General features: G+C 34.6%; 2 protein-coding genes across 2 annotated transcripts in view; both read left to right on the top strand.

Moving 5' to 3' along the window:
• Window positions 1-13,079: 13,079 nt before the first annotated feature.
• LOC128877366 (serine protease filzig) lies at window positions 13,080-61,722 on the top strand. The gene is made up of 8 exons (XM_054124614.1): window positions 13,080-13,127; window positions 41,572-41,659; window positions 51,621-54,121; window positions 55,443-55,878; window positions 56,952-57,138; window positions 57,877-58,142; window positions 58,230-58,384; window positions 60,580-61,722. The coding sequence occupies exons 1-8, from the start codon at window positions 13,116-13,118 to the stop codon at window positions 60,754-60,756; spliced, it is 3,822 nt and encodes a 1,273-aa protein (XP_053980589.1). The 5' UTR covers window positions 13,080-13,115; the 3' UTR covers window positions 60,757-61,722.
• An 8,039-nt stretch (window positions 61,723-69,761) lies between these two features.
• Window positions 69,762-72,089, top strand: part of LOC128877369 (prohormone-3) — a 9,171-nt gene continuing 6,843 nt past the window's right edge. The window contains exon 1 of the mRNA XM_054124617.1: window positions 69,762-69,921. The gene's annotated coding sequence lies outside the window, so the exon portion shown is untranslated. The remainder of the gene's footprint in view (window positions 69,922-72,089) is intronic.

Below are 72,089 nucleotides of genomic sequence, written 5' to 3'. Positions count from 1 at the left end.
TTTTTCGGTTTCCTTGATCGGGAACGTGACGCACCTTGCAAGAACGCACGAATGTTGACGGTGATCGTGACTTTCGGTAAGTGGGTCAGAACTCGTCCGTCTTCAAATGGATTTTACACCTTCGCGAAGCCACAAAGAATACCGACGGTATTACGAGCCGTTGTAGCATAGTTCTCGCGTTTCTCTTAATTAACGTTATTACGACAATTAACCGTTTGCGGTGTAACGATCATCGAATAGAATGCTTTTGTTACCTCACGAAATTGCACGAGCAGTGAAAGAGAACTACGGCGATTACGTAAAAATAAACACCGGGGACGTACGAATAGGAAAATTCAATTATGGCGGGAAAATTTCGAGGTTAGGTTAATAACAGCATACAGCTGCACCTCGTCTTTGCAAGTACCGTAAATGTAAACTTATCTTCGTTTCTGTATATGATTACCATTCCTGAATCATGAGAAAAAAGTAGAAAGACGTTCTTTATAAGACGACGATCTTACTGTGGGGTTAGAAGATTGGGGCACTTATCTAAAAATCGTACAATCGGTATTCGTTTAACTAAACAACTTTTGAATCTTAATCTATATCGAACGAATATCAATTATTTTTATCGAACGACCAGAGCCTTCGATTAGTATCGTTATTGGAAAAGTTAAATCAAATTACAAATGAAAGTAGGTAACCAGGTCCATTGCAAGTATTTGGGGGATGATTCATTAAACATGTAATGTAGAACCATTAATACATTAGTACATTAATTTAGGTTAAATGAATCTTAAATATATAAAATATTCATATTACATAAATATATAAAATATTCATATTATATAAATATAGAATATTTATATATAAAATATTCATATTGGCCGATCAGAATCTTCGACTGGTATTGTTATTACAAAAATTAAATTAAATAACAAATTTAAGTGGCTAACTCAAGTCCATCGCAAGTACTTTTCGGGTGATACATTAAACGCGCAATATAAAATTATAAATTAAGTTTAGTTAGATGAGTCTTCAATATAGAAAATATTTAATTTGATTATCTGTTAAGTATCGTAGCTAATGGAACAAATATAAATTATAGTTAAACTTTCCAGAGCAAGTTCAAGGATTTATTCAAGTTCTTATGTTCGATAATCTAATGTTTTTTATTTTACCATTTCAAATACCGTACGTTTGGTTTTAATGAGTGGCATGTATAGGCATGTTGTTTTACCATCTATTGTAGAAAGAGTATATTGTACTCTTTTATAAGTATAGCTAATAATCTTAGTATTTGGTAACTCAAACAAACGTAACGTGTTTTAGAACAATGCATTGCATTGCATTTATGGCATTGCAACTAACTTTTACTCCAAGATTTTATGGTTTAAAAAGATGTCTACAACTAAATATCTTATTACTTTTATCACTATACATAATTTTCTATTTAATTCACATTTTTAATTGATCTATTGTTTTTTCTCAATCTATTTTTCAAAAGATCATATCAACAGGCTCACCCAGCAGACAAAGACTCTGACTGTTGCACATACCAATCTTTAATATATTATATATAATTGTATTATATTACAACGCCCTTGTAATTTTATATCGTTTATATATATTAATGGGTTGTTCTCGATTGTTAAAATAAATAAGTAACCCTTTGAGTGCCAAGGAGCGATATATCACTCGAAGCTGTAAGTGCTATAACCATTGTCTGGCATTTCTCGGATATGTATGAAACTTTCCTCCGGCACTCAAAGGGCTAAATAAATACTTTGTTTCATATCGTACATAACTTTGTTCAAACTATAATTCATACAAGAACCTTTAGATTAGAATTGAGATTGGCACTTAACCCTTGAACACAAGGACAGCGAAAAGTTCGATGAATCGATTATCGGAGAAGACAGCAAGAAAGAGAAGTTCTTGGTCAGCACATCGCGACGCCATAAATTCCCCTCGATCGTTACAGCGCCTAATTCCTGGGAGAGATCCTGTAGGATTTGGGTCACGACCCCATAACCAACGGGAAGCCATTCGCGAGAAAGAACGAGGAGAAACAATCGATGATCATGACCCAGGACACGCTCGACGAAACTGGGTCAGAATTTAGCCGCGTCTTTTCACATTGCGCGCATCATTTTTCTTTACCGTTGCTCGCACTAGCTTGCAACGCTCGCAGGTGTGCAACACGAAGATAACCATAATCTCGTTCCCAGTCACGTATTCCCGGATTTCCCTCGAAAAGGACATCGTCGCATTTTACTTTTCTTTTGTCGAACAGTGTAGAACCGTGATTTTCTAATTACATTGTCGGAGATGCTTTGCCACTGTCCTTGCAACCTCGACTTCAAGGTGCAACAAGGGAGGCTGATTATCATAAGCGCAAATCCTGGAATGAACTCGTCAAATGCGCAAAAAGGAGAAATCTTCGTAAACGCAAAAAGTTTACCTGATGTTAACTTTGCAGACTACGTTCTTCCAAATCCTAAATTCAGCTGAAAAACTTTTACCTGGAATTCGATTTAAGAATGCACTTATTCCCCGATTTACACGGTACTATTCTTACACGCTTTCGCTTTTATACGATTTTTCAAATAAAAATTACGGATTGCTAAAAATAAAGAATGTTAAATACAAAAATCTACTACCGTTTTTATATTTATTATCGTTTAGCACCGTTCATTTGTTAATACTAGCAAGAAATTTAAGAAAGGGAATTCCTTATCTTTATGTAGACGAAATAACATTCGTATTAATTATGGCAATAAATCTTGAACAGCAGAAAAGTATCATATCTATGTATTTTTCCTAACCGGAAATTTTTGAAAACATCATATTTAATGGTTTATGAGAAATGAATATAGTTTTTGTAGAATTTATATATAGTAACTCGATTGAATCTTTACATTACAAGAAATAGCTTCAATTTTCAAATTAATATAAAAGTCCTATGTTTAGAAACCAAAATTAATATTAGAAAATATAACTATATATATATTTGTTACTCCACGAATGGATTGGTAATTTTTGTTTTTCGTTTGAATAAATGAATTAATCATCATTTTTTAAATTGTAGTCAATCTTGACAATTTCAGGCGATTCACAAATTTAGAATATGTTCTTTTCAAACGATTTATGTTGTACATCTACACTACATTCTAATATTCTGTAATGTAGAAGAAAAATAATATTAATTGTGTGGTATGCTCGAGTGCATTTTGCTAATAAGACATAAGATATTGCGTTAATAGATAAGTGGTGGTTTTGTTAGCAAATAAACGAGAAGCAAAATAAACGATCAAAATATAATAACTAGATGGATCTTTTACATTTTTTTCTACAAATTTTGGACAAACAAAATAACAATTTGTAGGTTTTTTTTAGATCTGACTAAATGATTCAGCAAAGGGGAAAATATTTTTTCAAATTTAACGATAGCATTATTCCAGTAGCTGTTACGATCAGAGAAAAATCGTATACGAAACCTTTTATTGTCAGACATGAAGTAGCAAGAGGATATTTCCTAAAGATATTTATATTGCAGATATTATTCATTTGTTTACTATAAAAAAAAAAATAGCTAGAAGTGTTAATTCTATATAAAAATATAAAATCATAATTCATTATAATTTCGTGTATTTCTGTTTGATACTTACTTATGCAGTAAGTATTTTCTAATAAAGTTTCTTTATTTTATTGGTTGCTTAAAACAAATTGTCGTATTCCATGTTCTTTTAAATTATAGATAATTGAAATAAATATATATCACGATATAGGTAATTTATATAGGACCTGGGCAAATCACATGTTTGAACAAGTAAATATAATTAAATAGGTTTGTTTGGAGCAGTTTGAAATGGCGCTTGAGTGCACAATTATCCACCCTAGAAACGTCCCTGACCAAGAGGAGTCGTAGTCGTTCTTGACTGATACAAGCGATACGTAAATTTCGATGAACATGATGCAAGCTTCTGCAACTAGTGGCGACATTCTGAATTACCAAGGCCAGACCATGACCCTGCCCGAGTCTGATGGCTATTCGAATAAAATCTGTTGATCGATCAGGGCACAGTAGCGTACCAGCGCCGACGCATTTCACCCTCCACGTCGTGTCTCACTTCCATTTAGTCCAGAGCAGATGCTCCAAAAGCGTCCTGCGTATCACTTTTCTCCGCGTTACTTGCATGCTATTAGGTTGTTCCGAAAATACCTGCGTATTTTTGTAATCAATAGACTGCGAATCTTTATGCATTTATAGGAAATTTGAATGTGCAAGAACCTACAAAATGAAAATAATATGCAAAAATATAAAAAAGATTGAAAGTAAAGTTCATGTTATAATATTTGCAGAATAAAATAAATTCCTATTTAGCTTCAATTTTTGTAGGCACGTTCGCGAAGATTTTATTTTGCATAAAGATCCGCAGTTTAGTAATCAATGTAGCTTTCATTATATTAAATACACTTCTCACAAAGTTAATAACTTTATTTACCTACTACTTTAAAACAATCTTCTGTATTAGACTTAATGAATTCATGTTACAGTTTACTATTTTGGCCTAAGCTTGATCTTTGAATATTCTGTTTCAAAGGAAGTTTTCTAAATATTTAGAAAACTGGTAGTCTGTTGATGAGAAATCCGAGGAATCTGCAGGATGTGGTAGAACTTCGTATTCTAACTCATTAATTTTCTGCAATGTTATGTGTGAAACATGTGGCCGTGCATTGTTGCGAAGAAGTAGTCGTTTTTTATTTATTAAGTCGGTTACTTTTCCCATAATTTTGTATAGGTAATACCTAGTTCTTTACAATATCGTTGTGAATTAGTTGTTATCTTAGGCTTTAAATGGTTATAGTGAATTGCACATCCACTGTACAGTAACTATCGTCTCTTTAGGGCGAAGGATTGGTTTAACTTTCTTTTCATTATTATAGAATATCCACTTCTTATCGTGTGGCAATATGTAATCCAAGAATAAAAGCGGTATGTGTCGTTGCGAAAGTAAAATGAAAACTCTATTCTATCTATTTCACCACTTTCCACACATTTCCTAATTCAGCAAAACGAACAGATACGCTTGATTTTAAAACGCCAAGGCTGCTTGTAAATTTTTGAAGAGTTTGTTTCGGATTCAGTTCAATTTGAGCTTTTAATAAATCTTCGTCGATCTCAGTTTTCCTACATCGATCTTCCAAAATGTTAAGAATCGTATCCATAGATTAAAATTTGTTGTATAATTTTCATACTGCCCGTACACTTATAGTACCTTGTATCCAATCAATACTCCAATCTCTGACTTATTCAATTTATTATTGGAGCATATCTGTGTGACGATTAAAAGATTTAGGTATATTTATGATTTTTTTATAACTGCATACAATACCCAATGGTGTGAAACTTGTTCGTGGTTTATCAATTTACCTCCTGACTACATAACAGTATTTTTCTTTAATGGTAATATAAATACTTTGTATTGTTTTTTTTTGTATTGTACATTTTTTAAGAGATAGTTCATCAACATGTGTGTCGATAATCGTATACACTTGCGGCATATTATGCTCTACCACCTTAAGAAAGAATGGACCAGTATGTGATTTGAATGTTCTCTTTGGAAGAAGACTATAGTAAAAGTTGATGTCGAGAGTGGTCAGCTTGCTTAAAAATCTGGTGACAAAAACTGGAAGACAAATCAGGAAGAAGCTGACCCAGTGATGCTCTGTGGACTTTTCCGTCGATTTGCGAATTTTCTTCCTTGCCTACGGATATTTACTTTTTTACGCCTAAAATAATTATTTACAATAATTCGTTCGTAATTTGGTTTGTTCTAATGGTTAATAAATGAATTTATAATGAAAATTACTTTACAATACAGCGGAACTAATGGCAGCTCAATTTAAGATTCGGCCAAACAAACGTGTTCTCTTCCACTAATTTAATAAAAACAAAAGCAAAAAAGAAATTAAGTGCAGAGTCGTTAGCGGGCATACTTCATACAAGAGAAGCATCGGATACACCTTGCTATGAAGTCATAATGACGGTAGAGCATCGTAATTTATTTCATGCTTATATATTAAGTCTACAAAAAAGTTCTGAGCTGTAATTTACAAAATTCAATGTTCACTTACAAACAAACTAAAAAACATTATTCGATGAAACATACCCCCTTTGGATAGATTTGCATAGATGCATAGAGGGAAAGTTTTGGTGTCTGATATAATTTTTGTTTTTGAGAGAAAAATTGAATGTTGCATCATGTATTGTACCATGTATCGAAAGACAACAAAGATTAATTTACAAAAGGGTAGCGTATTTCTTATTTACCATTTTCGATTACTTTTACATCAACAGTAATGTGCTTCTAAATGATAAAAAATACACGAGACAACGCATAGCATCGCAAAAGCGACATTTTGGTAGCGGGATATCTCGGCCACAGCTCCGGAAAAAGGTTGATTTCAGACGAAATTAGAATTCAGTAGCGAGATATCTTGTCCAGTGTATCAAAAAGGTTAATACAAAGAATCATAGACATACGAGTGTTTCCATTACTCGTTAATTTTTAATTACACCCCGTTGATAGATTTCTGTGTGCTCCACTGTTCCATAGTCGGGCCCAACGTTGAAAATGTCGAAAATGTCACAGGCGTGACGACTCATGGATGGATGTTACTGGACCGGGTTAAGTGGCTTTGGAGAAAGCCAGCTACCTCCGCCTTTTCCTTATGAAGTCACGAAACCGTGCGGATAGCGGATAGTAAATCATTGACGGCCTTCACCCGTCGCTGGCGTTCACGAAACGATGCAAATTTCAAGGTAGGCATATTCGACCCTCGTAACCCTAAGCAATGGAACTCACTATTCTCGGGGAAGTTACTGTGGCTTGACTTGTAACCCCGGGTCCACGCTGCGCGAACACTGGTTCGCGTACATCGTTCGTGAACTCTAGACTATTTCTTTCATCTACCTTCATTTTAATGGCGATATAAGTAAATTGGTTTCCTGGAAAAGAATTTCAGAGAAATCATTTCCAAAGGACAAACTTACGTTTTCATTAACATTGATATGATCGGAAAGAAATTGCTTTATTCCTGAGTTTTCTATAAAATCTCCCATTACAGGAATTTCATCTTGCTTAGACCATGAATTTTCTTTGAATATCGAAACACCTTCATCATCTCTGGCTAATGTCTGAATCGTTCTAAAAAATACGAGTTTATCTTTTTTTAATACAACAAATTTCACTGCTACTAGCATCGCTTGTATTATTTTTACTTTCAATGATACTTGATATGTCTGACACTAAATCTTCCATTTTTTACTGTTCCTTCGTAACGAAGTAATGTTTTCAATACATATAATATTCGATGATAAAGGTGTAGAAAATGCGAATTGGCGTATCTCGCCACCAGTAAAATTACTAAATTTTGCAATTTTGCAAAAGGAATCACAATTCAGTTCTTCTGCCAGCAGTAGTTAAAAGACAATAGTTAACATAGTTAATATAAATATTATTTTACAGAATGACGTACTTGAAAACAATGTGGAATATTATAATGCAATATAACACAGCTATAAACTTATAAACCATCGATAGTCTCCATAGTACTATCGATAATTCTCCACTATTAGAGCCATAGAATTACTATTTTTGAATTACTTAAAAACACTTCTTATATGGCGTTCATGTTTGTAACTTTCAGAATAGCCGTATTATTTTCACATACTAAAAACGTATAGTAACGTGTAGGAAAAAATAGCATTGAAAAACATCTTATGGTTTTTCCAACAAAGAATCCTAAAAATGACCTAAAAATCACAAAAGAGAATTCCCCATTAACCCTTTGATTGCGAAAGGCATATATATGAAATTTTTAAATTCAACAATTTTTAAAAAATAACACTTTATAGACAATGACAAGACGAAACTTTCTTTATATTTACAGTTTATTCATCCGACGTTTAGTTTCAAAAATAACAATTAAACACTTAGAAGTCTTCTATCCCCACATTCAATTACATTTTAGTCGCTGTAACTTGGCTGAATATCATCGGAATTCTTTCAATTATCGTACACGAATGCGTTTAATTAACAATAATTGCTTCTCATGTTCGGGAAAATATATCTATATAGATATATCTGTAAAATATATCTATTTTATCTGTTTTATAACAATTCATCGCAATCGAACAGTAGATCACCCTTGCACGTGCGCGTACCTCCGATTCTCATACTTAAAAGTGTTTAAAAAACGATCGAATAGTTCTAACTGATAGAACTATTACTTTAATTGATCAGAAACTATAGAAGTATTGAAAATAAAGTCAGAACTCTTAATTATGTACGAGCTTGCACAAAGTGAGCTGCCAGCTTCGCACAGACAAATGTTTCGCTGTACAAAAAAGATCACGAAAAAAACTTAGTATTTGGGCTCCTGATGTAGTTTCCTCCCTTAATCGATTTGGCAAATGAACGGATCATATCTCGTGATTAGGTGCGTTTTTCCTCGCGTCTACGCGGAACGCAAATCGTTCGTACGCGAATACGTAATTTTATGATCGACTCTCGCAGCCAGAGGATGCATAAACTCCACGGAGGAATTACGAACGATTATTGTTTCTCGTGATCGCGGCGAGTACGGTTGTATTCCATGCGGTTTGTAACAGTTACATTCTATTACCGTTCCAATTAGAGGTTACACTATACAAGAGAGACCGGACATTCTTGAATTATACTCGCTTTTCCATGAAATTAAAATAAATTGCTTCGCCGAGGCAACGGTGTGCCGCGTGTGGAACAACGATAAGCGTAAATTCATTCGCCAGTCGAAGATAATAGAACGAAGTAATTCAACGGGTATGTAGGTAGGTATACCTCTTATCCAACCCTCATCGTTCCTCTTTCGAAGCAGCGTGGAACAGCGAAAGCATGTAAAACTATCAATATTTACAATTTGTCGACGTGAGATGGTAGTACATAGCACTCAGAGTCGGACAGTAGGTAATTGATTATTTCGCGGCTACTTCTGCAATTAGAAAGGCACTACTTTGTTGGTAATTCAAGCGATATCTTGTTTTATTTTAATTTCAACTACTAAAATAATCAAGGAATTTACATAATGATCTTTACGATCTGGAAAAAAAGCATTTCTTAAAGAGATTTAACGAGTACCGTATAGCATAATAAACTTTGTGATTCCACAATTGCCGCATTAATGGATGTTGAAGTATTTTTTTAATTTTAGGGAAATCGTTGTTCTGACACGTACTGGATACCATTATTTATTACGGTTACCTACGAATTATGTTGATTTTTGATACTGTGGACAATTTAATTTATTAAAAACGTAATATAGATTTAATGTATAATATTATCTTGGTCGTGATCGATAATTTGCAACCATGTTTCTGACAAGTATTAAGTATTCTAGAATATGATCAAGTCAACTATTCTCCATATGATAGTATTACTCGTTACTTAATGTTATTCGAATAAAGTTTTATCTATCTCTGCTTGAACTATTGTAAACTGGAAACAAGAATGACAAAGGGAGTAACAAACTTGTTGTTTGGAAAATCTAATGGAAGGTGGCATTTAATTGCAAGAAAACTACGGAACGGTAATTAAATATTAATTGAATATTCTTTTGGTGCGTTCACGACAAGTTGTGTATTTAAACTACAGATCAAACTATGACATACGTATTTTCTGAAATTTCATTATCTTTTGCATTTCAAAATTATGCTATTTGTAATGTACTTACATTTTTTGCGAAATGGAATCCTTAAACCCGTATAATCTAAGAACTGGAAAACATATATATCGTTCCTAATAACACAAAGGTGTGTATTATCAGTGTTGATATTCAGTTCTTTAGTAATATATTCCGAGAATGTTTGCACATTTTGAACCGTATTGCCCATCTTGTGAAAATCTCAAGATCTCGTCAAGATCGAGATCATATATTCGAAATTGTCGGAAATTTGAGATCGATATGCATGTTTCGAGATTTTTCGAAATCAAGATCGAGATCGTAGAAATCTCGTCTCGTCTTGTCTCGTGCGCATCACTAGTCATGTTTCCGTTTAGCGAATTATCCACGAGCAAATAAAAATTGTTTATTTTGTCAAATATTAAACAAAAATTGTTGTAAATAAATACGCAAAATCTGATCACTATAACGGAGAGGAAAGAAAACGCAATCAAGATGCTTTATTTCCGTTTACTGAACGTCTCCCAAATAGAAATTTTCTGTTTACAGTAAAAATTTAGACGGCGAAAATGAGTTAACATAAACTTTTATCCATTCAAACGCAGTTATATTTAGAATCTTTGTCCCAGTGATTTCTGGGTTGTGTATCGAGACTGGTTGCTTGACTATTAATTAACTTTTGTTTGTTCGTTCCTGGGACAACTGAACATGTCCGCGCGAACTTTTCATCTCTTGCACTCTCGGCAGGATTACGTATTAATAAATAATCTCTATGCGTTTCAAAGAGATAGGAGTTTTAATTGAATACATAATTAAATACAGAGAAGTAACAGAGCAAACCGCTTTTTCGAAGTCTTAAACTATCAGTTTCAAGACATACTGAGGTTAAATCTTGGATTTTTTCCTTATTTATATTCTGATTAATGATGACATAATATAAACGTTAAATAAATATGAATAAAATATTTTATTAGTAAATAAAGATATATCGATATTTCTAGATTCCTTTCAATATGTTCTGTCAAGCTCTAAAAGTCGTACCTAACATTTATTTACAAGCTGTCAATTTCGATGTAAGCTTAGATATAAGATTAAATGTGACGAACACTATTCTGACACAATTCCAGTAAATAAACAATTAGTCACACGAGGCTAAATACATTTTGACTACAAGAAAAAACGGAATACTGTAGTTTTAATAATTTTATCGATATTGAATTGTTTCTTAATTAAAGTTAGAAATACATACAACAAAATAACAATAATTGTTAAACTAGTTTACAACAAAAAATCGATAAATACATGCAATATCACAAAAATGTACAGTCAGGTATCGCAGGTACTATAAAACCTGGATAATTGCGAAGGAAGAAGACTTAAGATTCATGCAATTATCGAGGTAACCAAATAAATAGAAGATAATTCAATAAGAGTTTCATCTCTCGCATAATAGTCGGTCTTGTACTAACGATCTACTTCTGTTTCATACCGAGGACTTCCGCTCGAAACTTTACTTGTTGATAAGTGATCAACTTTTCCACTTGTCAGTGTAATGCAACGAACAAGATTCTAGACCTAGATCATCAACAGGATTCTCAAATGAGCCAAAAAGTCAAACACAGAAGAAGTCACCTTACAGTACAAGTTTAGGGAAATGCTGGTTGCGATTAAAAAATTATTAGTTGTCCACATTTGTCCACGTTCCGACTGCTTGTGTTCGATAGCCTATGAGTCTAGCTTTATGCACAAAAAACGTGCATCCCCAACACGATCAAATACTATGTTAAAAGTCTAATCATATCTCGAGAACAGTCGTTAAAAAATACGTTACCTGTTACAAAGGTTTAGAAGGCCAAAAAAATGGATTTTGAAAACAACAAAACGTGTACAGTACAAATAGGATAATTTTCATTATCACATTATTGTATCTTGGAAGACATACAAATTTAATACATCCACCCAAATATCATTAGAGGATACTGGTACAATGCAGTTGTGAATTAAAGTCAAGCGAACGATACTCGTCCATAGGATGGAAACACTGTGCGCTCGAAGTGCAGAGCCTATTAATTAATAATTATACCTTACTTTTTGGAATAATATTTACGTTTTCTGGTGAAATGGACATTCTTTTCTATTCTTGATTTATATTCTTGAATATTCATAATATTCACATTTGGAACATTTCGAAAATTACCGTTTGTCCAGCTAGATCGCTGGAATATCATACTGTGCGCCGCGGCGCCGCCTCGGTCTTTCATGTCAAGTCGTCGGAGGAGCGTCGAAGCTCGTAAGTCATCGTACATCTTCTGAAATTGCTCCCGTCTAGACGCGAGCACCGTGTGGATAAACGAGCGGAGGCTGAACGCATCGCGATACGTTTCCTGAATGAACAGAAGCAGGATCGGCGACGCTGCCGATGAGTAGGACAGTGTGTCGCTGTCGTGCGCGTTGGGCCTCGTTCTTCTCCACGTGACCTGGTCACTGGCCCACTTTGATTCCTTCTGGTTCGTTCTCCCTCCCTCCCATCCTCGTTTCTCTCTTCCTCTTTCGTTCGCCACGGGCGTCTTTTTCACTTCCTTCCCCGAAGATGGTGCCTCATCGTTTCTGACTTCGACGACGTTCCCCACCTTTTCGATGGACGGATCGGTCTCGGTTACGACGGCTACCTCCACCATAAACGACCTCCACCACTGTTCGTTCGTTCCGACCACCGCTACCACCACCACCACCACCACCATCACCACCACCACCACCGCGATCCTCTTCGAAGGCGCCGCTTATGACTTAGCCATGCGATTCCAGCACATGCCGTAGCACGAGGTACAACAGCCAGACAGGTACCATCCAGTTGACTAACCGGATGGACGAACGGTGCACGGAAGAGATCGGTATTAGGATCGCCTGAAACACGTTTCAATCGAGCACCGTTCGCCATATCGAGCGCGTCCGCTTGGCGATTTTCGGGCCGAGGTTGTCGACCAACCGTTCCCAACTTTCACGGTTAGGACCTTGACACCTACCGAGCGAGACGCTCGATCGTCGACGTTTGCGATCGGTCCGGTGCGTCGCCGTCTGACATTTCGCGTGACCATTGATAGATCAGTGCACGGTTGATCCATTTGATCGCCAATCGAAAGTTCGGATCCGTCGTCTGACATCGTCCGGGTGGACGGTATACTGTTCGCGAGACGCGGACCAGGGAAACGGAAGTGGAGGAAGTTCAGTGACGAAGTGTGACGCGCGAAGGTACTGCGGTGACGACGTGTGAACTCGGCGATAGACGCTCCTGTGACGTGAGAAAGGTCGTGTTTTCTTCCAGAGAACGACCGGGGCAAGGCTTCTCGCGAGGATTTAAAGCAACGTTATGAGACGGTTCTGACGTATCAGTGGACGTATCACGGTTAATGGGTTGCATGGTAAGTGTCCGTTCACTAGTTGTGTTGAATTAATTAACTCTTAGAGGCATGCGATTCGAGAGAAAATTAAAACCAAAGTTTCACAGAATGCCTATTACTTGTTCAGATTCATAATTAGTATAAAACGTCAAGTATCCTGTTTTCTTATTACAAGACGATTAATTACTTACACTAAACAATTAAGCGAACTTAGGAAATGATTTACCAAAATAAATCAGAACAGTTGCTGACCTTGCTGACGATGCATATCTTTCTATAGTTCTCTTACAATTGAATTTCAACCCCAATTGGATTTTCCAACCAACGCGCTACTACTCCTTTTGTCTTTCAGAAATCGTACCGTTGAATTCGTTTTTCAGTTAATAATCGTTTCATCGCAGGTGGATAAAACTTCATTTGAATAAAAAGTGACGAATAATACCATCGTATAGTAATGTATTCCTAACGTTTATTCGATGCAATGATTAACTTTTTATTTATTCCTTGTGATATATTTTATTCTATAGTTTAAATTGTAATTTTAACTATTCATTATTTATGAGGAAGTTATTTATATTTCAAGAAGAATGTCAATAAAAAATGTCCTTTATTCGATACTTTTATTTAGATAAGCATTTCGTCAATCCCGGATTTTCAGAATCAAAATCGTCGAATGAATACGTCCTGTAGATTAATTTTGCAAGTCATCGATTAACCCACTTCTGTAAAACGGAGTAAAGAAATGTGTTTCGCGAAAGAATGCCAGAATTACTCGGTTCGAGCCGTTCATGCTAAAATTAACATTCATTACTATGCTCGATCTGTTACAAAGGCCATTCCAAACTATGTCTCCTGGTTCTCGAATATACTGTTACCCCGTTCTGTTTAAACGACCGCGACACGCGCAAACATTACGCCAGGGATGGGCAAAATTTTATTTGAACAACACAGAACATGTAAAACCACTGTATACGTGGAAACAATTTTAAGACATACTTTTCATTACATTCACTTCTTCCTGAATGTAAAAGAAAAATCTCCTTACGATATTGATGTAACATTTCACAAAATGTATGCTTCCTTTATTATATTATAAAAATTAATAATTTTTAATCACTCTAAACGACGATAAAAGACGAATGTTCTTGAATGAAGTCCTCCAAATACTGTTAATTATTTTTCATGGAATATCTCCTGAAATTATTAGTTAAATATTTGTTCAATCGCAGTGAAATATTCATTGTATAATTCAGATATCAATAAATTCACATACTTATACTGAATATTCTTCAACAATTCGAATTTTCATTTCAATTCAAAAGGAAACGGAGAAGCAACTGCTTACATTTTATCTTTCATTCAAAAATCTTTATCCAGACGAGAATTTTTCCTATATATCTCACGTTATAGATATCGAGTTTGCCACGATTTAGTGAAAATCCATTCTTGGTTGCAATTACACGTGGCCGTGTTACGAGGATGCTTTTCCACGTTGAACGGCATCCACGACGGTCGTTGAGCCGGGGTTCAGACAATGCGATAAATTATTAATGTAGAAAGTTTCGCGGTAGCGGCGACAAAAAGAAAATCGGTCAGTTTGTGTCGTAGGATCGTTTATCGGAACCAGGACGTGATCAGGAATCAGTGCGATCGTACACAAGGTAATCTGACCGTGGAGGCAGGAGAAAGCTGGGTTTCCGACTTTGGCCCGTAGTAAACCAGGCGATATACATAGAAGATCATTTGGCATGCTCCGCTGATTCACCGCATCCTTCTTCCCTTTTTCTCCCCTTTCTTTCGTCGCTCTATTCGCGTTTGGTTCCCAACAGATTTCGTCCACGCGTCGTTACCTGCTCGTTGCATCTTCCCCGAGCTCCATTTATCGGGATTAAACCAAGGCAACGTAGTCACGCGTAATTAACTAATTACATCGCGTTCGTTTTCTCACGTAATTACTCCTTTAAACGCTCGTCGAACGCGAGCTCGCGTAAACGCGACCGTTTACCCTCCATTTATTCAGAGGCCGTTCACGTGAAATTTTAGTACACAATGTGTAATCAAGGTTACCAGCCGTGCTCTTCTGCATGTATGTAGACTCTTTCCGAGGTGGTAAAATAAAGTGTTCTTTGTTTTCACTCATCGAGATCGATTGTAATCCTTATTTTTTAAATGGTCAGGGTTATTTGCGATCACAATTTTATTAGTCTACAAGCTGCCAGTAGGTTGCGTGAACGTTATCTTATATTTGGCCAAATAAATTGCGGTTGTCTAATAATTTCGTAAATTGATAACATTTGTTTACGTTATTCAATACTTTCTCTAAATTTTTTAAAATATTTCATTCGAATTGACAGAACATTGAATTAGATTACTTAACCTGGCATTAACCCTTTTAATACCGACTTAAAAATTCCGAGTTAAGGTAATGTATTTTAGTAAAGCTTGAAACAGAAATCATAAAAAATTAATATTAAATGATAAATACACAATTTATAAAGGAACATGTTATAAAATAACGAGCAAATTAATTAAGGGGTGAAATATTTCAATATATATGTTCAAAAACTAATATTTATAATGTTTACCTAAAATTGTAGCATTAGAAATAAGAAAGACCGTCACTTTGACATAGTTTGACGTCTAGCGTATAATACAAAGCATAAACAACGTATATTGAATTATTTATGTGTTATACATTATTTAAGTCACTACTTTCATTACTTCATACTACATTATTAGGCGATTGAATTACAATAATTTTGTATTACTCGTACAAGTATAGGTATACTTTATAATATTGTAATTGTGTTAACTACTAAATGAACTAAAATTAAGACTTGTAATTTTCAAGTACAAACGCAAAGCACAACGATATGTCTTATACACACCTCAAAACACTCAAAGGAGTGTCATTTTATGCACACTACAATAAGCAAATTAGACACAGAAATTGATATTAAAGGAATATTTCAGTAAATAGTTTAGTATTACTTCTAGTTATTATTCATAGTATGTATAATTATCATTTTATAGATCGAATTTATTACAAAAAGTCGAAATTGAATGTCTTATATCAAATAATAATAAATGCTTAGTGGCTAGAACCATGCGTTTTGTTAATTTAAATATAAATTATATATGTAAATTACATATAAACAATTTTTTCTTAAACGTAAATACTGGAGAAAAGACCAGTAGATATTTAGCAAGAACTATGACATTATTCTTATATCACAAATACAGTAAAAATTGATCAAATTTAATACCAATGACGTGTCTGAATTTTTTATATAGTTAAAAAATGTAACTGATACTGAAAGAGTATACATTTACAAGTATTATATAAATCAATCGTAGAATCAAACAATGGATAAAAAAAAAAGTTAATTAAAACGCGTGAGAAACAACAGGTCACACGAGTCGAAACGAGTGATCTAGAAGAAGAGAGAAAAATACGGAGATGATATCAGAGATTATTGATTGCAGTTGCAACGTATTTCTACTAGTATTGGTTACAATAATTGTTACATAAATATTAACTAATGCTCTTACTATAAATTCATACTTAAAAAATACTTTGAAAACTTCTACATACCTACAAAAGTTGTTATAATTATGCTTATATACACAGATGAATTAGTTAGGATTAGTAAACCTTACATCAGACTCATCTGAACTTTGAAAAATAAAAATTCAAGAAAATCAAATTATCGCACATTTTTAAAAAAGAAAAAAATTTAATATATTTTTGAAACTAGATATATTTTTAGACCAATCTAACTAGACTTAAATATATTTTTACCACATTGTTAGCGAGGGAAGAAACATTACCAGATCGAGTCTAATTTTCTTATAATTATTTTAGATCATTTAATTCTGTCTACCAGAGAAGATATAAACTGGAGTAAAAACGTTTCTAAAGAATAAAAGTTGTATCGACTCCATACGTTCTCAATTTTTCAACTGATTGTTATTTTTAACCTTCTACGCATACATCAGCGTGTAACTTACTTTTGTCAGGGTAAATAAATATTAAGTATAATTACGAGGACATAAACTAAAGTATAATGGTGAATACTACTTTCTTCCTTTACTTTTTAAATTTCTATAACATCGACTATCGAGACCAGCCTCTGTCTGTTCCGGATCGCTGCTCCCAAGTTTCACCTGTTCGATAAAACTTCTAATGCGAATCGATGTGACGCAAGCGGTAACGTTAACCTCGTTCCTATCGAAGCTCGACCTTCGAAACATCCCGCGGAGATCTCGCGAATTACGAGGTCGTGCACGCAGAATCCGTTACTCTAATAAGCACGATAGCCTAATGGATTCCTCGCCCATAAATCAACGATTTCGCGCGATATCCAATTCAACCGTTTCTTAATTAATTCGAATTGGCACGATATATGCGAGACCCAAACAAAAACAAAATTCAGATACCACGTCTCAAGAAGAAACACATAAAGAATATTTTTAATTGAATCTTATCTTCTAGAGACAGCAATAGATATTTAAAGCTTCCGCCATTTCACGAACAATATATCGCGGATTTTAGTCAATCATGGCCTTGATTAGGTCCGTCTCTCTAATGAATGGGAGGCCTCTTCACCTTCTAAATTAAAATGACCAGCACCGAACATTCTACATCAACTACGAAGTGACTTGACACTTGTAGAACTAGGCTCGTAAACAGTGTAAAATTTAATTACAGTATCGCTGCCAGGGTTGCTTTTTTTTTAAAATAATGTAACAATACTCGTCGTAAATGCTTTCTTTGATTGTATATGATAAAAGGCATACGTAATAAGAAGTGAACAATGTTCAATTTGAATGAAATGTCCTTCACGATAGTTAGACGATAACTGTAAAGAATAATATAAATTTCTAAATTACCTTATAAATTCGTTGTGTACTTTGATAATTTATATTAAAAGATTAAAGTGTTTATTTGTGTAGACATCAGCAGATAAAACATCTGTAAATGCTTTCTTTGATTGTCCATGCTAAAATTTTCTAAGATTATTACTAAGATAATTTACTAAGCTTTACATGCTAAGAAATTACATTGTTTATTTATGTAGACATTAACAGATATAAAACAGCTGAGTGTAAGTCACGGAAGACACTTTTAGAACAATCTAACACGTGCATACTGTTTCATAAATTTATCTTAAATCCGATATATAAAAATCTCAATGACACACATGTGCATTATCTAATGCTAACGTGTTGTCCGTGTTATACGTAAATCGACTGTATACGTATAAGAATAGCGAGCTTTTTAAACATTGATTTTGCAGGAGATTTTTCCTGATTTGATGTTTCCCTTTGACCTAGCATTGTGAGTTCAAAACATACACCTTTTCTGCCTCTGGTATAATGCACCATTGTTGATTTGCTAGACTGCCTTCTTCCTTAAAAAGTTCTTGGTTAATCACGCGATTCGAGCATTCACCGGAACTTCGTGCAAGCTGAGCGAAGAGATGTGAACGCGGAGAATAGAGATTTCTCGCGTTGACCCCAAGCATCGTCTGACACGTAGATGCCACACACGCGTACGCTGTCGCGTGTGTACACCTAACTCAGGTATGCCACGGTACCAGGTAGTGGTAAGTTGGTAACGGTTGTCAGCGCACAGACGGCTCGTGTCATTCTTTCCAATCCTGTTCGTTGATTTGTACGTTTAACGCTTATTCGTGACTCTTCCTGTCATTATATATCAGTGATGCACATTCTTCTTTGTCATTCGACTAAATGAAGTAAAATGGTCATTCTTTCTAGTATTTTTACATCACTAGGAGTGACAACATAATAACTGTCTACCAGATACCAATTTGAAGTTCAAAATATTCATATTTAGGAAATATTTAGCTCGTGCCGTTTAGGAGTGTAAGTGTGATGATATTTATGAGATTCGCGTTCCTCCTTTTGACACTCCTACGAAAAGTTTGTCATTTCCTTTACCTGGTATATCATTATGCGCCATCCTACTTTTTAACTTGCTTACCGTTATTATCCATAGATTAACGAAGATGACCTGAACTGAGATCAAAATGTAGAACAATAAAAAACACCACATGTATTCAAAAAACAAATTTTGGCGGTTAACATTGAATTTCTTTCCATAAACTAAAAAAAAAGGAAACCTAAAGTCAAATGACCCAATAAAGATTAGTTTCTTGTATTTAAAATAAAATAATATTTTTTTTTTTTTTTTTTTCGATTTTTGTTGGTAATTCAAGCAAATTTTAAATCACTTTGTTAGAAATGTCCGCACAAATTAATATTTACGATTGTCATCGAGATCGTATTTAGGTTAATGGTCCGTGTTCTCTAGAAAATATTAAGAATATCAATCAAATAATTTTTGGAAAAAAAATATAACCGACTTCGAAGAAATATTAAAACTGCACTAAAAAGTATGAAATAATTTATATTTCCTTTATATTAAGTTATGTTAAATAACCTTTTCGTACCTCTTCCTTTTCGAAGTCGGTTAAAAAATAAGAATCACTCTAAACAAATGTATGTAATGAAACACGTTGCAGAAGGATAATATAAGTGGATAAGAAAATTAATATAAATATTAAATACCTACGAACATTTGATTATTAGTACGAAATGATGGAACCACGCATGTGCGTAGACAAGAATTCAGTAAAAATTTGAACCTACTTCAATATGTGATACACCGGTAGTGGGTAAGAAATTTTAAAATAATCTTGTTAATTTCCATATGAAAGTTTAGCAATTCGTAAAAAACATTGTGTAACTTTTACTTACAACTAAAAATAACCCCAATGACGATCGAAATCGTCAATTTGCGTATACATTTCGTATAAATCACCAACAAAAATCATACATTCTAATTTATTTCTCAAGTCTTCTCAGTTCAGATGTTTAATTAAATTATAATTTGGGTATCGCATGTTTCGGAAGTAGATGGATCTCTCCATTTCACGAGGCAGTTGTACGTTACTTCGGTGTGACTTATCCTAAAGTTCTCCACTTTTTGTATTCTAGATTTAATCGATCGGCAAATGAGCGGTTCAAATGTAAGATTACCCCGTTCATCATCTGCGCTTGAGCAAAATCTCTAAGAAGTAGACATTTGCCGCGTAAATTACGAACTGTCCAAATAATAATAGCCTTTCGACGTTAAGCGTGTGATACAACTGAAATGGGAAAGTAATTTCCGATAACGATACTAAATAGTAGAGCAAAAACGTAAATGATCGTTATTTGACGCGCTTATTAGTTTTTCCTGTAATTATCGCGGCATCGTGGCTGAGGCGCGATTTTCTAATGATCGGTTTCTATCGGAATGACCGACGCCGATTAGTCGACTTTATTGTTCGACCGTCTTGCTCTTGTTGCCCTACATCCGGGGACTACTTTTCGAGCCTCTTAAAATGCAGACGACGCACTGTCCCTTTCAGGTTACTCCAAAGTAACAACATTTTGACACGTAGCAACGATAGAAAGTGGTCGTCGAACGTTTCGTGCATTCACATTAGCATATGCCACAAAATGGACGAAATTGTATTCGAATATTAGATCACGGATAGAATCACGTTACGGTGATCTATATTTTTATGTCAATATACAGGGTGTCCCAACCTAAATGATACAGAGCTCTAACTCCAAAACTATCGGCCGAATGCAAAATTTCAAACATGGAAATTGCATGGTAAAATGGGGCTCATGTTTCAGCGCGAAGGAATTTTTGTTAACAAGAACAAGAAAACTAAAAACAAATTTCTTATTGCAGTTTTTGTAAACATGAATATATCAATTAATAAATACAAACATTTTCTACGATTTTAAAGGTATCCTACAGTTTTCAGTGGCATTGAATGACTTTGTATAACATAAAGATTTATTATAAAAAATGTAACATTTTGTTTAAAAGACACATTGGTGACGTTGAAATCTCATAGAAAAATGATCCTGAACAAAATTACGTTCTGCCATTATTAGTTAATTAGATATATACCCCGAAAAATTAATAGAAAGCATGCGGAGACGGTACCAAGCTATAATTGCTAATGGAGGAGATTGGACACCTTATTAGGTAAATGCGTATTAATGCTTTAGGTGTAGATTCGACCCATACTAAAATTTTGTACAAATATATAAACAATCACAGAAATATAGTCGACACGCTCTTATGAGACAGACTGTATCAGGACGTGTACACAGAAAAATATATATTGAATTAATAGACGATCAATTAAATAAGCACGCGACTCATTGGTAGCAGTACGTTTACTTTTTAACAGGATAACGCTGCAATACACACCGCAAAATGTGTTAAAATTTATTTTAGTTATAAAAACGTGACATGCCTCGAGTGGTCCGTTCACGCGACCTTAATATTATTGAAAATATGTGGGCAGAACTTTCAAGAAACAGTTATGAGAATGAAAAACAATACAAAGATGTAATGGAATTAAAACAAAGTATTGTTACAAATCGTAGTCTTTTAAGACAAAAACACATTAGAAAATTGTTTGTTTAAATCAATTCCTAATCACTTAGTAGATGTTATACAGCGAAAATATGGTTTTGCTAAATCTTAGTATGGAATTAAACGAAATATTTCTGTTCGAACGATTATATTTTTTAATAAAGTCCTATCATTTTGCCCGACTCAAGTCAATACATGTTTATATTATTTTCTCTAATTTCTTTCCTGTACAAGAGACAAACTTGCGATTCTATGTGGATACTTTGAAAGACACATCTAATATATAGGGTGAATAGTGTATCCATATATCGTATTAGGTTATATGAAATTTACAAATGCATCACGCGTCCTATCATTTTGCTCGGCACTGTAGATGATAGCCCCAACCATGACTCGAAGAAGGACGTCTTTCGTCGTTTCACCGACTTTTCACTGTATACGCGATACGACCAGGACTATCACTTTCTGGAATTCGCGCGGAGCGAAACGATAGTCCCGACGAGAGTTTGAGTCATTGAAGTCGAACCGAGTCGAAGGAGGCGATTGGTTTTGCACGAATGGTCAGGCCCCAAGCGTATCTCGAACGTCCCAAGTGAAAGCAGAGAATGTCCGTAAATGCCGTTGTGTATCTCGCTTTGCATCTCTTCGTCTCTTCTCTTGTCCGTTCCCCGTGGCTTCGGGTTACTTTCTACATCGTTTCGTTATCGAGGAGAATCCGTGTCCGAGCAACTGGGCGTAAAAATATATCGGTCAAACAGAGGGTGCACCGAGGAACACGAATTCGGGGAGTCACGATCGTTCGTGAATCGAGAAACTATGCAGAGGAACGAGACCTCGACGGAGCAACCGATTTAAAAAGCCAGAGAAAGCTCCTTCGATCTGGAGTGCAGCACGAGTTGAAAGAACTTGTCAACTGTTATTTTTGGCTTATTTCAAATGATAACAGCGGAAAATAATTATCTGGTGCATGTTCTTCGAAATAAAACTCCAAAGTAGTCGCGTTGTCCCAGTTACTTGTTCACTCACGTTGTAGAATAACTTTAAGGCCCCATAACACAGTGCGCGCGCGTTAAGTGGATGTATTTTTAATAATTTTTTTTCCAGCAAACGATGAATGTTTTTTTGTTTCATTGATACTTCTATCCAATATATACGTAAATAAGACACTACACAAATTTTCTTATCCAAATATTCCGAATAGTTTGCGGTGTACACCGCTACACTCTGACGAAGTTGCTGCTTGGTGGTCGACAGCGATTAAGCTATAGTAGGAAATATAGGAATTTATTGTGTAAGAACTTTTATTAAGAATAATCAATTCTAATGGTTGATGTCCTATAAACAATTAATTTAAAGAAAACAAGTGAATTTCTACATTTATCGTAAACTGTAATAGTTTCATTTTAAAATACAGTAACAAAAAAGACTACTTTTTCTTGTCAATGAAAATAAGTGTCTATTCCTGTTACTTAAAACTTTTACTTTCAGGTTTTATAAATTTTATTCGAACTAGAACTTTTATTTTGTACAACGTTTACTTAATCGTTTTCATCGGAATTAGTATGAGAACTTTTATTATGAAACTTTCAGTTAAACTTCTTCGATGGAACCCATTGGAAAAGCTTCGTAATCGTTTCGACCCCTGATTTACAGTAAAACCTCGATTTAACGGACCCTCGTCTAACGGATTTCGGATTTAACGGATAGAATTCCACAGTCCTATATCGGTACATCTTTAAGAACGCGATGCTTATTTCTTTCCTGTGGTCTTTTATAACTCTCCAAAGACTGTAGCATTTTATTAGCTTATCCTGGGCGACTGGAAAGAATTCTCCACGATTTTCTTTTATTTTAATTTAAATTTAGTGAAGAGAACAATATTTCTCCAGGTTTGTTTTGAAATTTCAAAGTACATTTGTCTTAATCTATGAATGCTTGAAACGTTTTGTGATTCATATTCTAAAAAATAGTCAGAGAGTACCAAATATAGAAGATCGAAAATGTTTCAAGCATGTGTAGACTGTAACGAATATATTTAGTAATAAGAAGATTTAGCAAAAAAAAAGGTTTTTTCATTGTTAGTTAGAATAGCGTAACTCACAGACTAACAATTAATAACCCTACTATCGTGAAAATATAATTTATGGTGGATTGGAAGAATATTTCTTACATCATCATAATTTTCAAAAATATTTGTCATAATTCCTTGTAGTAATGCCTTCAGACAAATTGTGTGAATGGATTGCTAGTAAATATGAGAATAAACACAAACATCAATTAATAATTTTTCTTTTGGATCAAATGAATAGATATAGCAAGACTTTCTCAACATCGTTTAAAGAGTAACTCTAAAACTAGAGTTACTCTTTAATAGAGTAATAGTTTCTACTTTGAGAGGGCGATTTGGTATAACCAATGTTTCCAAACTGAAATTTAAATTCAAAGTCAAACAGTTCTAGAGAAGTGAAAAAAGTGGACTAAGTTATTTTCTTTAAGTATATTAGGTATAAGAATTGACACTTTTTAAGCTAATGTATTGGTGTAGGGTTTAGCAATGTCTATACAGTGACATCATGAGAACTCTTTTAACGAAGAGGTCTTGTTTACTTCGTGTAAGGTCGATTGGTCAGTCTTTCAAATCTCCTATTGTTCTGTTGGAGAAGTGTTCACACGAGTGGGTTGGTGTAAGCTATTATAGTTGACTGTGATGTTTGACCGTTTGTTCTTGGGTAAAATGTGTGATTAATGGAGTGCTAAGATCCTAATGAATAGTTCTGTTGGATACGTGCCACGGCTCGTCGGTCACTGTGCGAAAAATGTTTGATTAGGTTCTCTGTAGGAGGACAGTATTAAATGAACTAGCACATTCTCATGGATCTATACCATAGATCCATATAAGATTCATAACCAGATTCCATATGACGAATACCCTATTTTATTCTATAAGATTTTCAAATAGTACTTAAAATATTGTTTTATTCTAAGGATATCGAAAATAAAAGAATTCAATTTATAAAGATTTTATTTATTTTAAATTATATATAGTTTATCGATAACATTAAAATGTTGCTGCTGAAAATATCGAAATACAGTGGTAGCTTTACAAGTAGAATTATTTTCTTGATCTTTCGTTATATGTTACCACGTCATTGTATATGTTTGCTTAAACTGAAAATATTTCTGTCAAATATTGTAGTTCCTTGCATCAGAATATTTATTTCTAAAATATTTATTAGTAAAATATATATTTGTTAAGTTTAACTGTGTTGTTTACATGCAAGTATCTGGTTGTTTGTTTTATTGGGTTGTCCAGAAAGTTCGTGTCAAGTTTTAAGAAAAATTCGAAGGCACATTTGAATTTTTTAACCGACTTCGAAAAGGAGGAGGTTACTCAATTCGAATTCTATATTTTTTTTCTTTTTTCTTTAATATATGTTTTTTGAATTACATAGGTACCATTTTGTTCCACAACCTTTCCACCTTTTAAGGGACGTTGTTATTCATGTTATTCATTTTCAACCATTTCGATATATTCAGACCTACACCACCAACCAAAAATCGACATGGACCTTCTAGACAACCCAATAGTTTCTATAATGTTAACCCTTTGCACTCGATGCCTTTTTTCTGGTACCTGTCAGCAACTCGAGATGTTTCTTAGCATTCTATTGCCATGAATTCTAAGCTATCTAGATTTGAGAATAAGATCACCTTTACCTCACCGACAATCATTTTATTGACACTTCGAGTTCCAAAGAAATTAAACCTAAAGAAACATTAGACATTGTACATTTGCTGCGTGAAACCTAATGCTGACTGAGAGTCACCTCTCCAGTGAAAAGGGTTAACTTTGTCTATTCAAGCCCAATACTTGTATCGCTACATTATAAATTCTTATACCAATAAAGACCGAAACTAAAGGTCGAAACATAAATCATTCTAAACAACAATGCTTCTACCACCAATCAACTTCGTTTATTTAGTTCCCCAACTCGTAACCATCCGGTAAAATTTTCATTTCAAATCAGAAGATGCCATATTTCAAGCCTCTGACGTGAAAAGACAACTCTAGATGCAACCGCGAATCGTTGCAAAAGGAGAATGATCGCGACCACGATGTCAGGACAGATAGAGAGCCGCGACGAAGTCGATGACGAGGATGATGACGAGGAGGCGTCGCTCGGTTGGTCGGCGAGGCCATGCCAATCAGGTCACCCAGATCCAATAACGAAGACGAGCCGAACTGAGCTTTCTCCGAGGCTCGCGTGTACGCGCGTGTGCGCAGAATTCTATGCACGCTTGTGCCACGCACCTGTAAGCGGGCCTCGCTCGCTGACGGACGGCCAATGAACGCGGAAGAATTTTCGAGTCACTCGAGCCTACTCTTTGACTCTTTCCCCGTGCGTGCTACGAGTCCAAGAACGTGGCCGCGCAAGAGTAGGTACTCCACAGGTGAAACTCCGGCGTTTTTCAGAGGTCCCAATTCTGGGTGCGCATACAGCGACCTACAAACTTCGTCAAACACGGTAGAACTCCATTTATCCGAACTTCAATTATCGGAACGTCGTCAATGTCTGTTTTAGTGAACTTCTGATGGAGATTATCCGAACTTCTGTCGAGCATCACTCCAATTAAATGAACACTCCACCAACGAGAATGTCAACATATTCTTATTGTTCCATTTTTTCGAAAGATACACATTTTAACACTTTATTTACCAGAAGCCTATTTATAAGCTTTTTAATTCCAGTATTTAGCTTTTTGAATTTATTTACTGTGTTGATGGTTGTCTGCTTACGATGTTCAGTGTTTGGAAACAGACTTTGCTTTCAATGTATCCAGAACAGTATGGAGAAATTATTGTCAGCCTAGATTGGCATATGCTACCGTAGAAAATTCTTTTCTTAATTAAAGACTGTTCTTAAATAGCCCGGTAGATAAAGTGTTAAGAATGTTCCCTATGAGATTTTTTTTAAGCACATTGATGTCCTCCATTCTTTAAATGCAATCGTTAAGTGGTTGAAACCACAGCCACTGGCAAATACAATTAATGTAGAGTGTTCGAAAAATTTAGAAAATCAAGCATCAGTAAAGTCCTTAAACAAAAATAATTAATTCTCTTTCAACAAAACATACTTTATATTTCATATTTCGTGATATATTTTTTTATTATTATTTGAAGTTTAATAAATAACAAGAAATATTTATAGCTGTTATCTTTAATCTTTAGCCAAATGAACAATTCATAAAGCTTTCACTTCCACGCATCGGAGGACGATGAAATTCACTATGTTTGTTCTCGATACGTTAAGGACGAATGTCGAAAATGTCCCGTTTCGAAAACTGCCCCCGGAGCTGAAGGAAGGGGGGCAGATGTAGGGGTGGTACACCCCCAAGTGTAAAGGTTGGAACGTTGTTCCGTTGCATGGATCACATGTCCAACAGTCCAGGGCATCGGGCTGACACAGTTTTGATGTCTTTTTCCAGCGTGAATAGCAATAAAATACGAAAATGTCGATTTTTTTTAAAATCTTGAACGAGTAACCCCTCGTCAACGCCGTTCATGGATTCGGACGCGCGAATGCTTTATTAACAGATACCCAAAAAATCAGATTTTGTGAATCACGCTTTCGTTGTCAAATCGGAATAGATTTGAAAGAGTAGTATGTGGGCCGGACGGAGTAGGCATTCAGACTTATCCCGCACATACAGTTTCACTTTATAAAATTACAATATTCATTTTTCAAATCGCTGACCTTTCAAACTTTCGTTTGTCTGCCATTGTATGTGGTTACTCTATATAGCTTTGGTGTTGAAAAGCTGAGACACCCTATACGTGTAACAGTAATCATATCTATTGATATCTGTCGATATGGTTGATTTTCGAATTATCTAAAATAAACACGTTGATTGAAATTTGTCTAATTTGTTCTTCAAGTTTTCGAGATAGTACTTTAAGGTTCGAACTTTGGAGGGTGGTTCACTCCTTAAATTTGACTAATAGTCAAAAAATACGTATCGTATATTACTTGTTGGTTTTCAAAAAAGCCTATAAAGTTTCATTCATACCAAATCTAATCGGACTATTCACGTCCTTTTCATGTAAAAATCATCTCATTACAAAATATGCAAACAGAAATCTAGTTATATTAACTAGTGTAACTTTGAAACCATAATATTTATTAGAATTATAATAGGTTAGACGTAAAAAAATTAAATCAATTTATTCCGCTTAAAAAAAATGTATCCTTGAAGAGGTTAAGGAAAGAAGGAATTTGTATTACAGATTCTGAAGTATTGATTAACTTGAACGCAACTAAGCTTGCAAACTGAAGTTTGTACGCGACATTTCGCCACCATTTTCGAGACTTTATCTCATAAATTTCTCTCATTGTTTAAACTTCGCCTACACGTGTATGTTTATCTTGCGGTGTTTAACTACCAACATGTACTGCAAACGGTTTTAGAGAAAATGTGTAAAATTCGCGTGGTATAACGGGGACCCGTGTTGACACAGACATACCTCTTTGCATGGCGGAACCCCATGCGCAACGAGCTTCAGTTTCAATTTATTACTACAGCGTTTCGTTCTAACCACGCTTTCATACGTGAAACCCGTTTTACCTTTTAGATTTAACCGCGGAAACGCATTCGCATGTTTGTATTCCCGTAAAATCTATGGAAAAATCGGATAAAGATAAATAAACGAACGGGGTTACCTCATAAAGATTTCGTTCGAAGAGTAATTGCTAACTATTCCGTAAGAACGAAGGGTAATTCCTCTGATGGTGTTTGTGCGTGGCTTCATCGTTAACCCTTTGCGTTCCTATGCCGAGTGAGGCTCGGCAAAAATGCACTGAAATCAGAAAATTTGGACTGCAAAGGGTTAAGAAAATATCCAAAAGTGAACGTCCTTACAACAAAAAAGACTTGAATTGGAGAAGGGATAGATGCCACTTTAGACACGTAAAAATCATAGCTATATTCAACTATTTTTTTGTTGAAAACAATTGGTTTAATGAAAAATCTGTTCCCTGTAGCTTATTAGACATGTGTTGAATAATAATAAGACAATTTTTATTTGAAATATTTGTCAACAACTTGTCATTAGCAAGTCTTTTTCAAATGACATGGTTGACACGTTCTCAGACATGGTTAAATCTGAAATAAAAAAACAGGTATTTGAATTTTCTACGTGATATATACTGTGGAAGTACATACAGATTTTTCAAAATATCAATTTTCATGGGAATGGTGAACATTTATAACAAAATTTCGTTTTTAGCGCAAAATTTACAGTAAAAAATATGTATAGTAACATACAGTTAGTGTAATAAATATTCGTACAGTAACCCATTTAAAATAAATGGTACTTGTACGAATACTCATTACACTGACTGTATGTGTAAATAACATATATATGGTCACGTACTAAAGTATAGTTTAGTTTCTTAATGTTTCCCGATTCATTTACGTATTAAATAAGAGTCTCAATGCCACTAAATACGTATTCAAATATACAAATGAATAATATTAATCTCTAGTATCGTGTCTTGTCCCAGCCATGATGTTTGCTTTTCATCAACTTTACATTTCTGTCAACAAAAGACAATTCATTTGTAGTCATGTATTGGTAAGGTGTACATTAACATGTAGAAACAGTCATTAACAGTGCTGAGCTTATAAATGATAGGTTAACAAAATCTGAAAGTTAATTATTAATGTAAATTACATTGGACACCAAGTCAGAAGGAGTGAAACAAATTTAAATTATATCAAAGAAATAATTATTGAAATTTAGTCTGGAAGATGCTTCAGCAACCTTTGTCAAAGGGATTTCATACATCGGAGAAATCTGAAAAACATTTATTTAAAATACAACGATGTTTTCTTCTTTTATCTTTTGTAGTAACACATACTAATACTGATACTAACTAAGAGAAATAAGAAATGGACATACAAGAGAGACATACAATTGTCCCTTATTCACGAAGGTCTCATCTTCGTATGTTAATTCGAGAAAATTGATAACTGAAAAATGAAACAAACGAGAATAATGAGAATTACTAATACTGTCTACTTCAACAAAAGTACATTTACTAAAACTGGATGAATCCTTATCTTTATAATGGAATTATTGAGCCAATTGTAGTTGTTCTGCTATACTAGGTTCGTAATAAAGGCGGAGCAAACTCCACTAGTCTGTCTATTTTCAAAAAGAATGTTAATATTCTAACTAGTTGATGGAGAGGGTATCAGACATGAAACTGATAAAATAAAATGATGTACCCTTCAAACCTTTGGCGTAATAAGCATTAATTGGTGCCACACGCCTTGACGCTTTCTGCAAAACTACACTAATTCCGTAAGAACGAAAGGATCGCCAATGATAATTACCTTCTCGTCTTCCTCTAGATGGTTTTTGTCGTGATCGAAATTGCTTGAAATCGAAGCCCGAGAAACGGAACGGTTCGATGGAAAGTGACTTCCGTGTATTCCTGCTTGTTCGCTTCAGCTCGATCGTGTCGCGCGTGAACGACACGTTAAGCGCCACGTCAGTTATCAGTGATTGACAATATGTGATTTGAAAGATTGTATTCCCATGTTAAACCTTAGCACTCGAGACGATTTTGTAATGCAACCTACTAGCAACTCCAAACAGTTTATGGGGTACCATTTATGGAAATTAGAAAGTTATATTCTATGAATAAAGAAAACAGTGGGTGGTATTTTCAAATCAAATTTTCTTCTGATATTATCTCTGATTCTCTTATAAAGAACAAATGTGGAATTTCACATTTTATATTTTGTCGTAGTGTAGTATCTACGAATGCAGTTTCTCATATGCATTCTGAGCTTATTGGAGTAATTTTCGCAGTACAGTAATGTCTCCATAAATGCACAGAAACTAGCCAAAGGTTAAAACCAGGTAAATAGTTTATTCCAATGCTATTATTTTTATAGGCACTAGTCTAAAAATGCTATACAAGAAGAAAATATTTTTTACTTTTTAGTATATTTTATTAATGAAAGCATTGTTGAACATTTTGTTCAGATATTTGTTGAATTGTATAATGTTTAGTCTCACAATTCAAATTAAATTCTGCTATTTATCTAGTTATTATTGTTATTTCGCATCCTTGTCATTTCTACTAATTTATCGATATTATATGGAGTTTTGTCTTGTTAATTTCTACAATCTAATTTTTCTATTTAAAAACCATTTAACGATTTTACTTAACGAATAATGTTTTTATTTGATAGGAGCCTGTTCCATACTTTTACTTCTAAAATTTTTTTAACGGATACAAACAATCGGATTATCACTCGCCAAATTAATATTGAGTGATTGATTCAAATGATTCGAATTTACGGAGTGCGTGCGTTTCGTCTTGGAATTGTCAGTAGACTCATCGGTAGGACTGCATCTGACAATTCCTGCCCTAGACGCGTCGTTTTCTTGATGTATGAATTTCGAAATCGTGACGATTGGTTGAGTCTCGATATTGCGACTCTTTTTCGACCAACGCACGTCGAGAACGATAAATAATTGGTTGAGTTCCGTGTTGAACTCTATTCGACCAATCGTTAATAATTCGATACATTAATTGGCTGAATCTAGAGATTATCCAGCATTATTCGACTGATTGATTATGGAAAACGAAGATGGTTGACGAAGTCTCGATGATCGACCTCAGTCAATGAATCTTACGAATCTAACGACCAATTGATACGGGATTTTAATTCAGAACCGTGTCTGATATCGCGTCCGTTTACCTTAACACGAAAACTTTTTGATCAGAACCGTGTCTGATGAGCTCGATCGTTTTCGGTCAAAGATCTTTGAAAAACTGAATTACTGCAGCTCGATTCGATTATTTCGTTGACCCCTCTTGAGAAAAGAGGAGGAAATTGAGTGAATTGCATTCAAGTATGCGGGGAACCCTATGAATGGGTTAAGACAAATGAATTCAACATGAGTGAAACGAGAAATATATTAATTCTGTCTTTGTCTGGTTAGCCGTGTCAACGTACAATCGATATATTGATTTTTCGGAACAGCTGATTCGTCGCTATTTGATTAACGACAGGCTCTCGAAAGATCAAGACGGTTGAACGATTCTGTGTGAAACAGAACACAGCCTATCCGATTTTATATGTAGATTAAGAACTCTACTTTAACTACATAGAAATAAATTTTGTTTAGTGCTACTGGAATATCAATAAAATGAAGTCAAACAAATTTCACCATCATGTACATACGAACACTTTTTGGCCACTGTACGTACAAACAGGAAGGGCAAGTTAAATTAAACCATATTCAAATAGGCGTAGTACTATAAAGATTCCGATTCGAGCTATAAAACGAGTAACTTTACATAGTCGCGTAAACGGAAAAGAAAACAATGGCGCTTAACGTGATAACCGACAAATGAAAGGGAACAATTGTCGCGCCTATCAACGCGAAACGTTCACGACGTCACGCTTCGATGTGTAATTTACTCGGTGAATGTTAAACGCGGATGCTATAATTGATTTCATTGGAATCGGATTGCGGAAATGGAGGAATACTTTCGCCGCGTGTGATGGAATTGAAACGATTGCGTTACACACAAAAAAAAAAAGAAAAGAGAATTTTTATCGGCAGTCCCGGGACAAACAGCTACACTCAGAGAATTAAAATAATACAAAAAAAAAACTAAATTAAGCAGAACTAACTGCAACCAAATTCTGTTTTTCGAGGATTGGTTTATACTAGTTTATAGCTCATTACATGTGTAATTACAATTAACTTTGATTCTCATTAGTCACTGCAGCAACACCTCTACAGTCTGTTCAACACTTGTACGCGCTCCCATCCTACAGTAGAATGGCTTGTCGCTTCACGTTTCACTTTTAGCGTTTCCTATGTTTTCTTCTATTCGAGAGTTTCTTCTATCGACATTGCCTAATTAATTATTGATGCTACTATCATTTAGAGAATCATTCTTGACTTATTCGCAAAGTTTCATCCGACAATTCGAGTTGCAATCAGAAACTACAAGTTACTCTATCCACGTTCAAGCAAGGAATAAAATTCTTATAAACGCAGCAACGTGAGCAATTTTGATCAGATTATATTACTTTGATGACGATTTTCATCTCTACTAAAAGTTTCAGATGAAAACTCGAGTTACAGTTTGTGATTATCAGAGGGAATTCATTGTCTGGATCTAAAAAAAAAGAAGGAAATTTAAACGATTTCTTATTGGTTAACCAATAATTTATTAATAAGAACTATCAGATGATCAAATCAGCGATTAAGTTTCTGATTCAAATAAACTGAATATAATGACGATAATGAGTATTACAAAAAAAGAAAATCAATAAAATATGATTCATTGGCGAATTAGCCGAAATAGTTATCCACAATAATTAATATTAGATTACGGTGGTTTATCGGATTTTATACCACAAGAACGCAAACAATTTGTATAAGCTATTTGTATAAGCTGGACATCGCAAAGGATCGTTGGGTCGAAGATAAAAATAACAAACTATGTTTTGAAATATCAATGTTGTTAATATATAGTGTATAAAATAAAAAGATTTTCATAACTAGACTGGGGATGCAGTCAACAATATGCAAACAATATGCAAGAATATAAAAAGGATTGAAAATAGAGTTCATGTTATAATATTTGCAGAATAAAATGGATTCCTATTTAGGTTCAATTTTTGTAGGCAGTTCGCGAAGATTTTATTTTGCATAAAGATCCGCAGTCTATTCATAACTTTTTCATAACCAGGAATAGAATTTAAAATTATTCATAGTAATCATCAAAGATCGACTCTTCTAAATTTCGGAAGAATATGTCTCGGAAAAGTATGAATATGGAAACCAAAATAAACTCGAAAACCCGTTGAGTTAGACGTTTGATATATTAAAGGTCTTTTATCAGTGCCTAGATATCCTCGAAGCTGCAATTAAATATTTGCTCGAGGCAATTTCACCATGCTTATCTCCCTACATACCACTTAATCTTCAACCAATTATGCATACACAGTCGGATTTTCTTCTAATTTTGTCAATACGTTCTCAAGACACACACCCCCAATCTTTTATAGTATTCATTGGTAAATGCAAGTCAAAGGTACGAATTTCAATTCCTAACAACTTGGACCGCAAGCGTTCGAATACTTTCGCGTACGAGTGTATGTAATTCGTACTGGTGGAAGAAAACGAACTTTCCATAGATAAACTGCGTGACGCTCGAGAACAGTGGAAAACGAATTTAATGCGAATTTCATGTTTTGCTACTTCAACGAATCGTCGTGACTACTGTGCGCGACGTCGTGCTGTGTTTGCATGCGCGTAATAGCGACCAAACGGAACAAAAATGAAACAAAAAACAGCAATGAATAACACGAAGTATCGATAATCGATAGTAACGGTACTCTGCCTCGACTCTTGGATACCTGTTTGCTATTCTCAAGAGGGAACACATTACCATCGACTGTGTGAAAAAACGGGTGTTTAGCGTTTAGCAAGCTCCGGATGATCGTGCATGGACACACAAAAGAACTAGGGGTTAAAAATACACGTTCGCTAGGGGAATGCTGTCGTTATACTAACATAGACGAATGTAACATGATATTTCCTTACGTATCGTGACGACGGTTGTTTAGAGAATTACAGAAAAACGATAATTATGAAGACAAATTCAGACCATTCAATGAACTTAAAACGTTAGAAGAAGAAAAAAATTTGGTTGATAAAACCAAGATAATAAATAATAAAAAATGAAAAACTAAAATAATATTACAAGAGGAAACTTGATATAGAGATAAGATACTCGAGATAAGATAAGAGAAGATAAGATAAAAACGATCAACGATAAGAGAAAAACTAAGATTTAATTTATCTTTGTCTTTATTAGAGAATATAAGGAAAAGTTTATTTGACTTTATCATATCACTTAATTGAATTAAGTTAATTCTGCTTGAGATTTATTCAAAACATTTTTCTAAATTTATACAAATAACAGCTGTATATATCAGAAAATATAAAAAATATTAGAAGTTATCGTTTTTTGTAAACCAATTTTGTTTAAAACGGGATAAAGCCTATAATTGAGAATATTCGAAGTGAGTGATTGCAGAAAAAACTAAAATTAATATCTTATTATTTTAGGAAAGAGGAAATGACAAACGATTTTTGTAATGATTAACTGAAATATGCTTACTTCTAAAACAATATGTATTCAAATATATACATTGTATGTAAAATCAAGGCTAAACCAATATAATAGCATTTTTACTCTTCAAAATTTAATAATAAGAACTACGTGAACAAATCCCAATTCTTTAACTAATATGAATTTTTTTGTTAAAATTGTTTGATTATTTATATTTTCTTTTCCTTTCCGTAATATTCTATTTAATGTTCCATGTATACTACGTATTTTGCATTCACTCTAAAAGTTATTTTTAATATCTCGCCTCAAAGTTTCAACTACTGGTACATAGTCAACTTGCCTCTAACTTACTTAGTGATAAGAAAACATAGTAGAGGTGCAAATTAAAAGAACAAATAAAATTAATATTAATATGTACAAATGAATAGTAAGTCGCATGCTAATTTTCCTAACAAGTTTCTAAAGTCTAACGATGATACAGCAACAAAAATCCAGGACGCGATAATTGTTGTTAGCCAACCCACACAGCCCACAGAATCGTTTTCACCAAAGATTGTGGTGTGCAGTGTTAAGTGAAACAGAACAAATTTCTTTAATGCTCTACATTTATTATTAACTCGGAAAATTCCAGAATTTCAAAATTGTTAATGTGACTATTAAAAATAACGATGCCGAACACTTAATTGTACAAGAATCCACGTTGTTGAAGTATGAATCTTATAGCCATAGAGATGTCTTTGGAATAAGTTTTTAAGTTTACACGCGACGAAATTAAAATTGCTGTTGGATATTTTCAAATAGGTAGTATCGATGATAAAGTTTCGAGATACAGTAATAAAATGTCAAGCGAAAGGGTGGAAGAACCAAGTATGATTTCTTAGAAGTTATGGAAAATTTTGGAGTTGGTAGTGATTAGAAATTAGAATGCGGATCTTTATACAAAATAAAATCTTCGCGAACGTGCCTATAAAAATTGAACCTAAATAGGAATTTATTTTATTCTGCAAATATTATAACATGAACTTTACTTTCAATCTTTTTTATATTCTTGCATAGATTTTTTTTCCCCAAAGAACTCGTTCTTTTTTTCAAACTTGCAGTAATTTCACATTTCACCATTCTTGCGGGTTTTGCTTAGTTCACATAGAAGAAAAATGTATGAAAATGAAAATTTCTTTTAGTTTTTTTGTGTCCAACCAAAATTACAACCTCCATCTTTCCCGCCGATAGGAGGTTTTAATTGTGAGGTGCTCTACAAATGTGCGTTGCAGTCGACTCACTTTGAATATTTCTTGTTGAAAAAATTTGTACAGACTGCTCAAATATGTATGAAAATAGAATAAAAAGATCGATGGAATTAATTATTTTTTTCCATTTCAAAAAAAAATCACGAAAAACAGCTTTTATTAGACCTCCTAATTCAGGATGCCCCCTTAAGAAGGTCACAAGAACGAGCGAAGAATGGAACTAACGATGGGGGAATTGGTAACTGGGTTACCGGTGTCTTCATGAAGCAAACGCTGAAGCGATCAGCCTCTCCCCCTCTTCGTCTTTCTCACGGGCCCCACTTCGCTCGTCGCGGCTATCCCGTTCATATTTCCATCGTTCTTCCTCATCGTCGGTCCCCCGTTCTTCTCTTTAGCATCGGGCACAGGTCCCCGCGGTAATACGCAGAACGCCCCTGGACGGGCTCTGTAACGGGATTTTGGTACACGTAGGGACCCACCGTGCGTAGCGTATGCTCGCATTCAAGAAACGCACGTGCGCGAGAGCGTGTACGCCTCGGAAGTAACTACCGCGAGACGAAGAAAGTCCGTGACTCGGAAGCGATGGACCTTCATCATCTACACGATTCAGGACGCTGCCTTTCCTCGCTGGTTCCCAATTCAAATACTCGATTAATTCGTCGCGAAAGAAAATGGTGTTGTCTATAACAATCAAGTAGGTACACCAACGTTATTTCTTTTCCTATTTCAAAACAAAGATTGGCCGATTCAGTCTTCGTTGCGAGCAGTTTATCAACAGCTACTTTTAGTTGATTACTTTTCAAAATTTGTAAAAACGAATTGTACTCGCGTACATTTTTAGTTATTTAAATATTTAATTCAAATCGAGGGTATACAAACGTTTTCTATATATAAATCTTTTAATATTTTCAGGAAACTCTTTTTTCCAGTTAATTTAACTAAAAATAATAAAGGCATAGTTTCATTTTGTTAACTTTGGTGATTAGTTATAATCCACACTCATTTCCACAATTTCGTTTACGATAATATTTATTTTATTTACCTTCATACATTTTTGTTAAATAGTTCATATAATTGTATTCTTATAGACTTTGAACATGAGTTAATACAGCATAACTCGATTGTTATAAAAATCAATTAGGTAAGTTTTTATTTAGTTTTATATCAGCAAGCTTCCTTTGTTGAATACTTCGTTTTAATTTACTATATACCGGTGTCCTACATATGCGACACTAAATAAAACATTTATTTACTGATACTAACATTTATTGAAATAGTATATGATCTTTAAGCTACGAAGCTTAAGCTACTTTTAAGATTAAACAAAGCGAACAGTAATTTTTGTGCAACATTCATAATGTTATAACATTTTACACATATATAAATAATAATGGTTATTTTTTGTTTCGTTTTTGTACGTTCCTCCAAATTTTAGATTTACTTTACATTATTCACAATTTTTGTAACATTGTCGTGACATTTCTCATAGTATCAACGTCACTGCATTATTGCATATAAATATTAACATACATATATTACATATCACAACTACGATCTTAACATTTTTATAAATACAATAACTATTGTTGTCTGTCATTCGAAACGAATTTTATGTTAGTTCGCTGATCGAAACAAACTTTTCACTTTGACTAAATGGTTTTGTCTTCATATTTGAAGTAATTTTTAAGACACATAAATTCTTAATCCTAGAATAAAATCAGTCCCATTGAAGAACGTCTTTTAATATTCATATTTTTATGGTTGTACAAATCATCAACTTACTATTGTTTAACTAATCTCGTAAACTTTTAATGTGACACAAAGTCAAAATGAAATCATTTATTTAACAAAAAGAATGCCTGCTCAGACTTCCAACCTAGGATTTAGCAATCTCATGTAGGACAATGACTAAAACTATAAGTTAAACATGATTAAGCACAAATGTGGTCGCTAAGACCCTAACGTGGCATACGCCTTTGAATAATATATTAATTAAAAAAAAGAATGTATAACTCGCTAGTTTTGTTCTTTGATCGATTATACTTAACAGAAGACGAGCACTGACACAAATTTTTCTCATTAAAGCTTTCTTTGCTTTTGATAGCTATCTCATAATTACACATCACACATTCGCGCTGTCTGCCTTCTTACGCTTGAAGTTGTATGTACATCCTTAACCTATTAACATTTTAATTACTGGCGTACTTCTTAGAATAGGTCCACAACTCAGTAAAGCATTTTCTATGCTATTAAATATCAATCTAGGTTGACATTAATTTTTGCATAATGTCGCTAAGTATATATATATCGAAAATTTTGTCTGTTTCCTCAAACTGATCATTGTAAGTAGACAACAAGTTGGTTGGTTTCCGTACGTTAATACTGAAATTAAGAAGCTCGTAAATAAGTTGCTGGTGAATAAATTATTAAGATCATATTTTAATTGATATTCTAACACGGCGAACTAGATGATGATGGGATAACCAGTGTCACGAAGGTAAATGTAAACGAGAACCATTGCAGCTTGTTAATGTAAATACAGTAGAACCTCGACTATGCGAATTAATCACCCGTGTGAAGCTGGTCCCACCTATATGAAAAACTCAAAATTTTCCTTTTGCATACATTTGCTCATCGTTTGCTCACGTTTGCTCAAGTGAAATTTTCGTTTGCCCCTCTTTAGTTCAAAAGATACAGGCGATTCAAATTAGGTGGGGCCAACTTCACACTAGCCCCATCTTTTTGAAAAACTCAAATTTTTCTTTTTGATTCTGTTTCGCCAGCGTTTCCTCACGTTTGCTCAAGTAACACGGTGCAAAAGATACAGGCGATTAAAATTAGGTGGAGCCAGCTTCACACTTTGCAAAATTTTCAATTGCGCGTAGCTTTTGAACTAAAGAGGGGCAAACGAAAATTCCAAATTAATCATTCCTGAGCAAACGATGAGCAAACTTATGCAAAAAGAAAATTTTGAGTTTTTCATATAGGTAGGCCCAGCTTCACACGGGTGAATTAATCGGAGCACATAAGTGTTCGAATAATGGATAATAGAATACTTTTTGTTAGTTTCTTGATGTTGATCTTCATACATAAGCCGTTTATTTTTAATGTGGAACAACTCACTTTGTTTTTAAATCGAGATATTTAATGGTTAAATAAATACTAAATTGTAATTGTAACTTACCCCGCTTTTAAAATGTACAACTCATATGTATTTCAAGAAGTAGAATGTAAACATTGATAATAAAAGTCACAACTTCTAACCTTAAATATAATTGGGTTAATTCATTAGATTATAATATCTAATGAAAGTGATTTTAATATTTTATTTTTATTTTTCGATTAATTGAATTGCAAGACAGACAAAACCACTTTAAAAAGTTTCAAAGATGATCTCACTTTTGTTTTCGAGAAATAAATCCTCGAAAATGGAAAAAGTTTTAATCAAACTTTATCAGTTCTGTTTTATTAGCTTTAAGAATTATTGCTTTACCATAGAGAATGAGGTGATCAACAGTTTGAACACTATTACAGTTGTTATAAATCGGAGGAGCAGTTTTGTTCAATAATTATGAGCGGGTTAACTTGGCGTGGCCTATTCTAAGACGAGAGGATGAAATGTAACATTAAACAGTGCATACGGAAAAACGTCACTGATAAAAAAAGTATACTACAGCTCCTGACATTACTTATGAAAACTAATCTTCTCCAAACGCTTTAAAAGCTCACAGTTGTCGCTAATAATCCAATTAGTGGTTGATGCGGCTTTAAATAACTAAAACGAAAAAGAATTATTGTTTTGTTTTTTTCTTCTTAGCATCATGGCTCGTGAAGCAAACTCAAAAAGAATCTCGTAGGTAAATTATAACTCACTCAGAGGCTCCAGTTCAGGAAATGGCGTTGCCAGAGGAGTGAAATTTTCGTATTTTTAAAAATTTATTTCATAAAAATGGAAGAGAGTTGCTCCTTGCTACTTCGCAAGGTTGTTCTGGACATCCTCCTCTACATCTAAAAAAAAAAATTCGAATAAAAATTTCAAACCACAGTTTGCAGCTTCCTGTTTGTTAGTAGAAACATTCTTTGTCCATTCTTTGTCCGTTAAATTAGTTTTATTTGTGCTTCCTTGTTACTTGTATCTTTACCCTTTTCAGTCTTAATGCGTACAGTTATATACTTAATATTTATAATTTTACATTTCTATTTATTCATATTTTTTCGAGTTTGTATTTTACCTGAAGAATGCACACTGTCAAATTTATTTTTACTAAAATACCGATAAAAATGAAGTATCATAGTAATCAAATATCTATATTTTTCTTTTTAAAATGTTCACAATTTATTCAATAGGTTAACTGTCTGAGTAATCTAACTGTTAATAAAAAATAAAATTTGTCTACCCCAAAAGCTTACTAATAAATAAGACAATCATTCAATTGGTAAATGTTGGAACTTCCATCATGATATGAGTTTTCAATGTAGACCAAAGTATTGAAATAAATATATCTGATATTGCTTTAAGAAATATGAAAGAGTGTGATTTCAATCCTGAATTATTATGATATTGGCGTTTACGATAAAAGAATTAAAAAGCCTTTAAGTAGACTTCCGATAGATAAGGTGCTAAGTACTATTGCTCTATTGAGAAGATACTCGGGAAGAACATTTTTTCACTAGTATTAAAATGTATTAAACGTGATTTTTAAGATATTTTTTTCTAATTTAATGCAATTAGAACATTTAGAACCTCTATACAGAGATTATTGTGCTAATTTTTAAGATGTTGAATCCAAAAATATAGTATACTATAAGTTTGTTGTGCACTTTTCATAATGAATAACGTTACAAAATAAAAAATATATTCTATTTAAAGATAATTTATTTAACATTTTTAGTCTCGAATATTTTCAGATTTTTTACAACATCCATAGTTTTACACAGACTCGTTATGATTTTTCATTGAAGCAAATGTTTGTTGCAATGATTGTGTTTATGAAGATGAAATGATTGTTTCTATCAATTTTTATAAATTCTTTTTATATATTAACACTTTATTCTAACTTATTGATTGTCTTGTTATTTGAAAAAATGAAAGACGTTTAATATACCTTGCGACAGTATATTCGAGTTATTGTCAGATTATGTTAATGTAGGTATACTAATATAGAAAGTTGTCATTTAAAAATAATAACTCTAAAAACAAAGAATCAAGAATTACTATCCCTCAATTTATCTATGTACCAGTTCATCTTCGAATATTTATTAAATTAAGTAGCAAAGAATGCAAACAACTCGTTCACAATTTCCAGCATCAATAGCACATGCGCCAGTCTGGTACCGTTATCGAAGACTACATGTATATACATGTATATAATATAAGCAGATTCGAAAGGGCGATTAATGTATTTCTCACTCTTATTATGGAGAATAACATCTGGCGTTTAAAATTGCGCCGCGAGGCGTTCAACGACTTTGACTTCAATTACTCCATAAATGTAGGCTAATTATTCAACACCGTTTCACGGCAACCCACAATTTCTTCCAACGAACAATATAAGTTTTCTTTGTTGCAGATGGCTGTCGGGAAGAGTATCCAATTAATCATCGTCATCCTTTCTTCGACGTCCGTCATTTCGCACTCTCGCGTGCCCGAAGCCACAGGTAATCATTACATTATGCAACAGAGTTTATACTTACTGTTAGTAAAAAGACAGAAGGAAGCGACTTTTCAATTTTCAAAAGGTGTTTGCATGTATTTTATCGAATCTTCTTAGAATGCTACAGTAGCTGTAGAAAGTATTCGTACACCGATCAATTTCCAAAAAAACTGTGTACAATTGTAATTTATCAACTTATTTTTGATAAACAATGACATTTTACATATTCTCGGAAATCTCTAGCATAGATAGAGTACAAGAAAATAGCTATTTATATAAGTTGCGAAATTAACAAGAAAAAAACAATTAATCGATAGAAATATTGAAGCAATATTGATTGCAACTCTTCTAAGCATTAAATTAACTAAATTATTAGTTATTGGATGTGGAATCTTCTTCCATTCTTCTACTAGAGCCTTTTTTTTAAAGTACGTTACTGGAAATTTGATGTTTTCTAATTCGTACGGAGCAATAAACTAATATGTTTACGTTACAAATTCTACCCTAAATGGTTCGTCATAAGAATCGTACAAATACTTATTACTTCTATATTTGTACCCACTTTTCGCATTTTTTTATTAATTTCACAAATTATATCAACTAGTAAATGTTGTTTGGACTATATCTATCTTAGACACTTCCGAGAATATGTAAAATATCATTGATTATACAAAAAGAAGTTACGAAACTACAATTTCACATAAAAGTTTTTTAGGAAATTTATCGGTGTACGAATACATTCTACACCCACTGTAAATACATTCCGAAATCCGAGGAGAGAAAACGACAATTTAAATTTCGCAAGGCTCCGTGTAAGTCACGCTATAACTTGCAATATTAGGTCCTGCCATAAGTTCGTGCCGCAGATTGTGTTTATATTCTTATCGATGTTTAATAAACTCGACGTAGTAAAACCAAGATGACTAACGATCGAGGTCAGCCTAGAGAAGGCATTTGAGAAGCAAAGATCAGTATACAAGGTTTACCCTTTAAGTTATGCCATCATTTTTTAATGTAATTCCGGTAGTGTAATTAAAAAATGTTTTAGACAATAGTTTAGCAGTTCTTAGTGAGCTACATGTTCGCATATTTCTAGATTTATAAAAATGCTTTTTACGTAAAAATGTAAAGGTCACCTTTTTTCTTTAAATGGGACCATACGTTTTGGACGTCATAGTCGTTGGCGATGTCGAGACAAATTCAACGGTGTCACTATGACCTTGAAATGAACTTGAACTCGATAATTTTGTGGAAACATAATTTTAATAAAAAATTATTTCGTACAAAATAAATCGCGTTACATCAGATGTTCGAGCTGCGATCCATCTTCTACGATACAGAGTTCCGCTCTTTGTATTAGAGCGTGTATTTATCCGTTGTCCCTATAATTGGATTATGGAAATGCATGTTCATTTTCCGTATCTTATGCTGTATGAATTTTGTTAAGACAATGCAACAAAAGTCTTAAATAATATTTAACCATTTATGGAGATAGTGTTTCATTCTACCATACTTGAAAACAGTGGTTTCGATCGTTTTAGAAAATAAAGTTTTGATCTTAAAGATCAACTACATTCTGGAAGTCCATCTCAAGTCATTGCCAAGGAATTTTATATTTCGAAAAGCAGAAGAAAACGTAGGCAGTGAAACGTCCAAAAATCATAGATAATGTTCTCAAATGCTCTACCTGTATACCAAGTTTCATTAAAATTGGTGTGTAACAATTGAGTGATGCTCCTTGTAAGTTTAATCCGAATAAAAAACCTCGGTACAATGTCAACGAGTTTAGTTTCACGAAGAGATCCTATCCACGGTATAACAGTACGACGAATCGATACTATCTGCGCCTCGTACACTTTTCATCGTGGAACGACGGAAATGTCGAGGGTCAATGAAAAAGTCCGTTCGCGCGGAACTTCTCGGTCCAACCTCCAAGCTCGGTTCGTCGCGTATTTGCGCAACTTCAGGAGAGTTCTCCAACCAATACATCATTGCAATTGTTTGCGACTGTAATTGCGTGCGACAACAGAACGCGCGTTCCCACGTGTACGCTATCCCAATCTAATGGTTCCCGGCATTTTTGAACGGTGTAGTGGATACAAGAAATATAAAACATTTCGTATCAGCTATCTGAACCTGGCACTCGACTTTTCAAAAATTAATTTTTTTTTATAGAAAATGCTAGTATTTCGTTTGTACTTGATTGTACCACTGATAGTTTCGTTTGTACCTTCATCAATAAATAATTTTAAAAAATTAAAAAAATGGTCAGAACCTGACATTGAGATGTTTGAAATCTGTTTTTTCTCCATTCTTTAGAATCGTTTGTACTCGTTTGTACCTCAATAGTTTAAATTTTACAAGCAATTGTTGATACGCGTAAGAGTGGAAATCGTCAATTTTCAATATTTTTAAAATCTGTTTGTTTCCTATTCTTTAGAATCGTTTGTACCCGTTTGTACCGCTTTTCGTTTCGTTTGTACCTCAACAGTCTAAATTTTATAATTCAATCGTGTCAACAGTTGCTTGTAAAATTTAAACTATTGAGGTACAAACAAAACGAAAAGCAGTACAAGCGGGTACAAACGACTCTAAAGAATAGGAAAAAAACAGATTTCAAAAATCTCAATGTCGGGTGCTGACTATTTTAAAAACTTTTTCAACTATTAATTGATGAAGGTATAAACGAAACTATTGGTGGTACAATCAAGTACAAACAAAATACTACCATTTTCTATACAAAAACTTATTTTTGAAAAATCATGTGCCAGGTTTACATAGCTTTTCGTATCTAGGTTTTCCATGGTTTATTTATGACTTATTACTTTTACGAGGATTATTCAAATATAAATCGGAATTTCTATTTCCTTTATATTAAATTTAAATTTCAGTCTTTCGTAACCTTGAATGACCTTGTATAGAACCATTCTGAAAGCATCCCAACAGGGGCAATTACGTAAAGATTTGAAAAAAGTAGCATTCCATTTAAAACAATATTGATGACCCTGGAATTTTGTTAAAAGAATGGCCATTGTTGGAAAAAAGTTGTTTTACTATCATAAATAACCATCAAAAGAGTGCAACTACGTACCGACATCTTTTTCATAGGACTATAAATAACGGAGATATTCAAGGTAGACACAGTTATTATCTCACCCTGTATCAATCTATAAACAGTAATATTGTGCCCCTAAACTATACATTGTAGAAATAATTGGGACACAACCATTTATGATGTTTTGATCACTCGTATCCACAGATCACTTGGCAGTGCAAAAGATACAGAAAGGGAGTACCAATTACGACATTCGTATCAGATGAGTAGAGTAGAGCGAGCATACAACAGTGGCAACCATTCCGCAAATCATCCGCGATGTTTCACGTTTGAATAGCCGCAGCACGATCATCGTTCGCGCGTACATTGAATAGTATTGGGGTCCACGCTCGTTGCACGCGAGCACATGGTTTTTTTTTTTTTAGAATTCCCGCGAACCAACACTGACACCGAATTCCACTTACATCTCGCTTCCTTTCGAAAGTTGCGAATTCCATCGGTCGCATTTGCAAGCGCGCATCTCATTCCGCGACCCGCGTTCCCAATGCGCGACAGAAAAATTTAAATAATTCCCTCGTTGCTAGTGGCACACATACTAGACGATTCGTGTTCTGAATTCGAAGCAGCGAACACGCGGGAATATCGCGCTCGTGCGACGAGCGGTCTCCTCGAACAGCTATCTGACCGCGAGGAAAGTATCATTTTGATCATTTTGTGGTACAAAAATATACAGGAGGTCGCACAAGTTCAGTTAATCACGAAATTAAGCTTACACCATGTTGGTAATAAGTAGACTGCAGATCTTTATGCATTTATAGGAAATTTGAATGTGCAAGAAGCTACAAGAAAGGTTTCATTTTGATCATTTTGTGTTATAAAAATATACAGGAGGTCGCATAAGTTCAGTTAATCACGAAATTAAGTTTACATCATGTTGGTAATAAGTATACTACAAATGTTTGTGCATTTATAGGAAATTTGAATGTGCAAGAAGCTACAAAATCCAAACAATATGCAAGAATATAAAAAAGATTGAAAGTAAAATTCACGTTATAATATTTCCAGAATAAAATAAATTTCTATTTAGGTTCAATTCTTGTAGACATGTTCGCGAAGATTTTATTTTGCATAAAGATCCGCTGTCTAGTAATAAGTATACTACAAATGTTTATGCATTTAGTAGGACTGGAAATATGGGGAAATATATGTGGATTGGTAGAAATTCAAAAATATATAAAGCATCAATAATAAAATGCATGGTAGACTGTTCAGTAGATAAGAGGCACAAAAGATAAAGTGCAGATTGTAAATTTTGTTTGGATGTTGAAAGATCCTAATTGTAACATCCTAAGATCCTAATCACTTTCGCTACTACCGATTCGGTCGGCAAAGTAAGAGTGTTTATTTTCTTAGTAAAACAAACTTAACTGGTACTATCGCCGCTTATGTTATTTTCATATTCAACGACAATTGTTATGATGATAATTGTTATGTGATTTTGAAAATGAAATAAATTTTTACTGTCGATAGTTGTTTTAAAAGAATATGCAACATATTGATATCGCATGTGCAAGTTCAGTGAACTAGTTGAACGCTGAATGGCGCAATGGAAGCAACTTTAATGTTCCTGAAAGAATTTCCAGCGACGAGCGTTGCCGTTTCTAGGTTTCTCGGCGAGTATGGTCGTTTATTTTGCCCGCGGTATTCACCACTTTCGCGTTTTCATTTCTACGACAGTTCCACATCGTCTGTTAGGTATAATAGACATGACATCCCTGACAGGCATGGCGAACTTGTAGTCTTCCGATTTGGCTTTGGGGCATCCTTAGATCTTCTGCCTATCATGTATTGTCAATTTAAATTTAAAATGTAAAGATGGGAATATATTACTCTATAGAGTAATATAAATGTCTATTGAATATAATATAAAGTTGTTTCAGAATACAGGGTGTCCAAAAAATGTTGTAATTCCTTGAAAGGGGTGGTTCAGGAGGTGATTTGAAAACAACTTTTTCCTTACCGAAATTGTTGCCTGAGGCTTCGTTAAGCAGATATTAATAAAAATTATATTTGAAATTATATTTCGCCTATATTTGAAAATTATGATATCACAATAATTCAGAAATAAAACGGAAAATGAGATGCGTTAAGCTATTTCCGGTAGTTCTAAATGTTCTCTAATAGCTATATTTAAAAATAAAACTGGAATAAAATACTAGAATCACAGTACTGTAATTTCCCGTATTAGAAATCATACGCTAATATATGAAAAATTCAGTGTTTTGAAACATCCTAATTATTGAATTATTTACACTGACAAGGTATAATCATAACCGTTTACATTTATCTTTATGACACTGGTTATCCCACTGACACCTAGCTCGTCGAATTAGAATATCAATAAAAACATATAGTCTTTATCTATCAGAAGTCTATTTATAGAATTCTTCAATCCAGTACCAACCTACAAGAACCTGTTAACAATTTATTTACCGGGAGCCTATTTATAAACTTTTTAACTGACTTCGAAAAAGAGGAGATTATTAATCCTAGTTTTTAGCTTCTGGAATTTATTTACTATGTTGTTGACTGTTTACTTACAATGTTCAATATTTGGAAACATACTTACAGTGGGTGTAGAATGTATTCGTACACCGATCAATTTCCCAAAAAACTTTTGTGTGAAATTGTAGTTTCTTAACTTCCTTTTTTATAATCAATAATATTTTACATAGTCTCGGAAGTCTCTAAGATAGATATAGTCCAAACAACATTTACTAGTTAATATAATTTGTGAAATTAACAAAAAAAATGCGAAAAGTGGGTAAAAGTATAGTAGCTACAAGTATTTGTACGATTCTTATGACGAACTATTTACAGCAGAGTTTGTAACGTAAACACATTAGTTTATTGCTCAGTGCGAATTAGAAAACATCAAACTTCCAGGAAAGTACTTTTAAACAGTTGTGCGAATACTTATTGCTTCAATATTTCTATCGATTAATTGTTTTTTTCTTGTTAATTTCGCAACTTACATAAATAGCTATTTTTGTTGTTGTAATCTATCTATTCTAGAGATTTCCTAGAACATGTAGAATGTCATTGTTTATAAAAAATAAGTTAATAAATTACAATTTTACACAGTTTTTTTGGAAATTGATCGGTGTACGAATACTTTCTACACCCACTGTAACTTTCGATGTACCTGGTAACAGTACGGGAGAATTAATGTCAGTCTAGATAAGTATGTGTTAATGTAGAAATATTTTGTTTAAATTGCAGAGTGTTCCTAAATAGGCCGATAGATAAAGTTTCAACCGTGTCATTGATTGTCTACTTACAACACTCAATTCGATGAAACAGGAAAGGCTTTTGATATATCCGGCATATAGAAATTAATGTCAGCCTAGAATAAAATTCTCACGTACGAATGTAGAAAATCCTCTTCCAAGCTGTAGACCGTTCCTAAATAGGCCGGTAGTTAAAGTGCCAAATGCCAATGACAAATGACTTTACCTTCCCCATTTCTCTTTTCTCGTTTCATCTATGTATTAAAAGAAGTTCAAGGAAGGTATAGTAGCCACGCGTACATTTAACGAGATTCTGTGATGTAGACGGAGTTACTCAAATTAACCAGAAAACTTTAATCGAGAATATTACATTCGCTCGACTGATCCATGGAATTTCCCAAACGAGTTTGTCAACGATTCGTTGGAAAAGTAGATTCCCATGATTCGTTGGTTGGTGAAATAACCATCCACAACGGAGTCGCTTTTCCCGATAACATGGAAATTTAACGATGTGCCAGCTGCGAGAGCGAAACTTTTAATGAAGCCTCCGGAGTTCTCGATTTAACTCGGTTTTACAGTCCGACGTGTAGCTAAAAAAGACGGTTCAACTGTGAATTTCTGGGTCGTTAATCACACGACACGCAATATTCTTATTGCTGTGTTCGTGCCACTCTGTGTAAACTTGCCTAACGTGTCTCGTAATCGATACGACAGGGTGTCTAGACACATCGCTATTGCGTACACGTTTTTAGTCAATGATTCAAATGATGATATACACTCCTATTATTATTGGGTACTGAAGAGTAGAATTAAAAGATCATTTTCGGTCTTTCAAATGATCTAACGTTCGATTGGTGTGAATACAGTTATTATTTTCTTTTTCAAATCAAGCATAACGTCAATCCACAGAAGATTCTTTTGTCAAGAAAAACGTTCAATTTTATCAATTGTATCAGCTACGTAAGAAGTAAAAAATTAAACGAGTCTATTAGGGAATGAAACTTGTTCTAAATTGTGAACAAACATGATTCGTACGATAAGCACTTCGCCGTTGCTAAAAAATTACTAGTGACGAATATCATTTCGTTCACAAGTATTTATCTTAACACCATCTCCGACTTGTATTACTATTTTAGCTTGTAAAGGGTTGTGTTACAAGATACAATAAAAAAAGAGACATGTTTTCCGAGTAAAAAAGGATACGTTGAAAAAATTCCAAAAAATGAAGTTAAAAAAACCATTTTTATTTCATGGCACCATTCCTCCAAAATCATTAAAATCACACCTCAAACAACTTTCATATTAGAAAACGCAAGGTAGATATTCAAGTGGCCTCCTTAAGCTAGAACACCCTGTATAGTGACCTTCTAAACGAAAATGGATAACGATCGATAGTATCTGCGAGAAAAAGTGAACGTCCAAGCGTACCTGCGAAGTCCAATAAATCTACATACGTGTTGCTTACGAAGCACTGATTCGTAGGCGTTATCGAGTTGACGTTAACAGCGTCATAGTTTGACGCAAAACGAGAGCCTGTAACAAAATACAGATATCTGGAGCGCCGGAAGGATCCTGACGAGTATCACGGGCGATTCGCGGAGTAGGTCATTATATCGGTAGTATGCAGGTATATAAGGAGGCACGTGAAAAGCCTACATGCTTGCTCGCCTATGCCTTGACCACCTGACCAGAACCGATCACGCTAAATACTCAGCGATACCAATATACGCGAGAATCCGCTCGTAGCACGTCAAAAATATTTTTTTTTACAAATACAAATGAAGACTTCTCACATGCTCTTCTTGTTTCATCGGACCCAATTATTCCTAGTCAGATGACTGTAAAATTTCAAGAAAATAATTTCTTATCTTCCGATGTAATTCCTTCATTGGCCCAAATAATAATGAAAGTTTAAGTAGTGATAGCAAAAGTGAAGAATAAGCACGGGTAATAATTTCATCATCATCATTATTATTATCATTATTATCTTAACATATCAAGTTTACTTCGTCGTTACAATTGGTCGTTTCATAATTTTGTTTCATACATTACACTTATCTGGTTTTACACTATGATAGATGCGATGATAATAATTAATGAATTGTTTAATTACTTTGTTTTAATTAGAATGTGTGTTATGCATTGTAATAAAACGTCTAATTAAAAGAAGAGTCCGATAGATGACATTCGAATTCACTATGGACGTTTCAGGGGCTATTATCATACGTGCAAGGAATTATGTTGTTTCTTCGGTTTTCGCAAGCTTGCAGCCTTTTGAATTCAGATCTTGGAGACCTGTAACAGGCCGAATACCAATTGAATCGGTCTTTGTAAGCGTCCAGTTCTCGTTTCGTTTTCAACTCGTTCATCGTGGAACCGTTGCTATCTCGCGACTAATTGCAACCGAGTACCTCGTGTGGAATAACAAAGGTTCGTCGTTTCGGTGAACCGCTAATCGTACCAAATGAACTTTACTACAGATAATTCGAAGAACATTCAGCAAGTCCTTATAATTTGTATTAAGAATTTTTATCAAGATTGAAAAACATTTAAATTTTCTAAATGTGTTTCTCGTTGTATTCATCATGCATATATTTGTTAATCTTAGTTATACTAGTTCATTTTTCCTTTATATTATTCTCTACTTTTTACACAAAGAACGAAAACATGCACATTGACACAAAAACTACCAAGCCAGTCAGTTTTACCCATGCACGTTGAACTTCTTCAAATTGCTTAATTAAATAACACTTTTGTAACAAATTTTCAGTGACATTTACTATAATAGGAACCTAATTATATTAAATTATTAACCAAATATACAACCAATACTTTGTTATCTATCATTTAATGCTTACATCATTATATGAATTATAAAATATTATGTAAATATTAATCGAAAAATTACTCTAGTGGATAGAATAAAGGATGAATAATACTAATGTTGCCTAAATAAAAAGATATTATTGAATTACCATGTAATCATATTCTACAGATAGAACTGTGTGTTTATGATTTTTCAATAAATAAAAATTGTTGTCAAAACGAAAAATCATCAGTCGGTGAAGTGTTAACACGATCCCTTTAATTTCAATAAAAATACAGTAGTATATATAACAAGTAGGCTGCAAATGTTTATGCAAATTCATAATTGAATCTCATGAATTAAATCTTAAACGGAAGTGCATTTCATCTTCCGAACAGTATAACATGTATATTCTTATTGATCTCATATATTTTTGCATTTGTGCACGTTCTCATAACTTTCTCCATATTTCTATTTGCCATAAATGCATAAATATCTGCAAATGTTTATGGAAATTCATATTTTCACAGGTAACGAAAATGAATCGAGTCTTAAACGGGAGTATATTTCATCTTCTGAGCAGTATAACATGTATATTCTTATTGATCACATATATTTTTGCATTTACGCACGTTCTCATGAATTTCCCTATATTTTTATTTGCCATAAATGCATAAATATATCTGGCAATAGGTATACGTATACGGTCTGTAGTTCTTGTGTTAAATTCATGATCCTGACTAGAAATGTTATGCCTGGAAAATCCTTCCAGACTCTCTACATAATAAATAATCATTGTATTTATTCTTTTCAGGAAGAAGATTATTCGGCGGATACAGGATAGTGCCGAAAGCATGCCAGCCGACGATCCCGTCGCAAATCAGGTCGAGCGAGCCGGCGATATGCATGTTCAACTACGAATGTTCCCGCCGGAACGGACAAGTTGTCGGCGCTTGCATGGACGGCTTCCTCTTCGGCGCGTGCTGTCAGCTCCCGTTGAAGACTTCGGCAGCCGACAATCTCGAGAAGATACCCACAACCGATGAAATATTCAACGTGCACGAGATCGATCACGTCCCGGATATTCCTATCCTACTAAATTCAGATGGGACGCCCCTTGGAATGACGATATCTCAAACCAGCGACGTAAAAACCGAACCTCCCGCCGTCTGGAATCACCAAAATAACCAAGGGACCGCGTACACAAAAATTTCAACTTTCGACGCGCCATCGACCACGGTTAAACCAAGTTCTAGTATGAACCACTTCATGGACAGTATCGAAAACGCAGAGAAACCGCAATTGCCTGCCCAGCCTGACATAAGTCACTTGGAGGAAGATTTCCCGGCTCTGCTGGGTCAACAGAACGTCTTGGACGACCTGAGTCTTCCCAATTTGTTGACCCACTCCGACTCCAACAACGACATTCAGAGTCATCAAGATAGCTCAGCCGTGAATCCAGTTACCACTCTGCTCAGTCCCGACCAGGTACTACAGATAGCCGATCCTGTCGATCAGCTGCCAGCTTTGTTTTCGCACGGACTAGGTCAGAGCGATCACGGATCCGCCGACACGATATTGTTGAACGAGAATGGAACCGCGCTGAACGAGACGCACAACCCCGACGAACTGTTCAGGCCAAACGTGGAGTCGAGCACCGAGAGAAAACGAATCACCGAGGCTCCGACCACTCAGAAACCAAAGCCGATCGAAAACGCGACTTTCGTAGGAACCAGGAAGAAGCCACAGCACGGTAGCACCTATCACAGCGGTTCGGCGTCGCAATGGGTGAAGTTCCCGGATCATTCTGGATCCTCCAAGCCGATATCTTCCAACTTCGACGGGGAGAAATTCAGCACGTCGTCGATGACGAAAAGACCAGTTGCCACGCAGATGTACGCCAACACGCAAAGACTTACGACTGCTCCTCCGTTTTCAGAAATGACGATCGATGATTTCGAGAAGTTCGGCGCGGTAGAGGAGAGAGTATCGACGAAAAATGTAGAGGCTCTCGGTTCGCTGGACGAAAAGACAACCACGCCTATGACTACTCTGAGCGACAAGAAAGACGATCTGATTAGGGTACCGACGATCACCTACGACACACCGTCCGGTATCAAGAAGGACGACCAGGTAGATAAAGAGGAAGTGGCGATCAACCACATCATCTCTATTCTCAACGATACGAAACCCGGCTCGGGCACCACCATACAAACCCCGAATTCGTCTATCAACAAATGGGTCAGCATCGACGAAACCTCAAAACCGTCCTTGGTCAGAATTTCGTCGACGAAACCACCCGTTCCTGGACCTACCACTGCTCAATCCTTCCCTTACATATTCTACAAACCATTGCAAACGTCCAACTATTACAACTACGAGACGGTTCCCACGGAAACAACGTATGCTTCGTACTCGACGTCCAACTCCCATTCTTCGAGACCGTCGACCCAGTCGAGTTTTCCCAGCACCAACAGTTACGGTTACTCGACGAAGACGACTACGAACCCTCCGGCGCCGACGTTGATAGTCCTAGGTCTACCCGAAACGGAATTTGCTACCGAAAATACGCCACAGAAAACAGTCACGAGGAAACCGTCGGAGCCTGTTAGACCCACGGCTGGATCGGCAAGGCCCGGACCTCTAACCACGAAGAAGCCCAGCGTTTCCACGACCATAACTCACAACATCAGCACGGTAATTTCGAATGTGGCCACCAACAACGTCGTCTCAACGAGCTTCTTCAGCGTGAACGTGAAGGATGGCACGACGTCCAAGCCAACCGTGAACAACAAGTACAGCACCGAGACTATCGTCGCTGAGGAAAACTTTCAGCAGATGACGAACAGCCCCGAGAAAGTGACGACGCGGAGACCTACCATCTGGACCACTTTGGCACCGTGGTCGGACAAACCGAGCTTCTACTTGAAACCATCCACGTCCTCGTTCTTCTTTCCAAACGAGAATCTGACGCCAGTGAACACTGTTGTCGTCGACAGAGATCCTAGCTTCACGACTACGTCAGTTTTCAGACCGACCACGCCTGCTCCGCACTGCGAAGACGACACACCCGCGCCGGACGACTTGATTAATTTCCCACCTGTTCGGAATCCGAATCTGAACCTCTCCGCTCCTACCTCGCAACAGGAGAAACCGACCATTATCGAGAACTTTAACAACACCGGCTATCCGGACATCGAGATCGTGGGCGAGGACGATATTCCGACGCCTACCTTCATCGAGGACGACGTTCTGACGAATAAAGTCGACACGTTCGTCAACAAGATCGTGCAATCGCTGCAAGGCAACTTTCAGGTATATTTACGACACTTTTTATGGCGTATGGAACGCTTTATTAAAAGCAAGACACTTTAAACTCTTCGCAGACGAATTTTGTAAGGAGAACGAAAATTGATTTAAGGGGGTCATCCCGTATGGCGGCCGTTTCTTTTTTAAGGTTTTCTCGGAATTTTTTATAGCGAAATGAAAAAGTTCGATGAAGAAAGTCGTTTGTGTACACATTTACAATATCATCATCATAAACAATTTATTGTATACGTAATCTTTTTCAAAATTAATCCTATCAGTTGTCATGTTTAAATAATTTGGATAATCTATCCGCATCTAATTATTGCTTACAGTAGGAGATCGCGATAGTCTCATCATATTGCTTCAATATTTACTTGATTTACACGCTTGACTCGTTGAGCTGTGTTAGGAATCACACGATGGTCGAGAATGTCGGTTCGATAATCCTCTGTTGTCTTATCGTAAGCAACGAATAGGCGCAGATAGATAACCTACTAGATTGAAAATGATAATCGTTGTTTACTATGAAAAGATCGATCTACCGACCTGTATTCGTCAAACATTCTCTATTTAATTCAACGAGGACTATTTTGCCATGCTTTGAGTCACCTTTTAAAAACACTCTTCTCTTCATTTTCATTATATTAAAAAAATTGTAGAAAGTGTTTAGCTCCAGATATTGCATTAATACCTATGATTTTTAATATTAGGAGATGACTATCTATATATTTTAAAGAATCAGGAAAATCGTTTCCTACTGTGTCAACATGTAGTGGTAAAATTGTAATAAACATAGTTAGTAGAATATTCAATACACTTCAGAGTTAATATTTTCCATTCTTGTCTTCTATATACGAGGGTCTGCTATCAAAATTATTATTCAAGAAATTGTTTATAAAGTTCACAAAGGTTTAGCAAAACAGAGAAATGATGCAGTTAATGGATAGGAAAGTAATAATTATTTACATAAAACATTAAAATATGAATTAATCGATGAATAAATTAGTATTTCATCCAAGTGTTTCAAGTGATCACTTTATTTTTGTAAACACTTTTATATGAAGTTCCAAATCCAGAAAGAGTTATGTAATTTATTAGAGATACGATTATACCCCTAAAATTCTATACTAGAATTCCTGGAGCATAATTGTATTACCAATTCTCTTAAAATCATTCTTCTTCGATATTAATTTCATATTTATGAATTATGAATTTATGAAAGAATTGCCAACTTCTTCACACTGTAGTTCAGGTTAACGAAAGTAGCGTCAACTAATAAGATTGAAATAAATCTTCAAGGCAGCACTAACTTTAACGTTTTTTATAGGACCTCAAAGATGTCGTTTACAATCGCGTGAACACGACGTCAGTAACGCCAACCAGTGTAACGAGGAGACCAACGACCACTACCAAAAAACCCGTGCGAAGACCAGCGTCAACGTCGAAGCCTTCTCTCAGCACAACGCGGAGACCAGCGACTACGAAGAGGCCAACGAATCGTCCGACACCGTTGAAACCGTTGGTGACGGAGAAACCAGGTCGTCCATCGAAACCGACCACTCTGAAACCGAGACCAACCTCGTCTAGCATCACTACGAAGAAACCCCAAGTCACAACGAAACGTACTAGACCGACCAAAAGGCCCACCACAACGCCAGCTACCAGCACGGAAGCAATAGTCGTCGAAGAAGAAGAAACTAGTCCTTCCACCACGGTCGAAACTATCACGGGCTCGACTCCATCTTCCACTGACTTGCGATCGCGTAAGTATCAGCACTCTTCATCAGACCGCGCATTAGGCTATCCCAAAAGTTTCTTTCGTTTTATTTAGCGAGTAATAAGTCAATTGTGTATTGTTGTTTGGAGAACGTTTAAAGCATTCGACAATTCACGAACTGAACATCGCGGATATTCATCAATCACGGTCCATCTCTGTAACGAATGATTTTCATCTACCAGATTGAAATTAGCAATATTGGACATGACAATCTATAATAACTGCGAACTGCTTTAACATTTGGAGTACTACTCCCATAATGCAAATTTGGTTTGCAGTATTATTGCCACTGTTGATTTTTTTAAGACAATCTCAGTAATATTAGAATTCTTAGAAAAATCTTAGAAAAATGGAACCAAGAGTGGTAAATGTCTAAATGTACAGATCTTCACAAGCCAAGAGAAAATATTTTATCTAGTAATTCTGTTTTTTCGTTGCCAAGGAGAGACAAATCCTAATGACCTGGTTAAGAATAGGTGACATAGAACTAACTCATAGCCGTCTAATCACTAAAGAAAAACCTCCGTGTACAAACTGCAATAAAAAAATTACAGTAAAACATATACTAGAAGAATGTCCAATGCGTAATAATATACAAGAAATACGAAACCAACCAACCACCCTGAAGACCAGCTTAAATGACAAGAAATGCATATAAAAAATTATATTTTATTTACAAAGGACAAAAATATCCAAAGAAATATAAACAAGAACTAACAAGACACTATAACTTTTTAAAATATACGTTTAATGCTAAATAGTATTTATAATTATTGTTAAGATGTAAGAATTAGTTATTTTAACCATAAGTCATTTCGTATGTATTTTGATTATATTATAGCTCACATATGTATATAAATATTGAACATGTAACATACAGTGGTTGGTAATGCCTTACAAACTGATGCGACAATAAATAAATAAATATATATATGTATATAGTTTTCGTCAAATTATAACCAAAGTTCTCGATGAATGAACCAGTTTGATTTGAAAAGTGGAGCTTTTAAAAATGAAATGAAATGTTTGAAATGCAAATCAATTGAATTCGTTTCACAGAATGTGGCATAAGACCTCTGATCAGGGAAGGCAAAATAGTTGGCGGCAAAGCGGCGGCGTTTGGCAAATGGCCGTGGCAAGTTTTGATTCGCGAGGCTACTTGGCTCGGTCTGTTCACGAAAAACAAGTGCGGCGGGGTCCTCATCACGGACAAATACGTCGTAACAGCTGCTCACTGTCAACCAGGGTAAGGAATCGTCCTTCATTCCTATTTGCACTATGATTCTTTAATTTAAAATTGATAGAATTTTTAGAAGCTATACCATCATATGTAGATGACCGAAAAAGGGCACAGTTTGAGATTATTTTGTGGGTAAAATATACATCGTAACATATTAATAATAAATTACAGTGAAGTTTTAATGTAATATAAAATATTTCATCTATTTCGACAAATACAAGTTTTGGAAAATTCAATAATTATTACCGCTGAGAATTTTATGTATGTATACGACAAAGCAAAATAGATCAGATTGTCTTTTGCAACAATATTTTTTTTTACCCTAGAAAAAATATATAATAAAGATTCAAAAATTCATAATCAAAGCAATTTTAAAAGACAAATAAAAACAGGAGAAATGAAACCAAGTATACATAGCTACCTCTGGTCTAAAATCATAGAATTAGTTTTGATGCTAATAAACTTGGCCCTTCAAAAATAATCTCACATATGGTTTGGGATCATTAGCATAAAAATAATTCATTTATTTGATCAAGAATTTTTCAAGTATTATATTTCATCTGGTTAGAGACTCTTTTAAAATCATTTTTTACATCGCATATCAACAATTACATCAATTTCATTTCAAATTAATTTAAGTAAACGTATCACAAAGCAGAAATTCTCTCCTGTTTAGACAGTTGCCATTGCAAAAGCTTGAAAACCATTGCAATTAAATTATTCCTTATTTCGAAATTTGTACAGGTTCCTAGCAACCCTCGTGGCCGTTTTCGGGGAATTCGATTTGTCCAGCGAATTGGAAAAGAAACGCAGCGTGACGAGAAACGTTCGACGAGTGATCGTCAACAGAGGTTACGATCCTGCGACGTTTGAAAACGACCTGGCGCTTCTGGAATTGGAATCGCCGGTGCAATTCGACGAACACATCGTGCCGATTTGCATGCCCGAAGATGGCATAGATTATACTGGAAGAATGGCCACGGTTACGGGTTGGGGACGATTGACGTACAGTGAGTACCACATTTCTGTTCCCTATAACAGTACGATAAGCATATGTTCAAGAACGACCTTAAGCGTTTTAACACGACGACTTACAGATGGCGGAGTACCATCCATGCTGCAGGAAGTCCAGGTGCCCATAATAAAGAATTCCGTTTGTCAGGAAATGTTCCAGTCAGGCGGACATTCCAAGCTAATCCTCGACAGTTTCTTGTGCGCTGGTTACGCTACTGGCGAGAGAGATTCTTGCGAGGTATTTTTTTCAAGGCTACTTAATTACCTGACAGCAACCATTAGCTTATTACTTTTCCCATCCTTCGACGTTTTGCAATCTGATCCTTCGCAAGAAAGAGGACGAGTACGAAGGAAAATCCATTATCGAAATTTGCGATATTCGAACGTTCTAATATTGAAACGGAACACGTTCTTGTAGAAGCAAGAAACAAAATTAATTTCAGTCGTGACTATGTAAAATAGTGTTATACAGAAAATGGTATAGAGAGTATTCTCCGGCTAGTGCGACGCAAACTAACATGGGAACATGTGATAATCATCGATGTTAATGGAACTTTTGCGTGAGCTAATTCTTACAAAAGTATTCGACAAGTACTTTTTTTTATCCATAAAAGTTCATAGCGACGGAGTGAAAACAGCGTCTTAAGGCGAGAAACCACATTAGGAGTCCAAGTATGAAGTGTTTTTGTAACTTTGAGAATTGTTTAGGTATATTTGAAACTGCTCTTGATAATTCTTTCAATTTATTTCGCAAAGAAGTCTTTAACATATGACGTTCTGTTTAAACAATATTTTTTCAATCCGTAGGAATTATATTTCGAAAATATATGCTATAGCGAACAACTGATATCGCAAAGATCTCTGTATGAAATTGAGTTAAAAAATTACAAAATGTATTTTAAAAAATACCCAAAATATTATCAAAGTTAAAAACACATTAGGAAAATTTTTTTTCTGTAAACAAAATCTCGAAGAACACTTAATTGGTTTCCACCATAAAGATTTCAAAAAACTTATTTATGATCAATATTTCTAAAGTGATCAAAAAACGTGATTTAAAACTTGAAACATTTGTATCAATTGTTCTTGCAAATTGTTTTGATTATTTTGAAAAAACAATTAGGTTTGGAACATTCAAAGATAAAAATGACCACATGCTTCGATTGATCGTTGAAGTAATATATTTTCTTTGTCAAAGTTTGATCCAAAATATCATTTTCAAACAATTATCAAAGAAAAATGTATTTTGTCGCAAACATAAGTTTGAATGCATATATATTTTATCTGTTTCGACTCGTTAACGTCAGAGTCCTATTCAATAATATACACTAAAGAACATTAAGCTTTATTCGAAAATAAAGATTAAAAAGAAACAGTATAGTAAACTGCTTATGCAAAACTAAAAGAGCAAGAAATTTATTGTACTATTTTAATGGAAAAGATGAAAAACATAAAATTATAGATTACGATTTTTAATTGAAAACGAAACTCACTTACTATGTCCACAAGATTAAAAGTTCGAGAAATTACAAAGTGGCGCGATCAATATTCATTGATCTCACCATAAAATAATATCATCATCTAAAATCGCAGTGTACGAAATAAAAAAAAAATATTTCAAGTGTTTTCCTTGAATCTTTTTTTGCTTACGACGAGAACAGAGGGTAGTTTGATTGATCATCCTAAATATGCAAATTAATAACATATAAACATTTAAACTGCGTCTGTACTTGAAAGATTGCGAGGTGCGCAGTAAATTGAGCTTATAATGATTCCACACAACTTTATCTTGTGTTCTGAAACAATAATGCCTCTCCTTTTTAAAAAATTGATTTGACCTAACACGATTTCCAAGCCATTTCCTTAAATATTTTATACGTGACTATACATAAACAATATTCACATTTTTACCACATTTTAAAAATTAATACTGCTATTATATAGTAGTTACTGAGAATTCCCTTATTCGAAAACTCTTACCTACCCATTTTACATGACATTTGTGTAACATATTCATTAAATTGTTCAAGTTTAGTAACTCACAATACTTAATCGATTATATCCAGCATTTTTTACACAATTTTTAAACTAAATATATCTAGTCCTTTATTTCATCTTACACGGTTATCGGTTAACATGGAACCCCTTACCTCCCATTTTAATATAGGAAACATATTTTTCTTACGAGAACTTCTAGTAAAGATATCTACTGCATAAAAAATGATTTAGGTGTAATTTTATATTTTTGTTTACTTACACCATTTATTTAAATCTATACTTGTGTCGAACTATGTAGATCGATTATGTCGTTGTTCTTGATTCGAATGTATCATTCAAAAATCCCTATTATTGAATTCTGAAATAACGAAAGTTCTAAATCCAGACTTCATTTCATTTGGTTCGCCCATGTTAAGTTTCTCAATCTTTTTTCAGGGTGACAGCGGCGGACCATTGGTAATGCAACGACCAGATGGAAGATGGTTTTTGGTAGGCACTGTATCGCATGGAATAAAGTGCGCCGCACCCTATCTACCTGGTGTCTACATGAGGACGACTTTCTTCAAACCTTGGCTACAAGGTGTCACCGGGCTCAAAGGATCAGGGAACTAATGGTCCCCGGGCAACGCGACGTGGCATCGACGATACCGTGCCACTTGTATAAATGTACAAAGGAAGACTAATTTATTTCCTTCGATGTAGATTGAGGTATATCGATTAAGAGACTAAAAACAAACGAACACGAATGTATCTCGAATACTATTCGGAACTTTAAATAATATCCTTGGATGTCGAATTCGGAAAATATAATCCACAAGATGTCCGCAAAGTATACTGCTGTTCGAATTCTGTGTCGAGATAACTTCTATCTTCGATAAAATTTTATTATTCTATGTGAATTTTAAAGGATTCGTGTTACTCAGTGGATATAGGAGCAATAAACGTTGCATCCTTGACACGAAAATGATTACTTTAATTCATTTCATTGCTTGCATCGAGATCTTTCGAATACTATTATAGGAATGTTTTCAATTTACTATTGAGCACTATTATAGCAATAACCAAATTAAGAATGTTAGAAAATTCAGATGCTGTAATCAAGAATCCTGATAGAAATGTTAGATTTAAATGTATTTTCACGTTTTTGTTACTCTTTTCGACGTACTAAAATCTGTAATTATAACTGCAATATTTGATAACATTTTAATAATAATCAATATAATTTCTTTCGATCCTGCAACGAGTTGATGATTCAATTTAGATTTGCATACATTGCAACATTGAGTGACTGTTCCAAGAATTTAGAAAAGAGAAAAAACAAAAGGACGAAAAAAGGATACTTGTCGATCATTTAAACTTCGAAATAGTATCGTGATCAATAATTTTGAACATTCTTATCGATATACGAGAAACTAATGCGTATTTACATGTGTATCCAGGCATTGAACGTGTTGTGTGTTTCGTGTACATATACTCGAGTACGCCTCAGGCGCACTATACATATGTATGCAATTACGCGTTGCGAGTTGCTTATTTATTTCGTTGTTAGCTGTTATTTATTAAACTCATTTTTATACGAGATAACGACGTTTCATTTGCATCCCAACACCACGACAACGTTAACAAACAAGTTAGTGTCAAAGAAAATACCGGTCGTTTTGATATAACCATTTCAGAGCTGACCAAAAAATTATGTCTAAAGCAAAAAATGTCGACTTAAAATTATAACTATATAATTTTATAATTTAGATATAATTTAGTAAGATTTAAGAATAACGTATAAACATAGAAGGCTTGGGTTTTTTCCATATATTATACAGGGTGTCCCATCTAATTCTTACATCTTAAATATCTCGCTTTTTTTCATTAGGGGAAAATGTCATAGGAAAACATTGTTTACGAACAAACAAAAGAAGTTGATTAATAATTCTTTGGTAGAGGACAGACACTCGTACATGCGTGTCTTAAAACTAACCAGACTAAACTAAGGTTCCCACAAGCAATACCAAGCTACGATAATTAAGGGAAATGTTACTACACAAGCAAAAATAGGAGGGATACGTGACACGAACGCGCGATCTCGAGAACCATATCGATCGAAGGATCGTCGAAGAATGAGCTCTCGATGTTCGCATACTTGTTTGGGGCGCGGCCGTGGCTCGCTTGTGCCTCTCGAAGTAGAGAAGGGAAGTGCGATTACAGTGCGATATTACAGAAACATCGTTCCAACCCTTTCACTTTGGGGTGGACCACCCCTACCACTGCCCCCCTCCCTTCAGCTCTGGGGCAGTTTTCGAAACGGGACCTTTTCGGCATTCATCCTTAACGTATCAAGAACAAACATGGCGAATTTCATCGTCCTACGATGTATGGAAGTGCTCCCTTATGAAGGGGGTTGAAAATTTGGGGGCTGTTCCACCCCCCAAAGGGTGCCTATGAGGTGCACGGTATAGGTGATACCATTTTCTCGATCAGGGGGGTCCAGAGAATGCATTGAGCTAAAAATCGAGACCGTCGTCCAAAAATTGTGGATTTTAGAGGGGGTGGGAGGTTGTGGGGGGTGGGTTTGTCCGAGATGGATTTCAAGGGGTGCATTTTGTAGTAGGCATCAAGGAGAGTCGCCCCAACGGTTTTTTTGAATTTTTCAACCCCTTCCGTCATCCCTGGCCTGTTTTAAAGAGGCGTTTTTCTACACCCTCCCCTTTAGGGAGGTGAATTAACCCCTTCGCGTCAACCCTCGTCAATGCAACTTTACACACGCCTAGGGGACACTTCAAAAGTACTCCTCACGCAGTTTCATTTCAATCGGTTGAAAACTTCCATAGTTACGACGGTTTGAAAAAGTATCCCGCTAATTGTTGGTAGTAGTGTAGTTATCACACATTACAAGTATGTACAATTTGCAGTCCAGTTATTACATTGAAAATAATAATAGTTCACTCGACATATCGTTGTCCGGCATTATAATAGTTAAACGGGTCTGAAAAATGTTCATGTTTCGCGCAAGATAGGAAAACGAACCTTAAGCCGATGATAAGAATCTTCTAATAACCCGCTACACACCTGTAGAATAACTAGCGTGCGTGTTAATGCTGGAAAGTTCAGCCAACGTGGACGAAGTTTCTTGGAAATCTTGGAACCTGTTACGTCTGTTGGCACGCGACAGTTAATACTAAGTAATGCAGCCATCTGGGTACGATATGTATTATTTTTATTTATGCGAGCACGAAAAAGGGTCAGGTTAATCTCGGAAAGCCAGGCGTATTGCGAGACGTACGATGTACACGCAAAAAGTAAAAACGAGGGGGACTTTTAATTATTCTCTAGCATGTTGGCGTGTTCCCGGTTTTATTTCGCCACCGTCTACGTACTTGGTTTCGATCTTGATTTCCGTCTCAGTTCTCCCCATTGAGAAAACGGTGTCTGAATAAATCACGCGACTACGCCTTGTAAATAGATGTTACGCGTGTTACGTAAAGGGCGCACTTTGGCATTTCCACGATCATGTTTGCGCGCTCGTAGCCCCCTGTAAGGGCAGGCATGTTTGCAAGAAATATCTGAGAACGCGTATCTGTCAGAAGCACATGACCGTGATGCAGTGCTACACAAAGGCAAACAAGACCTACGGGAAACCGTTCAGAGAAGAATTTCAAATTCTTTATGTCCTCGGCAATGCACGGTGAGTCGTGAAATTATTGGCACGCGCAAGAAGTAACAAGTATGTGAACGATAACAGAAAATAGTAAAATAATTTTCTATGCTTTTTATTAAAACACTATAGTTGCTACTTGTGAGCTTAAAAGACTATGAAATAAAGAAAACGTTATCATTTATTGAAACAATTCCAAGCATTACGGATTGACTATAAAAAGAAATAAAGATTCGATTGAAAATATTTAAAATGAAATTTGGGTAGGATATTATCATGAAATTTTGACTGATTGTTTCATGTATTGAAACAAAACAAAATTTTTCCTTGTATTACTTATCTAATAAAATTATTAGAATGTCATATGTATTCTACGAGAAATAATTAATCTTCTCTTGTCTTCGTCTAGTATTTTTTGTACAAGGTATAAACCGTTATAATGATCAGTTAACATATCAGCGAAGAAAATTATCAAATTACCATGGAGAGAAACGGAGTAGAAACTACAGTAGTTTAGATGTAAGAAGTAGCGTAGTCAATTTTCATTAAAAAAGTGGAAAATCATATAGAGAAATCGAAAGTACTATAAATAAACATTACCATAACTGAAGCAATACTTCAAAAAATATTTCAAACAAAAGTTGTGCATCTCGATGAGATATGAAATTGTTGTCAAAGATATTTTTTCGAATCAATTAATGGTATTAAGGCCACCATCATTTTTTTAAATGGAACCATCGAATTTTGTTTACAGTTTATGAAATCTGACGTTTAACTTGACGGTGTGGATGTCAGGAAGTAAAATTCAAAAAAAAGTTTTAAATCATAATATCGAAAGCAAACAATTTTTTATTCAATATTTAAATATTTAAGGACTCCCAACATTCGTGGAAACAATTTGAAATGCTATGACAGTAAAATGAGAAATATTTTTATTCGTGTTTTATAACTCAAATTATTGTCTTTGAGTCGCGAAAATTACTCAAAACATTTCAAAACAGCTTTATACCACGTGTTTGAATTTTTTTTATCATTTCTTCATAGGTCAATTTTTTGATAATATATATTAAATTATCTTTAACGTAAGAATGGTGCCTTGTTTTTTTTTCGCGAAAGTTACTCTATATAGCTTAGTTCACAGCTGCGAGACTGGCTATACATAATTTATTTTGAATGTGCTTCAAGCAAAACTGAAATTATCATATCGATCACGTTTTTGGACAAAATTTTCAAACGACTCTAACTCAGTGAAAAAAAGTGGCAGATTATTCTGGGTTGTCGGGATTGGTACCTCTTCATAAGACAAACAAACTTCAAGGATTAGAAATGAAACAAATTTGACGGCATAAATTTCGTAAAACAATATAGTGCAAAATTGAGAAATTAATGAAAGTTAGTCACATGTTTTCTATGGTCGTACAACTATTTATAAAATGATAGCACATATATGAGATTTGTAGGTTCATTTCACATATATATCTCCAATATTTTCCAATAATTGCCATATCAAAATATTTGACGGTGATCCTATCTTAAAATATTTCAAAATTAACAAAGTCGTAATGCATTTTTAAAAATTTTAATTTTTTAACGACTCCCTGTCTTCTCAGATAGCTTACAAATTTGACGAAATCTTCAGAAAATTGCTTTTTTTTTATCATACCTTCCACTAAAAACGTCCATATGATAGTTAAAATATTAAAATTGAATGTTGAATATTGAATTCCAAATCTAAAAGTTCTGTGGATTTACCCTTAACTATATCTTGTAATACCCTTTGTGTAATAATGGGTTATTTCCGATTACTGAAATAAATACAAAAAATAGACTCCAGGTATTTCTCATGTTTATACAGCGGATCTTTATGCAAAATAAAATCTTTGCAAATGTACTAATAAAAATTGTACCTAAATAGGAATTTATTTCACCTTAAAAATATTATAATATGAACCTCACTTCCAATATTTCTTTATACTATTCCATAGCGTTCGCGTTTAGTCGTTCCTTGCACATTCAAATTTGTTTATAAATGCATAAAAATCATCTACTCGTGATATATCGGCTCTGAGGTACTAAGAGGTTTAAAGAATGGAACAATCGCGGAAAAATATTCAATTACGGAATCGAAAGCCGCTCTGAAAGGATTAACGAAGAGTATCTGATCTACCTTCGCGCGGACAAGTACAGGTGTGCTAACCGTGAGCCATGTAGGCAGCAAATATATGGAGCAGGATCGACCGCCCGGTAGAACATCAGGACACCTTGGATCAATACGACCAAGAGAGACCGAAACAATGGCCGTCCAACTGCGCCGACGGGGACAGAGCTAACCACCTACACGATATGCGCCCGTTCAACGCGGCGCTGCTATGTCCTGGGTGAGGATGCAATTTTCTCGGTCTCTTCCATCTCCGTTTAAACAACTATAACCGGAAAAGCTTTCAAAATAAAGCTAGAACTTTCCTCGCAAAAAGTGTGTTGCGAACGCTCTCGCTTAAAATAGACGCCCGACGATACAGTTCTTCAACGCTGATTCGCGGAAATCCTTCCAGAATTTTCGCGCATGTTGAAAACAAAACGATTGAAGCTGTTCGAGGCTGTGATCGAGGATTCCATTCGTATCGCATTTACGAAGCAAACAAACGGAATCGTTCGCTGCGTTGATTTAACGAGAAACGATCGTTCTACGTGTTGATGATTATTCCCATCGAAATTATACGCTGATGATGATAGCGTAGATACTCAAATTGACGAATCGAATAATGAGAAAGAAAAGAGGAGCGTCTCGTACTTCTATTAAGGTTGTCACGCGGAACTAAGCAAACGTGAAATTGAAATTCTGAATGGACAAATGTCACTTAAGTCCTTTCCACGAGACAATGGGGTTGAATATAAGCAGAGCTCGTCACGTAACCGAAATTTCATTGGTCCTCTGCGTTGAGATGACGTTTCGGCCAGGAATAAATCCTAGATTTGATACGCTATAGGTCTACGCAAAAAGAAGACCCGATAAACTAGTAAAAAATCGATTACAGGGTTTCGACTTTAAAGTTGTCGCAAAAATTGGAGCCTTCGGAATTAGTATTTATATACGTAACTGGTAAATGCATCCATTTTGGTCTATTTGTATATGATTAGTCCTCTTCCAACCAAATATGAGAAAAGTTTTATTGAAATAATGCATGACGAATAAAAATATTATGTCTACTCGATTATGATTCATTCGGATGAGTTTTTATTCGTTCAAACGTAAGTTCGTTTTATACATTTTGCGCATTTTATTGCATCTGTGTACAGAACCAATAAGTTGCGAATGTAAAACGTTATATCTATTTCTTATATATACTCGATCAAACATTATTCGTTCGACAAGAGGATAAATTCGTTTAATATATTTTACGCATTTGATTAATGCATTTTCATTGTATCCATTGTAATGGAACAATAGGTTACATTGGAATAATCAATTATTGGAATAATCAATGACGTATTAAATGTTTTATTAGAATAATAGATGACGAATAAAACGATCGTAGCAATTTGTGTTACGTCTACTCGATCAAAGAGTTGTTCACCTGTGAACCAGGAATCGGTAAAGTTTTATCGGAATATTAAAGGACGAATAAAAACGCTATGCAGCGATTTGTTTGTTATGTCTACTCGATCAAATAGTTATTCGGACATGCTTTTCATTAAAATAGTAGAAACAGTAGCATTAACGTCATGGAAAGCAAATTACGAAATAATATTACGAACATGCAAAGCACTCGTAAGACCCATACTTGACTATGATGTATCAATATATAGTTCAGTATCTAAAAGGATACTACACATTTTTGATCCAATCCAAGAAATTTCATTCAGATTTTCTTTAGAAATCTTCGAAACATTTTCCAATTCGAATTTCAATGCAGAGGCAGAGGAAATACCATTAGAACATATAAGGTGACAATTATCTGTAGTATTTACTATTATACATTTATTCTTCCAAAACCATTCTGAATTCGACAATTTATACATGCAAAAGACTGGAAACTAGAAATGCCCCAGATAACGCGACGACTACATTTATTATGATTAAATAAACCAACAGTTATCTTCAAATTAGCTAACTGAAACAAAGGAGAAACATTCTCAATAATATACATATTAACTCATATTCAAGGAAACCGCGTAGAAGTAAAGAAATTGTACGCCGATTCACCAATGGCTTCATAAACAATGAACATGGTGGTTGTGCAACGGTAATGAACGTTCAAGAACTGATCAATAATCTTCCTAAAGGAATATCGACCTTTATATGTGAAGCTTATTGCAATTCTACAAGTCCTGCGATACATAAAAACCTCGGAAGATAATCTTTTCGTTATATTTACTAACTCCAATCAGTTCTGCTAGCCATTAAAGATGTTAGAACCACGATAAAAAGAAGCAATTGAAGATATTCAATTAACACTAACGTTACTATGAATACAAAAAAGCATCCAAACTGAATTTATTAGGTCCATCGCATCGAGGAATCGTTGACAACTAATGACCAAACCAAGCAGCAAAATCTGCCAAAATGATGAAAAACAAACATTTGTAAAAGTCACAACTTTTAACGAAGTGAAAAATAATATTAAAAATACAGCAAAGGAGAACTGAAATCAAGAATGGATCATCACACCAACGAAAATACATCAATTCAAGAAATTAACCAATGATACTTGCTATTCCAGCCCAACCAACCAAAGAACTGTAAATCATGCTAACAATATTAACTATCAACAATATCAAACTTTTAGGCAATGCATAATAAACTTGTAATAAACTTCTCATCATAAAAGACACAATTGAAAAACGCCATGAAATAGAACAGGATCAAACAGGATCAAACAGAATTAAAACTTCCAAATGGTACACAGTTAATTCTTAACAACAAAAACTAAATCTTCAAATAAGTACATTAGTCTTTCTGGTGTGACACTCTTAAACATCAATTCTTTTTTTGGCAATTTTTGGAAGTACATATATTTAAAAATGTACTGATAAAATTTGAGTAATAAAAATAAATGTAAAGTAATAGATATTATAGTGAAATCAAACATATGTAAAGTTTTAGACGCGTTTATCTCGAAACATCATTTTTTCCATCTAGTTCTTAAGATAAAAGCAATCTATGGAACCGATCTTTCTAAAATTCAAATATGTTAGTCTGCACGTCAGTAACCATCGTGTGGGCCACATATTTTTTTTATAACGTAAAATGGTCAACAGATAGTGAGTATTTGAGTACTTGAGTTTAAACGATCGTTATTTTCTTTATTTTTTCACTTACACTGTTTAGTCTGCTTCACACGATAAGCACACTCGTATAATTTAGTAAACTATTCAAAGATTTTGTGTCTGACCAATCGTTTTTAAAATATCTCGACAACCATGACGATACCGACTACAACGGGTGTTATTTTAAAGTTAATATGAATCGATAACTAAGTTTTATGAAATTCATACAAAAATATTTGTACACTCTTTGTGAGTAGTATTATTAGAAGAAAAAACATTCGAATTGTTCTTTGTTTTATAAACTTTAAAAAAATTTCCTCAAGTGTTTCATTTTTCGTTTGTCATACCAGAGAGACTCCTTAAGAAAATACAATACATTTGTTAAATTGTAGTTAAAGTATAAATATAAATGTAATTACTACACACTGCACCTTAAGTAAAGTGGGGTTAAAAAAAACTGTTTTCATTTTCTATTTTATATAGAATATTTTATATGAAACAAATAATTACCTACTTTTTCTCTAGACAAAAATTTTGCGTATCTCTGCTACTGACAGGTCCCTGGCGCAGTCACGTGGTTTCATTTAAATCTACTTCATCCTCCCGTGCAGCAAACTATAAGGTCGTGTGCATGATAAAAAAATCAGCCAGCACGCCTGCGCGGACTTACTCTACGAGTCTGCACAAGGGAGACCGGAACGACGTAGGAGTATAGATTGCCAATGCAAGCGCGGCTCAGACTCAGTCCTCCAGCAAACTCCATCGAGGACTTGTTGATCTTGGGAACACCTAGAAGCACCTTCTTCGAACCTATCGAGAATCACCGGTCAACCTAAGTCAAGGTTTAAACTGACAATTTCGTAAGTTGTGCAACTGTTCTTCAATTTTTAATTTCAACACTGTTCTTCTATTACCCTCACATCACTATCCTGATTCGTATTTATAAATATTCTACGAAAATAGTTGGTACAATCTTAATTGTCAATTCCGTTTAAGTGGATCGGAGCGTTAGCAGACAATTACTACTGTTTTAGTCGAGGTATTTATTTGGGAGACAGTACCAGATTTATCGATCGCGTCTTTTGTGCACATATTTTTGGGTACAATGAGTGAATCCTGGGGAGAATTGAATATCAGTTCCGGTTCAATGAGAATGCGAATAGTAACCAGTGCAGACTTTACAAAAGCTGATTACAATATCTCACCCTCACAGACACCTAATGCTTACAATTCTTTCCTGAACTGACATTTCTTTTCGCATGCAATATTACTCGATCACTTTAACATGTAACCTTCTTTACTGAGAGTATAGTCTGATCTAAAGTGCAGAATTACAGACTTTCATTGCATATTTATTTTAAAAAATAGTATTAAACATGGGAATTTCACATTACATGGACATATTCGTGCATTCATTAAGTGTAATTTGAGAACAAATTAATATCGGTCTCGGGTTAAGGCACGAGTAAGTAGAATGTGAACAGTAACCAGACAGTGTAACCACGCGATCGTATCTCAAGTAGATCACTAGTGCCAAAGCCAGACATAGTCCGTCGCTGAGAGAATAGTCTGATCTAAAGTGCAGAAGTACAGACTTTTATTGCATATTTATTTTAAAAAATAGTATTAAACATGGGAATTTTTAATTTCTTGGACATATGTGTGTATTCATTAAGTGTAATTTGAGGACAAATTAATATCAGTCTCGGGTTAAGGCATTAGTAAATAGAATGTGAACAGTAACCAGAGACTGCAGGCTTTATGAATGCTGGCTAAAACATTTAACACTTGTAGGCATCTAATACTTAGAATTCATTCTATAACGGACCTTCCATCCTGCTTTTGACTACTTTAAAATTGCGAAATTCCCCTTAACTAACCACGCGTTTGTATCTCAAGTAGATCACTAGTGCCAAAGCCAAACATAGTCCGTCGCTGAGAGGATAGTCTGGTCTAAAGTGCAAAAGTACAGACTTTCATTGAAAAGTCTCGAAACACAATTTTAGTCACTCAGAGATTTTCACGAGTATTAGCTTGGCAATCAACGTGTTAAACACGTTTTTCTCAAAACCGTATTTTCGAAGCTGATTAACACAATTTTAGAAAGTCTATTGGATCGATTATTTTCAAATTTTGACTGTATGCTCAGAAATGATCCCTGTATTGTCTAACGAACAAGCGAGATTATACGTTGCATAGTTTGTTCTTTATTGTTAAAAATATCGAACATTTTAATTCAAAATTTGAACTTTTGAGCTTAAACAGCTGTTCTAGGAAAAAGATCCTTTTGGTTTCGAGTGTAATAATTCAAAGTTGAGTGTTTAAATTATGTAGAGAGTTCGACTGAAAGTTTTATAACGTAATTGTTGATTTCGTACATTTATAGCATATGTTAATATGGAAAAGACTTGCAAAATATATACGTACAAAGACAACTATTTGACAAATTCATATAGCCTTTCTATACTTTTTATATTCTTATACGTTATAAATGCATACAATTTGCAATCCACGTGTAACATTGTTTATTTTTCAAATTTCAACCTAATACATATTTTCAAAATAATGCCTTTACTATTGAAATCAGTTTTTATCCATTTCCAAATAGAGCTGGGTAAAATATTATTTGAAATAATACATAGTATATAATTTATTTTATTTTAAATCGCGCATGTGACGTTTAAAATAAATTATTTCGTTCGTTAGAATAAATTTTAAAGATAGTATTTCATCAGATAGTATTACTACCAGATATCAAACATTGGAAATATTTCATTCATTTTTATTTCTTTTCAAATTATTTCTAACATTGAAAAATTAGAATTACCGAAATGTTTAGACGACATTGATTCGCGTATTCCAAGTTGTTAGAAAATACAAATATGTCCACAAAGGAGTGACTTAAACAATGACCATTTCGAATAGTAATGATTACACTAAAAATGCGTATATTTTGTCAAACATTACTGTCGCTTGCTATCTAATGAGTATTTCTTTCCTTAGCTTGTCTGATTGAACGCATATTGAA

This window comes from Hylaeus volcanicus, chromosome 5 (genome assembly GCF_026283585.1).
Source record: "Hylaeus volcanicus isolate JK05 chromosome 5, UHH_iyHylVolc1.0_haploid, whole genome shotgun sequence".
NCBI lineage: Eukaryota > Metazoa > Arthropoda > Insecta > Hymenoptera > Colletidae > Hylaeus > Hylaeus volcanicus.
This window is presented reverse-complemented; position numbering and strand designations above follow the sequence as displayed.

What these genes read in the sequence shown, in the direction of transcription:
- LOC128877366 (XM_054124614.1), top strand. An exon ending in TCGCGTGCCCGAAGCCACAG is followed by an intron (nt 41,660 to 51,620) that starts GTAATCATTACA and finishes TATTCTTTTCAG; the next exon opens with GAAGAAGATTATTCGGCGGA. An exon ending in CGCTGCAAGGCAACTTTCAG is followed by an intron (nt 54,122 to 55,442) that starts GTATATTTACGA and finishes CGTTTTTTATAG; the next exon opens with GACCTCAAAGATGTCGTTTA.